The 72,089-nt window shown below is 38.2% G+C and overlaps 1 protein-coding gene across 2 annotated transcripts; it reads right to left on the bottom strand.

Annotated features, from left to right (window-relative positions):
- Nucleotides 1-23,238: 23,238 nt before the first annotated feature.
- LOC110312462 (vomeronasal type-2 receptor 116-like) lies at nucleotides 23,239-48,236 on the bottom strand. 2 transcript variants are annotated; one of them, XM_021186069.2, is made up of 6 exons: nucleotides 47,996-48,236; nucleotides 45,848-46,139; nucleotides 44,771-45,583; nucleotides 36,633-36,860; nucleotides 26,691-26,814; nucleotides 23,239-24,358 (listed from the first exon to the last, which is right to left on the bottom strand). In XM_021186069.2, the coding sequence occupies exons 1-6, from the start codon at nucleotides 48,190-48,192 to the stop codon at nucleotides 23,454-23,456; spliced, it is 2,559 nt and encodes an 852-aa protein (XP_021041728.1). In that variant the 5' UTR covers nucleotides 48,193-48,236; the 3' UTR covers nucleotides 23,239-23,453. The 2 variants fall into 2 exon arrangements, with proteins under 2 accessions (XP_021041728.1, XP_085688678.1); XM_085832552.1 differs by having other exon boundaries at nucleotides 44,771-45,511.
- Nucleotides 48,237-72,089: the final 23,853 nt, after the last annotated feature.

Here is a 72,089-nt window from a genome sequence, read left to right as displayed (position 1 = left end):
CCCTGGGCGGTGACAGTTAAGGCAAAGGCAAATTATCAAGGCAAAAAAAAAAAAGCGAGCAGCACAACCCCAGCTACAACTATCGGATCTATTCCATAGGAAAGCATACCTCTCAGAGACTCATATCAATTTCTTTATACTTACCGGTACCACCGTTCCTCAGCTGAAGAGTTCTGAATCCGTGCGGTCGAATCCTTCTCAGCAGCCTGTTTTGCAGAAACACTTTATTAACACCGCTCCCCAGCTGAAGAGTTCTGAACCCACGCCGGATCCTTCTCAGCAGCCTGTTTTACGGGAACCTTTATTAACCGCTCCTTTCCCGCGATGCAGTTCTGAATCCTCCCTGTAGCAGGGGGTCTTCGCTCGTGCCTGAAGATGTTTCGTCCCGGGTTCTCGGCACCACTTCTTGCGCGCGTCCACTTGACCAGCAAGAACGACGCTGCAACAGGATCCTTCTGCACGCGTTTATTGGGAGAGCTTGATTGCAGAGGCGAAAAGACCCTTAGCCCAGCCCTGGTGCTGCTTTATATAGGCCTAGGAGAGGCGTGTCTCACACCCGGATTGTGTTGTGTTTGGTTGATACTTACAACCTCATTTGCATTCTTACATCTGATTGGTTACTTTCTCTCTTATCTGATTGGTTACTTTCTCTCTCTTCTGATTGGTTACTTTCTCTCTCTTCTGATTGGTTACTTTCTCTCTTATCTGATTGGTTACTTTCTCTCTCTTCTGATTGGTCAATTTCTCTCTCTTCTGATTGGTCAATTTTGGTCAATTCTCAAAACCTCATCTTGGCAAAAAACTTTTCTGCCTATGTATGCGTGGTGGCCAGCAGAAGCCTGTGCCACTTTGCAACAGCACATGTGGCTTCCCACAGCATACCTATAAAATTTTGAACAACAACAAAAAGAATTAATACAAATACATAATAGACTTTATAAATATATACTTTATATAACATTTACTGTGCATAAGTATATATACTTGTATATATGCATACTTATATATATTATATATACTTTACATACATAAATATACTCTTTATATATGCTTATACACACATACATATATAAACTTTATATTTACTTTATTGGCATATGATTATGTATATGTATAGGCACATGGTACATTTGTGGAGATCAGAGGTCAAATCTGAGAGTTGGTGGACCCTTTCTACTGTTTGAGTGTGGGGAAATGGAAGTCAAGACATCAGGCTTAGTAGCAGGTGCCTTTACTCATTGAGCCATCTCACCAACCCAAGCCTCAGATTTCTAATTTTCTTGCATTAGGAGCTACTGTTTAAGATGGCAGACATTGGTATTGTCCCAATATCTACCTAGAAATAATATTTAGTTTCTTAGAGACTAGCTAGCTTAGTCTCTCTCTAGCTAATGCTAAGGTAATATATCCACGGTGACATAAATGAAATTTCCTCAATACTCCCCCCAACAATCACTAATGGTTCCATAGAACCTAAGAAATTTGTCAAAAGATCCCCTACTTTCTGAAACATAGCAATGCCCCAAATGAAACCACTTCCATATTGTCATATCAAGCTCTATGTGCATTAAAATCCAAACAATACAATAATATTCCCTCTCTCCAAATAAAGCCAATCATAAAATGACTCAGAAGAGAGCCTACCAAGAAAAAAAATAGAAGGGAATTGTCATTATGTTAATGGTCATATGCAGATAGAGAAATATTACAGGACTTTTTTTTCATTTGTATATCATAGGATTCTCCAGAAATAGATAAAGCCATTTATAAAGGGAGTGCAAAATGTAGGCAAAGTATGTAAGATGTTTGAAACAACATGTTTGTGTGAAAATCAACATGATACAATGGATAAAATGATGCCTAGTGATGGTAAGCACAAGTTTTATTATTTTGAAAATTTTTTATTTAGATCCACAACCCAATTTTTCATGGGTCTCCTTATTTTCTTAATGCTAATTTTAAAAGTTCCTCGTACATCCTAGGCATCAGCCTTGACAGATTAACTGCATACCTATAAAAATTTTGAACAACAACAAAAAGAATTAATGCGAATACATAATAGACGTTATAAATTCACGAACCAGAATAAAATCATGACTCTGGAAGGAACATGTACCGAACTGGAGATCATGGAGCCAAGTGAAATAAGCTAGATTCAAGAAGAATTTTGCCTGCTTTTTTTCACATATGGAGAATTGTAGGGGACAGTAAGAAGTGAGTCTAGGAAGAGGACAGAGAGAGCTTTAGAGGTGAGGAGGAAAAGAGAGTGGGTAGCAGAATACATGAAGGTAGAAAGGAGAGGAGGGAAAGAACAAGCAGTTGTCTTGGGAATGGGGCATTTATTCATTGTCATAGCAGGGTGAATAAGAACAAAGTATGACATGCATAAAATGCCTTAATGAAACCCTTTAGTGACAATCTAATCTTTTCAAACAAGGCCCTTGATTTGTGGAAACAGGACATGTTCAGAGAAAGAATGAAATAAAGGCAATGTAGATTTAATTATTGTTTTCCAGAAGTCAAGGTGAAGAAATATGAACATTGCCATTTGAGAACAGGAAGGAACTGCACAGGTGCTTAGCTGCAGAAATGATGACTGAGGAGACTGATGTGATGTAGACCAATGCATGCCTATGTCACTCTCGCTGATTTTTGATCTACTGAGTGCTTTGATCAAAGCAACTCCCATTTCTCAACTTCTCATGGTTGTTCCTAGGTACAAGGATCATGTACACCAGCACCACTGAACTGGTCTCTGGAGTGTGCGTGCACAGTTCCACACATATACAAAAACACGTGTGCACACATGCACACCACACATGCATATGAACACACACACATACACAAATATAAATAGGAAAATGGAAATGACTAAAAGCAATTTTGTTACCTGTGTACGTAGTGCCTATGTTTATTTGCATGCATGTTCACATGTGTGGCAAGGTATATGTGTGTTCATTTGAGTGTACACATGCCTATATATAAATGTGAACGCCTTGAAATTAATTAAGATGCTTTATCAATCATTCTCTGCTTTAGTAAGGCACAGACTCTCAATTAAGCCTAAGGTCATCAATTCAGCTAGTCTAGCTGTCTAGCTTGCTTCAGGAAGCTCTGTTCTGCCTCAGAGAAATTCTGAGATTACAAAGTGATTTTTTTTGTGTGTATGTGTGGTTTCTTCAGATCACAACTCCAAAACTCCAGTTCTCATGTTTTGACAGCAGGGAATTTATCAATTCAGTCATCTCCCTATTCCCCCAGATTTGATAATTTAATATGCTTTAAAAAGTATAATTTCAATGAACTCCTGCTAGGATAAAGAAGCTAAAAAGATCTTGTTGAACCAGTTACTGGAGATGCACACACACACACACACACACACACACACAGAGGGTGGGGGAGGGAGAGAGGGAGGGAGGGAGACACACACACACACACACACACACACACACAGAGAGAGAGAGAGAGAGAGAGAGAGAGAGAGAGAGAGAGAGAGAGAGAGAATACTCCCAGAAAATAATTTTTACAAGGAATGTTTTGCCTGCATATGTGCTTATGCAACATGTAAGTGCAGTGCCTACAGAAGCTAGAAAGGGATTTGAATCCCATGGAACTGGAGTAACACATGGTTGAGAGCCACTATGTTGGCCTTAGGAATCAAATCCAGGTTATCTGAAAGAACAACAGTCCTCTTAACCATTGATCAGTATTTCAAGCTCTCCAGGTAAATTTTTGGTTTTAACTTTAGAAAAAAGTTTTCAAAAGGAGTAGTCAAATACACACCTGCCTGTCGGGACTTCAAAACAGAGGGAGATGCAAAATGCTCTGTTTTATTTTTAAATATGTTTTTGTTTTGAGGTGCTATGGATTGAACCCATCGAGTTGCACATGTTCTATAAAGGATATGCTTCTAGCAATGCAGCAGCCCTAGGCTTTGATAAAGGATCTCGCTGGTGCCTGATTGCTGGAAATACATGTGTGTACAATGAAAGCTGAATGGTGAAAATGTAAATGGTGACATTTTGTCTTTATAGAATTTTAAAAATGAAGAAGAAAATCATGTTTGAAAACAATGAAGAATGTTCCTATTCATTACGTGCCGGATAATTGTGATTGTGAACCAACAAAATTCAATAGTTTGTGAACATTTACAAAGCCTAAATTAAGCAATATAGTTCATCAATCAATCAGCACAATAATCAATAAACTCCATATTCAGCAAAAAGAAAACATAACTGCCACAGACTTTCCCAGTCAACCCTTCTCAATATATGGGAATCAGGGGTTCCAGCAGGTGGGTGACCCGTCCAGCAGGTCCAGTTATTCGAGGGTCTCTAGGGGACCTTCTCCTAATAACACCAAGTTATGAACACCAAGTGCGAGAATGACACAGAACCAGTCTGAGTAGCATCAAGGTGTCACTGTATTCAGCAAGGCTCAAGGCTTAAATGCACAAGTAAAAGAGGAAGTACTTTTCAGCAGGAGGGATGGGGCAGTGGAAAATTTTCTTTTGGCAACTACACAGGGAAGCAGGAACTTGGTGGTATCAGGGTACATCTTGTGGTCAGCACATCTGGCACTGACTTAGGGCTGGAACATTCTGTGGTTGTTCTCGGAAGGGTGCGTTGGTGGCCCGCATTTGACCCTCTTTTCTTCTGGGGGGGGGGGAGAGGCGCAATTCGGAGATCAAGACAATAGAGTCGTCTTAATAGCTCCCAACATCTCCCCCATTTTAATATTTTTATAAAGGCATATTGTGTAATAAATTTGTAGCCACATTTTTAATGACCGCCTAAAAGTCTGTTTGCTCACCAGGTGATTCTCTAGAACCACGAAGGACACAAGGACAAGTCATCTATGAGGCTTGAATTAACAGTTCTAGTCTGTTGGGTATAACCTGGGCCAGCCCAGGGATTTAGGAAGGAAGCAAGCTCCGTGGGTAGAGGTAGAGGTCTGATCCCCAGTGTGCAATGTTAGGGGCCAAGTACAGGATTGACTCTCAGGCCCACAGATTTTTACCCAGAGTAACCCTGACCTGCTCCCGTGCCATTTTTCCTTGGGGAAGGACTCCAGGGCACTCAACCTTCATGCAATCAGACATGCCTCTCAGAGACTGTCTAACAGCTTCCAGACTAATCTCTGTGTAGTGCTTAGCTTCACAACTCTCACGGGCGATGGCTTCAAGTTCCAATTTTTCGATGTGTCTAGCCTGGGATGACTGTTTAGTTTCCAAAGTGGCGAGAATGTATATTACCATGTCGGAAGCACAGACTACAGCAATCTATAAATGATTCGTGGTGGCATGAGACTGATGGCCGAATTTAGGGGGAGGGGAATGATCCTACTTAAGCATTTTATGGAAATTGAGTCTCTCTCCATGAGACGAGGGTGATGAAGTGGTATCCACGTCTGACTCTTCTCCAGTAACCTGCTTGTTATTGCCAACGTCCAGCCGATAGTAATGAACTGAAACAGATTCGCTTGGAAGAGATGAATCAATTTGAGATTTAACAAATCGGGTCAATTTCTGAAATGCCCAAGGACCGAAGGAAATCAATAATAGGAGTCCCAATAGGGGCCCCAAAAGGGAGGGCAACAAGGTCGAAAGCCAGGGGGAAGTTGAAAACCAATTTTGGTACCATGACTCTTGTTGTTCTCTCTCTCTTTTTCTTTTTTCTAAACTGGCAGTAACTATGGCAATGCTATCTTTAACTAATCCAGTTTTATCAACATATACGCAGCATTCTTCCTTTAGTGCAGCGCATAAGCCTCCTTGTTGTAGAAAGAGTAAATCTAATCTCCTTCTATTTTGAAAGGCAACTTCTGAAAGGGAGACCAAGGAATCAGTAAGATCATCTAGGCCCCTTTTTATATTCTCTAGATCTTGGCTAATAGCCTCATTGAGCAGATGGTAATTGCGCTCATGCTGTTGAGATGACACAAGGGCTGCAATTCCGGTCCCGGTCCCAGCAGCACCCAGGCCAAGAAGGACCACAAGGGTCACCGCCGAGATAGGCTCTCTTTTGTGGCAGGATGGCAAGGAGGCACCTTGATCCCAAAAATTTAATAAGTCACCTGACTCATGAATACTAAAATTTGGAAAAAGCTGAACCAAGACACAATAATCTCTATTATTTATAAATTCTTGTATAATAATGTACCATGTAAGGCCCGTGGAACATGCCAAAAAGGTATCATTTGGGGCAAGAAGATAAGAAAACCCATTTTTATTTACTCTAAACGTGTTATTGCAAATCTCTAGCAAGGGCCGCGGTGGAAGCATGCCTGGGCCCAACACACAACTTCCTACCCAAGAGAGTTCTGTCAAGGTAAGATGAACTGTCTCGAAGGGAAGCTGCCTAGCATCTGAAAGCAGGGTACAATTTCCAAATAAGGCTATGCCCTCATAAAAGGGCGGGGAAGCAGAAAAGCACATCCAACAATCTTTAAATTCTGATGCATTATCTCTTTGTGTCTTATCCAACAAGGCTAAAGCAGAAGCATTCAATATAGACTACAGTAAATCAGTGGAAGAGGGGTGCTGTGCAGGGAGCGTGGGCTAAAATAGAGTCGTAGCGTGCCCTGGGGCAGAAACAGGGGGGCGGGTACCTGGAAGTCGGGCACTGTTTGGGGAATTAGGGTGATGTAATTGGGGGTTAGGTCCTATAGATGCTTTATATTTGTTGGGGATTTCCTTTTGTAGTTTAATCTTGAATGTCAATCCCCAATCTGTGCCCTCTTTATATATGCGCAGCCCCCAAGAGAATCCTCTCTTGGTCCAGGCAGCAGTCCTTGCGGCTGTTGTAAAGCCAATTTGTAATGGGTTGCACCACCCTTGTCTAGAAGAACTGGGGGAACAATAGCTATTAAGGGGTTGTTTTCCAGGGGAGGTGACTTTGGAATTGGGGTAAAGTCGTTTAACTGTGACATAATCCCAAGAGGAGGATGGGGTCCAATAGGTATCCCCAGTGGTTTCACAGCCCCAAGAGGCGCAAAAATCATTTTCATAGCCACATTTCTAATTTAGAGATCTATCTCGATGAGTTCCCAGACAGACATATATACCTCCAGTGTGTAAGGCCAGGGCAGCACGACGTATATCACGGCTGCAACCTGGATCAATCTTTTTATCACATGTGTTAACTGCTGTTAATTGAGGCATATAATAATCAGGGGTGCCCCAGGCGGTATCTGCACCCAATGTGAGGACACAGTTGTCTACAGGGTTGCAGATCTCTTTAGCTCCTTGGATACTTTATCTAGCTCCTCCATTGGGGGGCCCTGAGATCCATCCAATAGCTGACTGTGAGCATCCACTTATGTGTTTGCTAGGCCCCGGCCTAGTCTCACAAGAGACAGCTATATCAGGGTCCTTTCAGCAAACGCTTGCTAATGTATGCAATGGTATCATCCTTTGGAGGCTAATTATGGGACGGATCCCTGGATATGGAGTTTGTTTATATAGTGGATTACATTGATAGATTTTCATATATTGGAGCTTCCTTTCTTCCCTGTGATGAAGCTTACTTGACCATGGTGAATGATTATATTGATGTGTTCTTGGATTTGGTTCCAGAGTAATTTATTGATTATTTTTGTATCTCTATCCATAAGTGAAATTGACCTAAAGCTCCTTTTCTCTGTTAGGTGATTGTGTGGTTTATTTATCAGAATAACTTTGGCTTCATAGAATGAATAAGGTAGTGTTCATTCTGTTTTTTGTTGTTGTTGTTAATAGTTTGAGGAGTATTAGTATTAGCTTTTCTTTGAAGTCTGGTAGAATTCTGCACTAAAACCATCTTGTTCTGGTTTTTTTAATGTTGGGTGGTTTTAATGACTGCTTCTATTTCCTTAGGTATTATGGTACTATTTTAATTGTTTAGCTGATCTTGATTTAACTTTGGCACATGATATCTGTCTAGAAACTCATTCATTTCTTTTCTAGCTTTTCCAGATTGGTTGAGTATAGGTGTTGGTAGTAAGATATGATGATTTTTTTTAATTACCTCAGTTTCAGTTGCTAAGTCTCCCCTTTTATTTCTGATTTTGTTAATTTGGATACTGTCTTTCTGCCCTTTGGTTGGTTTGGTTAGGAATTTATATATCTTGTTGATTTTTCCAGAGACCCATTTCTTGGTTTTGTTGATTTTTTCCCCATTGTTCTCTTTCTTTCTAATTGGTGATTTTAGTCCCAAGTTTGACTTTGGTGCCTTCTAGTTCTCTTGGAAATATTTGCTTCTTTTTCTCGTAGAACTTTTAGGTGTGCTGTTAATTTGCTAGTTTAAGATCTCTCCAATTTCTTTATCAAGGCACTCAGTGCTATGAATTTTCCTTTTAACATTGCTTTGTGTCCCACAAGTGTGGGCATACTGTGTCTTCATTTTCACTGAATTATAGAAAGTCTTTAGTTTCTTTCTTTATTTCTTCCCTGAACAAGTTATCAAGGAGTAGACCGTTGTCAGCATGCATGAGTATGTGGACTTTCTGTTGTTTTTTTTTTTTTTTGTTGTTGTTGTTACTGAAGTCTTTCGTGATCTGATAGAATGCATGGGATTATTTCAAAATTCATATATCTGTTAAGGCTTGTTTTATGTCCAATTATGTGGTCAATTTTGGAGAAGGTTCCATGAGGTACTGAGAAGAAGGTTTCATTTTGGGGTGAAATGGTCTGTAGATGTCAAATTCATTTGGTTTATAACTTCTGTTAGATTCAATGTGTCTCTGTTTAGTTTCTGTTTCAATGACTGGTCCCTTGGTGAAAGTGAATAGTTGTTGAAATCTCCAACTATTATTTTTTGAGGTTCAATATGTGTTTTTAGCTGTAGCAAAGTTTCCTTTATGAATATGGGTGCCCTTGCATTTGGAGCATAGATTGTCAGAATTGAGACTTCAACTGTGTGGATGTTTCTTTTGGTAATCATGAAGTGTCATTCCCCATCTTTATGGATAACTGTTTTTCAAAGTCTATTTTATTGGATATTAAATGACTACTCTGGCTTGTTCTTTAGGACTATTTTCTTGGAAAACATTTTTGAAGTCATGTTCTAGGAAGTAGTGTCTTTCTTTGTCATTGATGTGTGTTTCTTGTATGCAATAAAATACTAGGTTGTGTTTACATGTTCAGTCTGTTAGCCTGTGACTTTTTGTTGGGGAATTCTATTCATTGATGGTGAGAGATGTGAAAGACCAGTAGTTGTTAATTTCTGTTATTTTTCTTGTTGGATGTGTTAGTGTGTGTGTGTGTGTTTAAGGGGGTGTTTCACTTCTTTTCAGTTTGTTGTTCGACGATTAATTTCTTGTGTTTCATTGGGTGTAATTATCCTTCTTTTATGGGGTTTTCCTTCTAATATCCTCTGTAGGGCTGGATTAATAGAAAGATATTATTCAGATTTGGTTATATCATGGAATATTTTGGTTTCTCCATCTACAGTGATTGAGAGTTTTGCTGTGTATACAAGCTTATTTTGGCCTCTATTGTCTCTCAGGGTTTTCATGATATCTCTCCAGGACCTTTTGACTTAAAGTCTGTTGAGAAATCTGATATAATTCTGGGAGTTCTACCTTTATATGTTACTTGGTCATGTTTTCTTATAGCTCTTAATATTCTTTCTTTTTTTCCTTACATTTTTTGTTTTGATTATTATATTGCAGGAGAATTCCTTTTCTGGACCACTATAATTGTTATTCTGTTTCTTTAGGTTAGGGAAGTTTTCTTCTATGATTTTGTTGAGGATGTTTTCTGGCCCTTTGACCTGGGAATATTTACCCTCTTTTATTTCTATTGTTCTCAGGTTTGGTCTTTTCATTGTGTTCTGTATATCCTGGAAGTTTTGGGTTAGGAGCTTTTAACACTTTGTATTTTCTTTGACTGATTTGTCAGTATCTTCTGTGGTATCATCCATGCCAGAGATTCTTTCTTCTACCTCATTTATTCTGTTTGTAATGCTGTTGCTGCTGGTTTCTTTCCTAGGTTGTCCATCTCCAGGGTTGCCTCCATTTGACACAATGAAAAGACCAAACCTAAGAAAAACAGGAATAGAAGAGGGTGAAGATTCACAGTTCAAAAGGCCAGAAAATGTGTATGTTCATGTTCGATCCCATGTATATACTTTGGTTGGTGGTTCAGTTCTGAGAATCCCAAAGGTTCAGGTTTTTTGACTCTGTTGGTCTTCCTGAGGAACTCTTATCCTCTCTGGGACCCTCAATCCTTCCCCTAACTATTCCATAAAAGTCATTAAGCTCCATCCAATGTTTAGTTGTAGTCTCTACAACCATCTGAATTTGCTGCAAGGTAGAGCCTCTCAGAGAAAAGTCATTCTAGATTCCTATTTACAAGGTCAACAGAATATCTTTTATCATTTCAGGGATTGGTAGTTACCCATTGAATGGGTTTATAGATTGGCCATTCATTCAATCAGTTTCATCTCCTGTCCCTGCATTTCTTGTAGATAGGATACATTTAGGGTAGAAAGTTTTGTGGTTGTATTGGTGTCCGTATTGTTCCACTGGGGTTCCTGCCTGGACACAGGAGGCAACTTTCCCTGGCTCCATATCCCCAATGCTGTGAGTTACAGCTAATGACAAATCCACTGACTATTGGGTGCATCCTCTAATCCAGGTCTGGCACATCTTTGAGCTGCTCCTCACCTACGTACCCTGCCAATTACAGATTTCCTTTCATTATCATGGCCATCTATCTGTCTCTCCTATCCTCTCTACACTAAATCCTGAACCCCCATGTTTCTCTCCCCATCCTCTCTTCAACCCAGTTTTCCCCCTATATCTGACGCATCTAACTATTTTATTCCCCCTTCTACATGAGATTTGAGAATACTCACTTGGGCCTTCCTTCATGTTTAGATTCTTTGGTTCTGTTAAATGTAGCATGGGTACTCTTTATGGCTATTATCCATTTTTAAGTGAATAAGTGAAAAGATACCATGTACATCCTTTTGGGTCTGGGTTAACTCACTCAGGATATTGTGAGGTTCCACCCATTTACCTGCAAATTCACAGGTTCTTTGTTTTTAAAAGCCGAATAATATTCCATTGTGTAGACCTGCCTCATTTTGTAATTTTTTCAACCATTCTTCAGATTGGAGACATCTAGTTTGATTCCAGTATCTGAGTATTACAAATAAAGTTACTATAAACATAGTTGAGCAAGTGTCCCTGTGGTATAGTGGGACATATTTTGGGTACATACATTGGCATGTTATAGCTGGATCTTGAGCTGGAATTGTTTCCAGAGAAACCACCAAATTGATTTTCAAAGTGGTTGTACAAGTTTACACTCCCCCCATCAATGGAGGAGTTTTCCCTTACTCTTCATCTTTACCATCATGGGCTATTACTTGAGTTTTTGATCTTACCTATTCTGCCTGGTGAAAGATGGAATCTCAGAGTTGTTTTGGTTTGCATTTCCCTGATGATTAAGACTTAAAGCATTTCTTTTAGTGTTTCTGAGACGTTCAGTATCCCTCTGTTCAGAATTCTGTTTAGTTCTGTATGCCATTATTAAATCAGGTTATTTGGGTTGTTTGTATCGACCTTCTTGAGTTCTTTGTAAATTTCTATATTAGCCCTCTGTCAGACATAGGGTTGATGAATATCCTTTCCCACTCTGTAGCCCGCTGTGAGAATAAATTTGTATGTGTTTCAAAATATTCCTTTGTTGGAAAATCAGTATTAAATATTATTTTGGGGTTTCTTCCCCATTTTTGCTAAATTAGTTCCAAATAAAAGACATAAACTTTAATATTTATAATAAGCCTCAAAATGTCAGAGCCAAGAAGGTATCAACCATATATGCTATTTTGTTTACTTCCTTGTCAATAATTCCAAATGTTACTTACAACATTATTCGTGCGACATTCCTATTTCAAGAGGCTGGCTCTGGTAGCCAAGAATTCAGGATCCAAGCTACCACACTATACCAGCTTCCTCCTTCCTCCCTCATGTTCCTTGCCTCCAACCTCAAACCTGCAAACTTTAGCCCCACTTACCTCTCCTTTCCCCAGCTATAAGCTGTGGGCATCTTTATTAATAAAACATGTGTTTTATTTGATTGGTGGTATAGTTCCAAAGAACTCTGAGGGTACTGGTTAGTTCATATTGATGTTCCTTCTATGGGGCTTCAGTTCTCTTAAGCTCCATGGGTATCTTTCTGGTTCCTTCATTGGGGACCTTGTGCTCCCTCGAATGGACGTCCATGAGCATCCAAATCTGTATTTGCCAGGCACTGGCAGACCTTGCAGGAGACAGCTATATCAGGCTCCTGTCAACAGGATCTTCTTGTCATCTGCCTAGTGTCTGCATTTGGTGGTTGTTTATGGGGTGGATCCCTAAGTGGGGCAGTCTCTTGAGGGTCATTCCTTCAGTATCTGCTCTGCATTTTGTCTCTGTAACTTCTTCCATGGGTATTTTTCTCCCCATTCTAAGGAGGAATGAAGTATCTAGACTTTGGTCTTCCTTCTTCCTGAGTTTCATGTGTTTTGCAAATTGTATCTTGGGTATTCTAAATTTCAGGGATAATATCCACTTATCAGTGAATGCATATCATGTGTGTTCTTTTGTAACTGGGTTATTTCACTCAGGATGATATCTTCCAGACACATTCATTTGCCTAAGAATTTCATAAATTCATTGTTTTTTGTTTGTTTGTTTTATTAATAAATTCTTTTTTATTACATATTTTCTTCATTTACATTTCCAATGCTGTCCCAAAAGTAACTCAACCCCCCCACTCCCCTACCCCCCACTTCATGGCCCTCGAGTTCCCTTGTACTGAGGCATATAAAGTTTGCAAGACTAATGGGCCTCTCTTTCCAATGATGGCAGACTAGGCCATCTTCTGATACATATGCAACTAGTAACACGAGCTCTGGGCAGCGGGGGGTGGGGGGTGGTGGTTGTGGTGGTGGTAGTGGTGGTGGTGGTGGTACTGGTTAGTTCATATTGTTGTTCCACCTATAGGGTTGCAGATCCCCCCCAGCTCCTTGGGTATTTTCTCTACTCCTCCATTAGGGGCCCTGTGGTCCATCCAATAGCTGACTGTGAGCATCCACTTCTGTGTTTGCTAGGCCCCAGCAAAGCCTCAAAAGACACAGCTCTATCTGGGTCCTTTCAGCAAAATCTTGCTAGTGTATGCAATGGTGTCAGCATTTGGAAGCTGATTATGGGATGGATCTCCAGGTATAGCAGTCTCTAAATAGTCCATCCTTTCCTCTCAGTTCCAAACTTTGTCTCTGTAACTCCTTCCATGGGTGTTTTGTTCCCAATTCTAAGAAGGGGCAAAGTGTCCACACTTTGGTCTTCGTTCTTCTTGAGTTTCATGCGTTCAGCAAATTGTATCTTATATCTTGGGTATTCTAAATTTCTGGGCTAATATCCACTTATCAGTGAGTACATATTGTGTGAGTTCTTTTGTGATTGGGTTACCTCACTCAGGATGATGCCCTCCAGGTCCATCCATTTGCCTAGGAATTTCATAAATTCATTCCTTTTAATAGCTGAGTAGTACTCCATTGTGTAAATGTACCACATTTTCTGTATCCATTCCTCTGTTGAGGGACATCTGGGTTCTTTCCAGCTTCTGGCTATTATACATAAGGCTACTATGAACATAGTGGACCATATGTCCTTCTTACAGGTTGGAACATCTTCTGGATATATGCCCAGGAGAGGTATTGCTGGATCTTCTGGAAGTACTATATCCAGTTTTCTCAGGAACCACCAGACTGATTTCCAGAGTGGTTGTACAAACTTGCAATCCCATCAACAATGGATGAGTGTTCCACTTTCTCCACATCCTCACCAGCATCTGCTGTGTCCTGAATTGTAGATCTTAGCCATTCTGACTGGCATGAGGTGGTATCTCAGGGTTGTTTTGATTTGTATTTCCCTGATGATTATGGATGTTGAACATTTTTTCAGGTGCTTCCCAGCCATTTGGTATTCCACAGTTTAGAATTCTTTGTAACCCATTTTTAAATGGGGTTATTTGATTTTCTAGAGTCCAGATTCTTGAGTTCTTTGTTTATATTGGATATTAGTCCCCTATGAGATGTAGGATTGGTAAAGATATTTTCCCAATCTGTTGGTGGCCTTTTTTGTCTCTTTGACAGTGTCGTTTGCCTTACAGAAGCTTTGCAATTGTATGAGGTCCCATTTGTCAATTGATTCTCCATCTTACAGCACAAGCCATTGCTATTCTGTTCAGGAATTTTTCCCCTGTGCCCATATCTTCGAGGCTTTCCCCTACTTTCTCCTCCATATGTTTCAGTTTCTCTTGTTTTATGTGGAGTTCCTTAATCCACTTAGACTTGAGCTTTGAACAAGTACATAAGAATGGATCAATTCACATTCTTCTACATGATAACAGCCAGTTGTGCCAGCACCATTTGTTGAAAATGATGTCTTTTGTTCCACTGGATGGTTTTAGCTCGCTTGTCCAAGATCAAGTGGCCATAGGTGTGTGGTTTCATTTCTGGGTTTCAATTCTATCCATTGACCTACCTGTCTGTTGCTCTACCAGTACACCATGCTGTTTTTATCAGAATTTCTCTGTAGTAGAGCTTGAGGTCAGGCATGGTGATTCCACCAGAGATAGATGAGATAGTTTTTGCTATCCTAGGTGTTTTGTTATTCCAGATGAATTTGCAAATTGCCCTTTCTAACTAGGTATCGAATTGAGTTGGAATTTTGTTGGGAATTGCATTGAATCTGTAGATTGCTTTCTGCAAGATAGCCATTTTGAATATATTATTCCTGCCAATCCATGAGTATGAGAGATCTTTCCAGCTTCTGAGATCTTCTTCCAATTCTTTCTTCAGAGACTTGAAGTTCTTATCATACAGATCTTTCACTTCCTTGGAGTCACACCAAGGTATTTTATATCATTTGTGACTATTGTGAGGTTGTTGTTTCCCTAATTTCTTTCTCAGCCTGTTTATCCTTTGTGTAGAGAAAGGCCACTGATTTGTTTAAGTTAATTTTATATCCAGCTACTGCACTGAAGCTGCTTATCAGGTTTAGGACTTCTCTGGTGGAATTTTTGGGGTCACTTATATATACTATCACATCATCTGCAAATAGTGATATTTTGACTTCTTTCTTTCTAACTTCTATCCCCTTGATGTCCTTTTGTTGTCGAATTGCTCTGGCTAGAACTTCAAGCACTATATTGAATAGGTAGGGAGAAAGTGGGCATCCTTGTCTAGTCTCTGATTCTAGTGGGATTGCTTCAACTTTATTTCCATTTAGTTTGATGTTGGCTACTGATTTGATGTAGATTGCTTTTATTATGTTTAGGTATAGGTCTTGAAATCCTGATCTTTCCAAAACTTTTATCAAGAAGGGCTGTTGGATTTTGTCAAATGCTTTCTCAGCATCTAATGAGATGATCTTGTGGGTTTTTTTTTTTTTGAGTTTGTTTATATGGTGGATTAAGTTGATGGATTTCTGTATATTAAACCATCCCTGCATCCCTGGGATGAAGCCGACTTGGTCATGATGGATGATCGCTTTGATTATTTTTTTGGATTCAGTTTGCGAGGATTTGATTGTGTATTTTTGCATTGATATTCATAAGGAAAATTGGTCTGAAGTTCTTTCTTTGTTGGATCTTTGTGTTGTTTAGGTATCAGAGTAATTGTGTCTTCAAAGAACGAATTGGATATAGTACCTTCTTTTTCTATTTTGTGAAATAGATTGAGGAGAATTGGAATTAGGTCTTCTTTGAAGGTCAGATAGAACTCTGTACTAAACCCATTTGGTCCTGGCCTCTTTTTTATTGGGAGACTATTAATGTCTGCTTCTATTTTTGTTTGTTTGTTTGTTTGTTTGAGACAGGCATTCTCTGTGTAGCCCTGGCTGTCTTGGAACTCAGTATGTAGACCAGGCTGGCCTCAAACTCAGAAGTCTGCCTGCCTCTGCCTCCCAAATGTGGGAATAAAGGCATGAGCCACCATGCTCAGCTTGACTGCTTCTATTGTTTTAGGGGATATGGGGCTGTTAAGATTGTTAATCTGAGCCAGGCAGTGGTGGCATATGCCGAGCATGCCTTTAATCCCAGCACTTGGGATTCAGAGGCAGGTGGATTTCTGAGTTCGAGGTCAGCCTGGTCTACTCAGTGAGTTCCAGGACAGCCAGGTCTACACAGAGAAACCCTGTCTCGAAAAACCAAAAAAAAAAAAAAAAAGATTGTTACTCTGATCTGGATTCAACTTTGGTACCTGATATCTGTCTAGAAAATTGTCCATTTCATCCAGGTTTTCCAGTTTTGTTGAGTATAGCCTTTTGTAGTAGCAATTGATGATGTTTTGAATTTCCTTAAGTTCTGTTGTTATGTCTCCCTTTTCATTTCTGATTTTCTTAATTAGAATACTGTCCCTGTGCCCTCTAGTTTATCTGGTTAAAGATATATCTATCTTATTGATTTTCTCAAAAAAAAAAAAAAAACACTTCCTGGTTTGGTTGATTCTTTGTATAGTTCTTTTTGTTTCTACTTGGCTGATTTCGGCCCTGAGTTTGATTATTTCCTGCTTTCTCCTCCTCTTGGGTGAATTTGCTTCCTTTTGTTCTAGAGCTTTTAGATATCCTGCCAAGTGACTAGTGTGTGCTTTATCTAGTTTCTTTTTGGAGGCACTCAGAGCTATTAGTTTTCCTCTTAGGACTGTTTTCATTGTGTCCCATAAACTCTAAAAAGTATTTAAAAAGTATTTAATTTTTTCTTTATTTCTTCCTTGACCAAGTTATCATTGAATAGAGTGCTGTTCAGCTTCCAGGCCAATGTTGGCTTTCTATTATTTATGTTGTTATTGGAGATCAGCCTTAGTCTGTGGTGATCTGACAGAATGCATGGGATAATTTCAATGTTTTTGTATCTGGTGAGGCCTCTTTTGTGACCAATTATATGGTCAATTTTGGAGAAGATATCATGAGGTACTGAGGAGAAGGTACATCCTTTTGTTTTAGTGTAAAATGTTATGTAGATATCTGCTAAATCAATTTGTTTCTTAAATTATGTTAATTTCACTATGTCTTTGTTTAGTTTCTGTTTCCAGGATCTGTCCATTGATGAGAGTGGGGTGTTAAAGTCTACCACTATTATTCTGTGTGGTGCAATGTGTGCTTTGAGCTTTACTAAAGTTTTTTTTTAAAATGAATGTGGATGCCCTTGCATTTGGAGCATAGATATTCAGAATTGAGAGTTCTTTATTATTATTATTATTATTATTATATATTTTCTTCATTTACATTACAAATGCTATCCCAAAAGCCCCCTATACCCTCCTCCCTGCCCTGCTCCCCTAATCACTCACTTGCACTTCTTGGCCCTGGTATTCCTCTGTACTGTGGCATTTAATGTTTGCAAGACCAAGGGGCCTCTCTTCCCAATGATGGGCAACTAGGCCATCTTCTGATACATATGCAGCTAGAGACATGAACTCTGGGGGTACTGATTAGTTCATATTGTTGTTCCACCTATCGTGTTACAGACATCTTCAGCTCCTTGGGTACTATTTCTAGCTCCTCCATTGGGGGCCCTGTGTTCCATCCAATAGATAACTGTAAACATCCACTTCTGTATTTGCCAGGCACTGGCATAGGCTCACACGAGACAGCTATATTTCAGGTTGGAAGATTTTACCTTTGATGAATATGAAGTGCCCCTCCTTGTCTTTTTTGATAACTTTTGGTCAGAAGTCGATTTTATTAGATATTAGAATGACTACTCCAGCTTGTTTCCTTGGACCATTTGCTTGGAAAATTGTTTTCCAGCCTTTTACTCTGAGGTAGTGTCTGTCTTTTTCTCTGAGGTGAGTTCCTGTATGCAGCAAAATATTGGACCCTGTTTATGTAGCCAATCTGTTAGTCTATGTCTTTTTATTGGGGAATGGATTCCATTGATATTAAGAGATAGTAAGGAAAGTAACTCTTGCTTCCTGTTATTTTTGTTGTTAGAGTTGGGATTCTGTTCTTGCAGCTATCTTCTTTTAGGTTGGTTGAAGGGTTACTTTCTTGATTATTCTAGGGCATCATTTCCCTCCTTGTGTTGGAGTTTTCCCTTTATTATCCTTTGAGGGGCTGGATTCATGGATATATATTGTGTGAATTCGGTTTTGTCATGGAATACTTTGGTTTCTCCATCTATGGTAACTGAGAGTTTTGTGGCATATAGTAGCCTGGGCTGGCATTTGTGTTCTCTTAGTGTCTATATAACATCTGTCCAGGATCTTCTGGCTTTCATAGTCTCTGGTGAGTAGTCTGGTGTAATTCTGATAGGTCTGACTTTATATTTTACTTGACATTTTCCCTTACCACTTTTAATATTCTAACATTATTTAGTGCATTTGTTTTTCTGATTATTATGTGTTGGGAGGGAATTTCTTTTCTGTTCCAATCTATTTGGAGTTCTGTAGGATTCTTGTATGTTCATGGGCATCACTTTCTTTACGTTAGGAATGTTTTCTTCTATAATTTTGTTGAAGATAATTACTGGCCCTTTAAGATGAAAATCTTCATTTTCATCTATACCTATTATCCTTAGGTTTGGTCTTCTCCTTGTGTCCTAGATATACTGGATGTTTTGATTTAGGATCTTTTTACATTTTTTCATTTTCTTTGATTGTTGTGTCCATGTTTTCTATGGAATCTTCTGCATCTGAGATTCTCTCTTCCATATCTTGTATTCTGTTGGTGATGCTCACATCTATGGTTCCTGATTTCTTTCCTACAAATGGTGCTGGCACAACTGGCTGTTATCATGTAGAAGAATATGAATTGATCCATACTTATCTCCTTGTACAAAGCTCAAGTCTAAGTGGATCAAAGACCTCCACATAAAACCAGAGACACTGAAATTTATAGAGGAGAAAGTGGGCAAAATCCTCAAAGATATGGGCATAAGGGAAAAATTCCTAAACAGACAACAATGGCTTGTACTGTAAGTTCAAGAATCGACAAATGGGACCTCATAAAATTACAAAGCTTCTATATGGCTAAAGATACTGTCAATAAGACAGAAAGGTCACTAACAGATTGGGAAAGGATCTTTACCAACCCTAAATCTAATAGGGGACTAATATCCAAAATATACAAGAACTCAAGAATCTGGACTCCAAAAAATCAAATAACCCTATTAAAAATGGGTTACAGCCCTAAACAAAGAATTCTCAGCTGAGGAATACTCAATGGCTTAGAAGAACCTAAAAAACCTTCAACATCCTTAATCAGGGAAATGCAAATCAAAACAACCCTGAGATTCCACCTCACACCAGTCAGAATGGCTAAGATCAAAAATTCAGGTGACAGCAGATGCTGGCAAGGATGTGAAGAAAGAGGAAAACTCCATTGCTGGTGGGATTCCAAGCTGGTACAAACACTCTGGAAATCACTTTGGAGGTTCCTCAGAAAATTGGACATATTACTACCTGAAGATCCAGCAATACCTCTCTTGGGCATATACTTAGAAGAAGTTCCAACTTGTAGTAAGGACACATGCTCCACTATGTTCACAGCAGCCTTATTTATTATAGCCAGAAGCTGGAAAGAACCCAGATGTCCCTCAACAGAGGAATGGATACAAAATATGTGGTAAATTTACACAATGGAGTACTATGCAGCTTTTAAAAACAATGAATTTAGGAAATTCTTAGACAAATGGATGGATCTGGAGGATATAATCCTAAGTGAGATAACTCAATCACAAAAGAACAAACATCATATTCACTCACTGACAAGTGGTTATTAGTACAGAAGCTCAGAATATCCAAGATATAATTTGCAAAAAAACATGAAACTCAAGAAGGAAGAGCAAAGTGTGCATACTTCGATCCTTCTTAGAAGAGGCAACAAAATACCCATGGAAGGAGTTGCAGAGGCAAAGTTCAGAGCAGAGATTGAAGGAATGACCATCCAATAGCTGCCCCACCAGGGATCCATCCCATAAACAACCACCAAACCCAGACACTATTACAGAAGCCAAGAAGAACTTGCTGACAGGAGCCTGAGAAAGCTGTCTCCTGAGAGGCTCTGCCAGTGCCTGACAAGTATATATGTGGATGCTCACAGCCATCAATTGGACAGAGCACAGGTTCCCAATGAAGGAGCTAGAGAAAGTATCAAAAAAACTGAAGAGATTTGCAGCCCCATAGGAGGAACAACAATATGAACTAACTAGTACCCCAGAGCTCCTTGGGAGTAAACCACCAACTAAAGAAAACACATGGTGGGACTTATGGCTCTAGCTGTATATGTAGCAGAGAATGGCCTAATCGGTCATCAATAGGAGAAGAGGCCCTTGATTTTGTGAAGGCTCTATTTCCCAGTATAGGGGAATGCTAGGGCTAGGAAGCAGAAGTAGGTGGGTTGGTGAGCAGAGGGAGGGGAGGGGGGATAGGGGACTTTCAGAGAGGAAACTAGGATAGGGGAAAACATTTGAATTGTAAATAAAGAAAATATCTAATCAAAAACTGTTTATAACTATAGAAGAAACAACCCTAATATTAAAGTGGAAAAGGAGGTTCTGTATGAAAAAAAATGGATAGCAAAAATAAAAAAAATTGTAGGTATTATAATAAATATGTACAATTGTACAATTTTCTTCTTGGCCTATAGCCACAGAGGGCCACAGTACTGATTCTACTTAATCTAAATATCTTAATGAAATAGACTATGCATAATTCATTTCCACAACAGTTGCCATTGACCTTTACAAAGGTTTTTAAATTCATACAGTAAAAAAGATACACCATGCTAAATACATATTGATGGGACACTAGACATAAAGGATCACTATCTAGAATGTATAAAGAATGAAAAAATTAAACATCAAAACAAAGTTAGTTCTAAATCAAGAGTAGAGAACTAAGAGTTCTCGTAAGATGAAACAAAAATGCCTGAGCAACACTTAAAAGTGTTCAACTTTCTTAACCACCATGTGATTGCAAATTAAAGCTATGTTGATACTCAAATCAGAAGGAGGGAGAGAGAATAGGGGTATAATATGCAGAGAGACATATAAAATTAAAGGTTACATGAGAAGTAGTGTAGGTATGTAATACAAAAGAATCTTCCTAAATTATAAAAAACTATAAAGGGTTTACAAATGAAATTAACAATTAATGGGGGGGTGCAGGGAACCTGGCCAACTCTTCACCAGGTGAAGCTTTTATTACCAGGATTATTTTATGTCTAATTATGTTGTTGGCCAAAAGGATCTCTTGGGAATCCCCAAACAACCAAGGCCATTGCCAATGGTTAAGGTTGGTTGCTCAATAGAAGCTGATGGAAAATTCCCATTTCTAGTGGCAACATCTACATAAATCTTTGAACTCGTAGAAATTACCTGGTGCCTTCCTAAAAACCTTCACCCAGTTTTCTAGCTTCTTTCATACAGGAATATACTCTACATATTTCAAAGGATAAATGTAAACACCAACACAGTCCAAAATTATTTGATTGAAAATAATGTACTCCATTTACAATAGGTCAATGAAGGCAAAAAGTTTGGGGGAGTAAGCAACTAATATCTGTTTGACTGAATTCCTACTCTATGAAATTGATTCCAAAGAGACATACTTGGGTGACCAAAACCTGAAAACTACACAGCAAGTATACCTACTGTAAAACCCAAATCTCTCTCTCTCTCTCTCTCTCTCTCTCTCTCTCTCTCTCTCTCTCTCTCTCTCTCTCTCTCTCTCTTTCTTCTCTCTCTCTCTCTCTCTCTCTCTCTCTCTCTCTCTTCTCTCTCTCTCTATATATATATATATGATTATTATATTATTAAATTATTACATATAATATTATATAATATATATTTTATAAAATTAGAATAACTTGGAATAGTATTGTGTTATACTTATAGAACAGTGCCTTCCTCAGTCAACATCAGAGAATTTTCCTCTTCTAGCAGAACAGAGCAAGTGCAGAGAGCAGCAGTCAGATGTCATGCCCAGAATATAAAAATAAGTCTAAAGGGAATGTCCCCTTCAAACATATCCACTCAGGACCAAGGGAAATTTATTCAAGAGGGAACAGAAAGACTTTTTTAAAAGCCAGAAATGGGAGGAAATCGCAGAAAAAAGGTCTTCTAAATCAACAGTATTGACACATAAAAGATATCTCTGACACTGAAGCAGCAAGGATTATGTGTCTGCCTCAGCTGGGTTCCTAGAATTTCAAGCAGAAGTGAACAAAAGATCCATCCATAATTCAGAAGATATCTCTGGTTGATAACTGCCTCTAATACAATTTTAATCTCCTCTAAATGAGTCTCAATAAGAAAATAATCTACTTTTTACAATACATTGCATATCCAAATAGAAGATGGCCAATAAAAAGTGAACTGAACCACCTATTCAGAGATCTGTGTATTGAATATATATGATAACTTTGAAGTTACAATTTTAATGGTATTGTTAAGTGTGCAAACACATGGGTTTCTGATTCTCATCCTCTTTTCATTTTTTTCCATTTTGTTCAATTTTTGTGTTTCATTTTAGTATATTTTAATTAAAATATTTCATTTTCTTATTATCACATAGAAACCTGCTTTTTTTTCAAATGAGAGTTGGAAATGGAGTATATACAGATGAAAGGTATCTGGAGCTAATCTAATGGAGTGTATACAGATGAAAGGTATCTGGAGCTAATCTAAGGGCACTAGGTGGAGGGAAACCATAACCAAGGTACATTGTATGAGAAAAAAAATCTATTTTCAATGAAAGTAATAAAAGCAGTGTTCCACTGCTGTGTCTTCATATAACTCAAAAATTCTAAAATATTTAATTATAAGTATGTGTGTTGCATGTGTTTGCTATTATGTGTACATGTGAGTTTTGGTGTCTTTGGAAGCCAGAATAATTCCCTGGAAGTATTGATTTGGGTCTTGTGCACACTGCATGACATGGGTGTGGATATTCACCTCAGATCTTTAGCAAAAGCAATACATTATCTTAACTGATGAGACATCTCACTATCTTTTGCTATATTTTTCTGTTTATTAATACATCTTCTCTTTACAGATGTCTACTCCTGAAACTCCCAGAATGCATGAGGATTGTCTTTTCTTCCATGTGCAAATGGAAGCGTTGTTTTACCATCATCTCCAAGAACTCATTGACTTCCTGTGTTTTCTCTCTGCATCTACCTGCTGTCAAACTCACACATTCACTCAGATAGAAAACAAAAACACAAAAAATCCTTGAGTTTATTTTAATTCATGTTGTTTACTCGAGAAAGGGAACAAAAGGAAAGGACTTTTCCATTCTGTTCAAGTGGTTATGTGAAATATCACAGAAGACAAGTTATACATGACATTGCTAGGAATCATTATTAGAAAAAACACAGTAATAGTCACTAACTGTTGTGTACATCTTGTATGATATCCCAATATGACTTTCTGTACCAAATTTATATTTGTCAGTTGCAATTTATAACATGTAAGTTCAGGAAAATGTTTTCTCTCTTAACTTTGGAAGAGAATTTCTTTCTGGTCTTAACAAAATTATGTAGCACTTGGGAATAAAGATGCATCCCAGCAAGCCTCCACTGGAGGCCACGATGGAAAATACTTCCACAGCCACCAAAAACTTGCCCTTGGTGCTCTGATAGACAGGGAGAAATGTGACCCAGACACTGCAGAACAACAGCATGCTGAATGTCAGAAACTTGGCTTCATTGAATATGTCAGGAAGTTTCCTGGCCAAGAAAGCCACAATGAAGGTCCCTAAAGCAAGAGAAGCATGATATGCCAGGACACAGTAGAATGCAGTAGTTGAACCCTTATTGCACACAATGATGATATGACCATGCTCAGAATGTACATCATTGTCAACATAGGGAGGATAAACTCCAAGCCAGATTGCACAGAGAATAATTTGGATAAGGATACTGAAAGGAATGATGTATTTTGGTGCCCCTGATACCAGGAAGTGTCTCATCCTTCCTTCAGTGACTGTGACTTTGAAAGCCATAACAACTGTAATTGTTTTGGCCAACACAGTAGAAACAGCCGTAGTAAATACAAGTCCAAATGAGATTTGCTGAAGGATGCAAGTGGCTGAGTTTGGACGGCCAATGAAGAAAAATGAGCAAAGGAAACAAAAGATAAGTGAAACAAGCAAGATGTAGCTGAGAGTGCGGTTATTGGCTTTCACAATGGGAGTGTCGTGATGCTTCACAAAGACCCCAAGAGCTAGCACTGTAAATACAGAGAAACAGAAGGCCATTAAGGCTAGCATCATCCCTAAGGGGTCATCATAGCTTAGAAAGAGCACAGCTTTATGAATACAGTGGTTCTTCTCTGTGTTGGCATACTTGTCCTCTGGACACCTCACACACTGATCCATATCTGATGGAGAAAAGAAAATTGTCACTAGTTCAGGTTCAGGATTTTTTTTTCTTAGCATGATATTTCCATTATGCATTTTGAAGAAAGTGTGTTTCAGAAGGCTTGTAATATCTTACTTTGTTGCTGAGGATATAAGCGGAGCACAGCAATGCATCCATTTTATATTTCTCGTTATCTTTATGGTGAATAAATCTTCACAATCATTTCTTTGTCTATTCAAGAGTGTGTTGATATATACTGACCATGTTGTAAGAAAGCACGGGTTTCTTACTACACTCAGGATGCTTTGATAAAATGACTCTGACTGCTGAACTCATGGACTGTAAGCTCATTAATCTCAGTTTTACTGAATGTATTTGAAAATCACAGGTCCCATAGGTTCAGTGCCACCTAAAAAGCTTCTCTGTTTTAGAAATGCTGTCCCTCTGAAAGATGAAGACTCTGTCCTCTACTGGGACAAGACCTGTGATACATTTTCTATAGAATCACCAACATAAACAATGTGCTAAAGATGCAACACAAAATGAATTCAATATGTTGTATGCTGGTATAGATTTCTATGTATGATTTCCTGTAAAATTACAAAGGAGCTGATGAATTTGACAATGAATTGGCTCTTATGGAGGAAGTAACAGAGTTAGAGTGCTCATCAGGCCATAGAGGCACCAAAATTCTGTGTCCTGTTTATATGAAACAATAATATTGTCACTGAATGTAAAACCTTTATATATTCATATCACTAAATAGCCCTACAAATTGATTCTATCATCTTTGGAATCAGGCAGCATTGACCTGATTCCATAATTTCCATCTCTATGAGACTCAGATTCGTTGAGTGCACTCAAGAGTAAAGTAGATTTTGACAAATAGCATGTGAATCATAAAACAGGAACTCTCAGTCAAGAGCAGTAACACATAATGTTTGGTTGAGCTATACATCTAATCATCTTTCATAAGATCTAATCTTTACCATGGTATGTGTTGGAAATATGAATGCAATTACGCAGCACCATTTGGGTCATTGCAAACTGGTAATGTGCTTAAAGGATTTTAAGTAATTTTATCTAGAACAATGAATTTGGAAACCTATGTTAATTTGTTCAAGGGACTAGGAAATTATCTCAGTCCTGAAGTGAAAGTACTGCTTTCTTTAGAAGTCCTGAGTTTGATTCACGGTACCCACAAGTCTCATAACTGCCTATAACTCTAAGTACAGGGATTTGGACACCTCTCTCATGTATCTGCACTTGTGTACACTAACCCATCCTCTCCACAAACATGCACATTAAATAATAATACACTTGTTTTTACATTTACAAGAACTTCATTGCACTTTGTTTAATTAAAATGCATACATTGCATGTAGGAGTACATGGAGATCAAAAGACAACTCCTAGGAGGACTTAACTACTTTCCACTGCTATATCAGTCCTTGGAACAAACTCAGTCTTTTACCTTTAGTGGCAAGAGATTTAACATCTAAGTCATCGAACTGATCATAAACATCTCTCAAAAACTTTTATGTCATTCTATAGGATGAGAGGTGACATGGGACAAACTATTTGTGTGTCTTTTATATGTAACCAACCTTAAATAAATGATAATTTGACTAATACAGACTGTGTAGGTAACAATACCATTTGAGAAACTGTGAATAATTGCTTTCAGTACAAAGTCATTTTAATCTATTACTTTGTGATATTATTAATTTGCTTCAGTATAAAAAGTTATTGAGTAAAGGAGTTATTATATTTTCTGCATCATGAGCCAAATATTATATCCATGTCCCTAGATTTCAAATCAAATTAACCCCTAAAAAGGCCCCTAGATATTAAATAAATTTTATTTCTTATACTCAACAATATCTGACAAATATACAAGTATTTATTTGTATTCTTATTTAATTTTTCAGAGGTTTTAGATTTGGTTCCTAGAACCCTGTTAACACAGTCCAGCAAATTCAGTGTCCTATATTGTTCTTCATGGGCTCCTGCACCAACAGAAGGGATACATACCTATATGACTAGAATATAATCTACATGTAGATATAAAGAATATTAATCACTGGGAGTAAAATTTGTAGATTTTCTTCACACTGTTTTGACTACCAAAACTCTGAAAATGGCATCTGCAATAAATCTACCATGAGTAAATGATATGTGGCAAGGCATAAGTTATTACTTCAAGAGACACTGTTATTCTATTCCTATAAAGGCTTAAGAAAGAGATATATTTTATTTTTTCAGTTGCCTTTTAGACCCCTTCAGATTTCCAGTGTGGTTGGAAGAGAATGATCAATGTGAAGATTTTTGTCATTGCCAGAAATACTTACTTGTCTCATTAGAAATTTCATTCTCTGGGCAGGGACTACAATCAAAACAGCAGGCTGCCATTCCCTCCTGCCACAATTTTCGGAGTCCAGGACCACAATCAGCACTGCACACAGACGGTGGGATCTGAGAAAAATTAGGCACATGTTAATATAAGAAAATCTACCTACATCTTCCATGACTATAATATATTAGCATGTTGTGATATCAGTGAGCATATTTTATATGTACTGATAGTGTGATTACATTTCACTTACTATAAAATACAATGCCAAAAATAACACAAATTATAGGTATCTTTAAGTAATCTCTCCATTAAAGTATCCTATGGTAATATTTGTGAATCAGTTTCTTAATCATTTGGTAGTTGATGCAGGAATAAAGAGTGAACTGTGAGCAGTGTTGGCTTTGGGCATGGTTACAAGAATCAAGCAGAGCAAGACAGTATATTGTATTCCTTCAGGGTTGATGTTTGAGCACACATTTCCTGATTCCTGATTTCCTGATTCTGTAATCAAAAAGTCAAATCAATTCTTTCCACTCATATTGCTTATAGTCAAAATTTCATCACAGTAAAATTGCAAACTGGAACTAATGGTTATGTTCCCTGAAACATGGAAAAATATGTGCTCCAATAATTAGCAGTGCAAACCATGCCAAAAATGGTGTAAAGAAGAAAACAACCTATTATGCAAAGAATTTTGCATTTGTGATGAGGTAGTGTTGAGTTGATAAGTATTGAACTGGAAGATAGAGTCTTGCCGACATGTAAAGGCTTTACAAACACTGAAAATATTGTGAGAATCATTTATATCATATATATTAAAATCTGATGATGGGGATCTGTGTGATAAATCAGAAAATTCCTAATTCTTACACTCTCAATTTGCATCCTTTGTCATTATTGAGGTCCTTGATGAATACACACAATAGGCTTTTCTTCTGATCCCCACACATACAGTTAAGTACACGTATCCATGTTTTAGTGTTTTTGTTTTTTGAAGAAGATTCTCACAATGTAGTGTTTCAACTCCCTATGTAGAACAGACTGACATAGAGTTCACAAAGATCTCTCTGCCTCTACAGTGCCTAGGTTAAAGTAATATACTTCAAGTTTCTCATTTCCTTGCTTTTTTTCTTTATTGCTTTTCAATCATTGCTTTGGTCTTAAGTACTATTTTGGTTAAGTGTAGAAAAATGTATATCTTTACAAAATTTTGGTTTATTTCATTTGAGACAGTGCCTCCATACAAAGCCTTGCCTGATGTGGATTCACTATATAGGCCTAATCTGGCCAAAAAGAGATATAGATATGCCTGCCTCTGCCACCGCAGAATTAGCATAAAGGCATACAACATAACACATACTTGGCCTCATTTCTGATTATACTTGAAATTCTTTGATTTTCTTTCCATGTGTTACAATATTGGCAATAGATTTAGATTTAATGAGCTAATCTTGTTGCTTTTCTGATTTGATAAAAAAAAAGTGGAGATTAACATTCAATTATTACTGAAATTTTTTGTTAATTATTGTCCACTTATTGATATTAAAATATCTAATACTTTTCTAATACATATATTTGTGCCTGGTATTGCAGTGGTGCCCATATATTCCTTGACCAATCTTTAAATGTCGTCCATAGCTGTCATGAATCTCTGTAATTTGCTTATTAATGACCCTTGTTCTGTGTAGGTATTCATTAGGTTTATCTAGAGTGATAGAATGAATCTCTATAACTATATCTATGTATATCATCTCTATCTCTATATCATCTCTACCTCTATCTATGTATGTATCTAACTATCTATAAAATCTGTTTGAATTACATCACTCTTCTCTCTCCTTTTAAGAGATTCAATGCAAGAATCTACTGTTATCCGAAGAAAGTCTTTATATATAATAGGCTTCTGTCTTGGAGCCTATAATTTCTTCTTTTTTTCCCTGTATAATTCAAGTTTCAAGTAAATGTGTAACAGGAATTTTTTCTTTTTCTGATATTTTCTGTTTCCTATTCAAATATCTTCTATGTGTTGATAGTCATATGTTTCACTTTATTTTGGGAAATTACTGTTGCATTTAATGGTATCTTTTGTGAGTCTTTCTTCCTTTTCATGTCCATGATTTGTAGATGATCCTTTGACCCTTTCCTTTGTTTTCATGAAACTTTCATTATTTTTATTTTATCTTAGTCACACTTCTAATTCACTTCCTTGTCTTTAAGGCTTGTCATACTGTCTTCAATGTGAAGTATTCTCTTGTTGAGAGTTTTCGTTTAGATTTTTATTGTATTTGTTTTGTCTTTCCTTTACATATTTTAGTTTGGTATTTTTCATTAATTTGTACCTATGTGGAATTTGTCTGTCATATCCTTGCTCAGTTTCTTATTCTACTCAAAATTTCTGAATACAATCGAGTTTTCTTGAATTCTCCTGGAGGTGGTTACATCCTGATAGATTTTCTAAAGCATTCTTATAATCTACCTTTTGATTCATTGTTTAGTATGTAATTGAGCACACTTTCATTTATGCCTAGGACTGGAGTCCTTAAATAGCTGGAGTCATGTTGCTTTGTTACCTTTGTTTGTTTGCTTGCTTGTTTCTGCATTGGGATTTCCATGCCTGGGAGAAAAGCACTGTTTGTATTTAATCCTCTCTGTTCTTTTTTTTTATTATTAGATATCTTGTTTATATACATTTCAAATGCTATCCCGACAGTTCCCTATACCCTCCTTCCACCCTGCTCCCCTACCCACCCACTCCCACTTCTTGGCCCTGGCATTCCCCTGTATCAGGGCATATATAAGTTTGCAATTCCAAGGGGCCTCTCTTCCCAGTGATAGCCAACTAGGCCATCTTCTGCTACATATGCAGCTAGAGATAGGAGCTCTGGGGGTACTGGTTAGTTCATATTGTTGTTCCACCTATAGGGTTGCAGACTACTTCAGCTCCTTGGGTGCTTTCTCTAGCTTCTCCATTGGGGGCCCTGTGTTCCATCTTATAACTATGAGCATCCACTTTTGTATTTGCCAGGCACTGGCATAGCCTCATACGAGACAGCTATAACAGGGTCCCTTCAGCAAAATTTTTCTGGCAATATGAAATAGTGTCTGGGATTGGTAGCTGATTATGTGATGGATTCTCTGGGTGGGGTAGACTGTGGATAGTCCATCCTTTCGTCTTAGCTCCAAACTTTGTCTCTGTAACTCCTTTCATGGGTATTTTGTTCCCTACTCTAAGGAGGAATGAAGTATCCACCCATTGGTCTTCCCTATTCTTGATTTTCTTGTGTTTTGCAAATTGTATCTTGTGTGTTCTATGTTTCTGGGCTAATATCCACTTATCACTGAGTGCATATCTAATGACTTCTTTTGTGATTGGGTTACCTCACTAAGGATGATATCCTCCAGATACATCCATTTGTCTAAGAATTTCATAAATCCACTCTTTTTAATAGCTGAGTAGTACTCCATTGTGTAAATGTACCACATTTTCTGTATTCATTCTTCTGTTGAGGGACATCTGGGTTTTTTCCCAGCTTCTGGCTATTATAAATAAGGCTGCTATGAACATAGTGGAGAACGTTTCCTTATTACAAGTTGGAACATCTTCTGGAATATGCCCAGGAGAGGTATTGCGGGATCATCTGTTAGTACTATATCCAATTTTCTGAGGAACCGCCAGACTGATTTCCAGAGTGGTTGTATAAGCTTGCAATCCCACCAACAATGGAGGAGTGTTCCTCTTTCTCCACATCCTCGCCAGCATCTGCTGTCACCTGAATTTTTGATCTTAGCCATTCTGACTGGTGTGAGGTGGAATATCAGGGATGTTTTGATTGGCATTTCCCTGATGATTAGGGATTGTTTTAGGTGCTTCTCAGCCATTCTGTATTCCTCAGTTGAGAATTCTTTGTTTATATCTGAACCCCATTTTTAGTGGGGTTACTTGAATTTCTGGAGTCCAGCTCCTTGAGCTCTTTGAATATATTAGATATTAGTCCCCTATCAGATTTAGGATTGGTAAAAATCCTTTCCCAATCTGTTGGTGGCCTTTTTGTCTTATTGAAAGTGTCTTTTGCCTTACAGAAGCTTTGCAATTTTTTGAGGTCCCATTTATCAATTCTTGATCTTAGAACACAAGCCATTGCTGTTCTATTCGGAAAATTTTTCCCTGTGCCCATATCTTTGAGGCTTTTCCCTACTTTCTCCTCTATTAATTTTAGTGTCTCTGGTCTTATGTGGAGGTCGTTGATCCACTTAGACTTCAGCTTTGTACAAGGAGATAAGAATGGATCAATCCGCATTCTTCTACATGATAACTCAGTTGTGCCAGCACCATTTGTTGAAAATGCTGTCTTTTTTCCACTGGATGGTATTAGCTCCCTTGTCAAAGGTCAAGTGACCATAGGTGTGTGGGTTCATTTCTGGGTCTTAAATTCTATTCCATTGATCTACCTGACTGTCACTGTACCAGTACCATGCAGTTTTTATCACAATTGCTCTGTAGTACAGCGTAATGTCAGGCATGGTGATTCAACCAGATGTTCTTTTGTTGCTGAGAATAGTTTCTTCTATCCTCAGGTTTTTTCCAGATGAATTTGCAAATTGCCTTTTCTAACTCAGTGAAGAATTGAGTTGAAATTTTGATGGGAATTGCATTGACCCTATAGATTGATTTCGGCAGGATAGCCATTTTTACTATATTAATCCTGCCAATCCATGAGTATGGGAGATCTTTCCATCTTCTGAGATCTTCTTCAATTTTTTCTTCAAAGATTTGAAGTTCTCATTATACAGATCTTTCACTTCCTTAGTTAGAGCCACACCAAGTTATTTTATATTATTTGTGACTATTGTGAAGGGTGTTGTTTCCCTAATTTATTTCTCAGTCCCTTTATCCTTTGTGTAGAGAAAGGCTATTAATTTATTTGAGCTAATTTTATATCCAGCTACACGTTTAGGAGTTCTCTGGAGGAATTTTTGGGGTCACTTATATATACTATCATATCATCTGCAAATACTGATATTTTGACTTCTTCCTTTCCAATTTGTATCCCCTTGATGTCCTTTTGTTGTCAAATTGCTCTGGCTAGAACTTCAAGTACTATATTGAATAGGTAGGGAGAAAGTGGGCATCCTCATCTAGTCCCTGATTTTAGTGGAATTACTTCGAGTTTCCTTCCATTTAGTTTAATGTTAGCTACTGATTTTATTATGTTTAGGTATGGGCCTTGAATTCCTAATCTTTCCAAAACTTTTATCAAGAAGGGGTGTTGGATTTTGTCAAATGCTTTCTCAGCATCTAACGAGATGATCATGTGGTTTTTGTCTTTGAGTTTCTTTATATAGTGGATAACTTTGATGAATTTCCATATATTAAATCATCCCTGCATCCCTGAAATGAAGCCTACTTGGTCATGATGGATGATCATTTTGATGTGTTCTTGGATTCTGGTTGCGAGGATTTTATTGAGTATTTTTGCATTGATATTCATACGGTAAATTTGTCTGAAGTTCTCTTTCTTTGTTGTATCTTTGTGTGTTTTAGATATCAGAGTAATTGTGGCTTCATAGAATGAATTGGGTAGGATATCTTCTGCATCTATTTTGTGGAATAGTTTGAAAAGAGTTAGAATTAGGTCACCTTTGAAGGTCTGATACAACTCTGCACTAAACCCATCTAGTCCTGGGCTTTTTTTGATTGGGAAACTATTGATGACTGCTTCTATTTCTTTTGGGGAAATGGGACTGCTTAGATTGTTAATCTGATCCTGATTTAACTTTGGGACCTGGTATCTGTCTACGAAGTTGTCCATTTTATCCAGATTTTCTAGTTTTGTTGAGTATAGCCTTTTATAGTAGGATCTGATGATGTTTTGGATTTCCTCAGGTTCTGTTGTTATGTCTCCTTTGTCCTTTTTTATTTTGTTAATTAGGATACTCTCACTGTGTCCTCTAGTTAGTCTCACTAAGGGTTTATCTATCTTGTTGATTTTCTCAAAGAACCAGCTCCTGGTTTGGTTGATTTTTTGAATAGTTCATTTTGTTTCCACTTGGTTGATTTCAACCCTGAGTTTGATTATTTCCTGCCATCTATTTCTCTTAGTTGAATTTGATTCCTTTAGTTCTAGAGCTTCTGTGTGTGCTATCAGGCTGCTAGTGTATTCTCTCTCTAGTTTCTTTTTGGAGGCACTCAGGAAAATGAGTTTTCCTCTTATGACTGCCTTCATTGTGTCCCATAAATTTGGGTATGTTGTGGCTTCATTTTCATTAAACTCTAAAAGGTTTTTAATTTCTTTCTTTATTTCATCCTTGACTAAGAAATCACTGAGTAGAGTGTTGTTCAGTTTCCACGTGAATGTTGGCTTTTATTATTTATGTTGTTATTGAAGATCGGCCTTAGTCCGTGTTGAGCAGATAGGATGCATGGGAAATTTTCAATATTTTTGTATCTGTTTAGGCCTGTTTTGTGAGCAATTATATCGTCAGTTTTGGAGGAGGTACAATGTGGCACTGAGAAGAAGGTATATCCTTTTGTTTTAGGATAAAATGTTCTATAGATATAAATTAAATCCATTTGTTTCATAACTTCTGTTAGTGTTCAGGTGTCTTTGTTTAGTTTCTGTTTCCAGGATTTGTCCAGTGGTGAGAGTGGGGTCTTGACATCTCCCACTATTATTGTGTGAGGTGCAATGTGTGCTTTGAGCTTTACTAAAGTTTCTTTAATAAATGTGGCTGCCCTTGTATTTGGAGCACAGGTATTCAGAATTGAGAGTTCATCTTGGTAGATTTTACCTTTGATGAGTATGAAGTGCCCCTCCTCGTCTTTTTTGATTACTTTGGGTTGGAAGTCAATTTTATTCAATATAAGAATGGCTACTCCAGGTTGTTTCTTCTTCAGACCATTTGCTTGGAAAATTGTTTTCCAACCTTTCACTCTGATGTAGTGTCTGTCCTTTTCCCTGGGGTGTGCTTCCTGTAAGCAACAAAATGTTGTGTTCTGTTTGTGTAGCCAGTCTGTTAGTCTATGTCTTTTTATTGGGGAATTGAGTCCATTGATATTAAGAGAAATTAAAGAAAAGTAATTATTGCTTCCTGTTATTTTTGTATTTAAAGTTGGAATTCTGTTCTTGTGGCTGTCTTCTTTTAGGTTTGTTGAAGGATTGCTTTCTTGCTTTTTCTAGGGTGTAGTTTCCGTCCTTGTGTTGGTCTTTTCCCTGGATTCACGGAAAGATATTGTGTGAATTTGGTTTTATCATGGATTACTTTGGTTTCTCCATCTACGGTAATTGAGAATTTTGCTGGGTATAGTAGCCTGGGCTGGCATTTGTGTTCTCTTACTGTCCGTATAACATCTGTCCAGTATCTTCTGGCTTTCATAGTCTCTGGTGAGAATTCTGGTGTAATTCTAATAGGCCTGCCTTTATATGTTACTTGATCTTTTTCCCATATTGCTTTCAATATTCTATCTTTATTTAGTGCATTTGTTGTTCTGATTATTATGTGTTGGGAGCAATTTCTTTTCTGGTCCAGTCTATTTGGAGTTCTGTAAGCTTCTTGTATGATCATGGGCATCTCTTTCTTTAGGTTTGGGAAGGTTTCTTCTATAATTTTGTGGAAGATATTTGCTGGCCCTTTAATTTGCGAATCTTCATTCTCATCTACTCCTATTTTCTGTAGGTTTGGTCTTCTCATTGTGTGCTGGATTTCCTGGATGTTTTGAGTTAGGATCTTTTTACATTTTTCATTTTCTTTGATTGTTGTGCTGATGTTCTCTATGGAATCTTCTGCACCTGAGTTTCTCTCTTCCCTCTCTTGTATTCTGTTGCTGATGCTCACATCTATGGTTCCAGATTTCTTTCCTAGGATTTCTCTCTCCATGATTGTCTCACTTTGGGTTTTCTTAATTGTGTCTACTTCCCTTTTTAGGTCTAGTATGGTTTTGTTTAATTCCATCACCTCTTTGGTTGTGTTTTCCTGTTTTTCTTTAAGGACTTCTACCTCTTTAGCAGTGTTCTCCTGTATTTCTTCAAGTGACTTATTAAAGTCTTTCTTAATGTCCTCTTCCAGCATCAAGATATATGATTTTAAATCTGAGTCTTGCATTTCAAGTGTGTTGGGGTATCCAGGACTGGCTGAGGTGGGAGTGCTGGGTTCTGATGATGGTGAATGGTCTTGGTTTCTGTTAGTAAGATTCTTGTTTGCCTTTTGCCATCTGGTAATCTCTGGAGTTAGTTGTCATAGTTGTCTCTGGTTTGAGCTTGTTCCTCCAGTGATTCTGTTAGCCTCTGTCAGCAGACCTGGCAGTGTAGCTCTATCCTGAATTTCAGTGATCAGAGTACTCCCTGCAGGCAAGCTCTCCTCTTGCAGGGAAGGTGTACAAATATCTGGCGTTCAGGCCTGCCTACTGACTGAAGATGAAGGCCTGAAACTGGGCCTGTCCCAGAAGCTGTGTCACTTCTGCCTGTCCCAGAAGCTGTGTAGCTTTTGTAGTCCCAACTCTCACCTGTGCAGAGTAGTCACTCCTCTCTGGTCTTTTAGGGGATGTTTTTGTAATGCTCAAGTGAGGCCTGGATAAGGCATGAGATTTCCTGGAGACTCCACAGGCCTGTCCAAAAGACTGCTTGGAGTGCACAAATACTTGGGGACATTCTTGTCTTCACACAGTAGAGGGAGGTGCAGGATGATCTCCAAGGGCTCAGTGTCTGGTGCCATCACAGTGCACTCAGAGATGCCTCTGTGAGGGTTTTGGTGGCTTCATTGGCTCCTTTCTGAAGCTGCTTGTGGTTACATGGCTGCTGAACCAGGTCCAGAGTGTGCTTCTTTCCTGAGAATGACTTCTGGCATCCCTCTGAGAATGAATACTAATTTTATGTTTTATACTCTCTGAGAATCATGATTTCATTTCAGACTAAGCTTGAAGAAGCCCCCAAAATCAACACCTCTAAAATTCAATCCACTTGGTAGTTTAAATTGGAAACCTTATAACCATCTACATCAAAATTCATATCTATAACATACCTACAACCCATAGTGGGAGATAGCATTTTAAAAATTTCTCAAAGCCAAATTTTATCATGACAAATATCTTCACACAGAGTGGGAAAAAAACTAGATACAACTTATTTATTTGAGTGAATTATGCAAAAATTGAGCTAGCCAAGTAAGTTACCTTTAGTGAATAATATTTTTAGAGGGTATGATTGAACTCTGGAGACATGTCTCAGCTGTCAATAATAATTGTTGTTTATGAAGAGAAAACAAGTTTGAGTTTTAGTACCCACTGAGTCATTTAAGGTGTCTCCCGTTATAATTGTACTTCTGACATCTATATGAACCAAACATGCATGAACATACATGTATATAAAACTATCATAACCATACAAAATGTGAGAAAAAATAAATGTATACTTCATAGAGTTTCTAAATGGGTCATCAAAACTATTCAGTAATATGGTTTGAGATATTGACAATTTAGGACCTTTTTTTAAAAATGTCTAAATAGTATAATATAATAAAAATCAATGAATCAATGCTTGAATATATTTATCTTACTTCTTCCTTACAGGTAGTCTCAGCTTTTTTTTTTTTTTTTGCATCATAGCACAAGACATTCAAATCTCTCTGTGTAGTAATCACAATGGTACTAAAAGAATATGGCATAATTTTCTGAAAATTATATTAAGCAGCAATCACAAAAGTTTTATATTAATATTAGAAAACAAATAATTTCTGATAAAATAAAGATATCTGTAAGCACATCAGAAATGCTGAAAGAATTAATAAAATCTCATAAAAGTATGAAAAGAAGAGACATAAAACCAGAGGCTAAATGATGTTTCCTTGTGTGACTATTTCATTTCAATACAAGATAGGAAAAATTAACCTATGTTACAAATTTCAATGCAGTGTAATATAAATCATACATTTATATCAGACCCACCTGTCTACTTCCCGTAGTCCACTCTATCATATCTTCAGACAAAAGGAGCTGTTGACCTTGTGGAAAGTCTGGGCTAAACTTTCCTATCTTCACCTTAATTCCAAGACCATGTGGGAAATTCAACAAATAGAAAATGTCATATGCTGCCTGCAGTTTTTCTTTCTGGTTCATATTCACTCTTTCCCCAACAGGATTAGTGAAGTGGGTCTTTCTCAGAAAGGAGTTCAGCTGTAAGACAGGTAGTATTCTATATTGTATATGCCCTTACTTGAAATCATAAAATATTCTGATTGCATCTTAAAGGCAGCATTATTGAATTTCTCTAGGGTAAAAAGGAAATGGATAAATAAAATTATCATAATATTCCTAGAAATTTAATTCTTTCAGAAGAAACTACCAAAGACAAACACCAAAATATACACATGAACACCAAAAATAGATATGCACTATGAAAATACAGAGACACACATCTACATACACCAAGACTCATATCTCTAGAGAAATACACTGATAATACAACTATACACTTATTTACCCAAACATACATAAGTAAGCCAGTTACATACATACATAAAGTCACAGACATACAGAGAGATATATCCACCTAAACATACAGAGACACAGAAACATTCTGTGATGTGGTGGTTTGAACACATATGGCCTCAAGAGACTTGTCTGTATGAATGCTTGACCCATAAGGAGTACCATTATTTTGAGTTTTGGTCTTGTTGGAAGGCCAAAATATATCACTGTTTGGTGAGGGTTTCTATACTTAAACTATATCCACTGTGTCAGAGAGTCTTTTTCTGCCATCTGTGGATCAAGATGTAGAACTCTCAGTCCCTTCTCCAGTACCATATCTATCTGGATGTTACCATGCTTCTTATGGTGATAATACATGATTAACCTCTGAAATTGTTAGTCAGCCCTGATTAAATGTTTTCCTTAAAATTGTCATTGTCATGGTGTCTGTTCACAGTAGTAGAATCCTAACTATTGACAGGCATTTTTAGTAGGGATCAGAGTGTTGCTGTGATAAGTCTGAGCATGCTTTTGTTTGGAACAATGTAGATTTGGGAAATTTGATTATGAAAGCAATGGAAAGTTTTAGGTAGGTCTGTTGCAGGATATTTGACCATACTCTGAACTCTGAAACTGTGCTATTTACTAAAAATACTTGTTTCTAGTTGTAGTATGGCTCAGGACTCACACACACACCATTAATCCAAGAGCTTTCTGTTTATTTCAAACAGAATTAAATAATGTTAACCATTTGTCAAGAGGCAAAGCAAGCAACCTTTTGACAGGGTGTGAACATAGGAAAATACCCACAGAGGAAGAGGCAGTCAGATGAAGAGAGAGATGCACAGAAAGTAGAAAGGAAGGGACATTGAGTTTGAAGGGATTGGAGATGGCATGAAAAGGGATAGCTTCCTTCTCCTTTTAGAATGTCAAATGAGGATGAAGTTCAGCAGGAAGCTTTCTTTGTTGCTCTGAGTTAGTAGGCTTTCACCCCAGCATCTGGGATCTAGGTTTATATTGGAACAATCAAACATTTGATTCTGTTTATGATTTTGTTAGAAACAACTTTGGTCTTAATGGGCCATACTAGTAGAAACATAGAAGACAGAAGTACCAATGGTGATTTTAACTGTTGGGGCCTGACTCATGAAATTTCAGAAGAACAGAATTTTAGTATTTTACCTAGAATTCATTCTTGGTTGGTTAAGAAACTGGCAGTTTTTAGCTGTTTTCCAAATAGTCTGGCTGAGGCTAAAATGAAAAAAAATTCGGTTAATTGCATTGGCAAAGAAAATCTCAAAACAGCTTAGTATAGGCTTTGTCCTGTGCCTCACTCTTATAAAGAGTGTTTTGGTAAAATAGAGCAAACTGAGCAAGGAAAAATACAAAATGTATAATTTGAGGATTAAAGGGGCATCAACATGTGGAGTAGTACTAAATTGTATTTTCAAGGACATAAAACGACTAAATATATTCAATGGAATTAAGGAAGTGGTAGCCTCAAAGCACAATCCCACCCAGATAAGCTTCAATCTTATGAAATAAAATTAAAGAAAAGGTTACTTCCTGCCACGAGCTCTGGTGGAGTCAGCTTGACAGATAAAAGTCTGGAAGCTTTCTCATGAGGAAAAGAGTTTCAAGGAAGCTCTCCTCCTGGAGTCTGGTGAAAGCCAGCTCTCCAGTTGGGTCAGTTTGACAAGGGAAAGCTTGGAAGCTGCCCACGAGGAAAAGAGTTCCACGGAAATTCCCTCCTGGAGTTTGGCATTTCCCCTAACCCATAAAATTAATTTTCCACTCCCACGTTAGTCTAGTGTATGGATCCACATGCCCTCTATTAAGCATTACCTTATAATAAGTGCCTTTTAAGATTGAATTCTGAATTAGCTAAAGCCTCTCCTAGTGTTCCAAAATTCCAGACTACAGCAAGGAGTTTAACCTATTCAGTAACTAATTAAGCACTACAATAAATCAGAGCCATTAACTCAGTTGTCTGCAGAAAGAGCCTGGGAATCTCACTGAGATAGAAATTTTTACTACAGGTTACATTCCATGCCAAGAGCAAGTTGATATACTATCCTGATAAATGGGGAATTCTCCAGACAAGATAAAATTTTACAAGACCTAGGAATTTAGAGCTCCATGACACCACATTATTCTTGAGGCCTGTCAAGAGTTAAAACCCCCTGGTGCTATTAACACTAAAGTGTGAAACTCTTGCCTGGCACAGGGCTGATCCTAGGCTGGAATGCTAATCTCTAGTGTAAACATTTATCTAGTTTCTGAAAATTCCGTTCCCAGTCATTCTCTTGTATCTGGAAAACTTCAATGTACCTTATCTGTTATGATTTGCAATTTATTATACACTCTGTAATATAAAATAGTCTAATGCTCGACCACAGATTACATTCAGATTCAACATCCCACTTGTGTGTGTCTGTTTGTCAATTTAATCCTAAGCTTTGCCCACCTACTCTAGAGACCTGTTCTATGCAGGCACAGGGGCCCAGAGGGTCTGCAGCAACTTCCAGTCATGGTGGTACATGCCTTAATTTTAGCACTCAAAAGAGAAAGGCATGCAGATCTCTGAAAACAATGTCAATCTGGTTTATGAGTTACATAACAAGGGTAAACAATGAAGGAAATCATTGAAAACAGAAAGCTGATGGGGATTTAATTAAGGCAGTAGACCATGTTCCAGGACCAGGAAGCAGCAGAATTTGGCAGCTAAGGCAACATGTTTCTGGTTTCACAGTCAAGGATAAAATGATGTAGTTATTGAATCTTTCTCTTCAACTATGAAAAGTCACTGAATCCAGGTTTATTGCAGTGGTGTCCCTCATGTACTCCTATAAAGAAACTGATTATGGAACCTCTGCTTGTGAGTCTGGGAATTTACTGAGGCCAGAAATGTGGCAGGGATATATTTACAAGGAGGCTCAGAGATGTCACTGTATGAAGTTGTGAAAGGCTATTGTGTAAAGCTGTGAAGATAAAGCATGGATTGATTGCCTTGGAGACCCCATTGGTTTGGAGAAGTCAAAGATGGGGGATACCTGCCAAAGAGAGCTACAAGCAGGCAGTGGAAATAGTTCAAGAGAAATAAGTGTATTACAGTAAAACATGTTACTTCAAATATGAACTTTAACAAAAGTGAAGTGACCTGGAGACCTGAAGAGCATTTTGACATCAAATATTTAGATGCAGAGTTTGAAGTTTGCCCAGTTAGTTTTTTAACTTTCTTCAGTATAGTATTTCATCACTATACTCCTTTTACTCAATTTTGGAATGGTGTTTTATATGCTGCTCCATTATAATATGGAAGTGTGTGATTTTTTTTCTTTTTCTTTTTTTTCCATTTTATAAGGGATTACAGTTGAGAGATTTCATGAATATCTGAACTTTCAACTTTGGACTTTTAAACATTCCTCAGTGACTTTTGAAATTGGACTAATTACATTTTGCATTATGTTATAACTACAGATCTACAGGGGCCAGTGAGTGGAATGTGCTGGCATGAATAGGTATGGACCACATAGATTCATGTTTTTAAATTATTTTTCATAGGGAATGGCACAATTAAAATATGTGGCTCTGTTGGAGAAACTCTGTCACTATGTGGTTGTCCTTTGTGGTATCCTGTGTTCAATCTACATGCAGTATGGGAAAGAGGCTCCTTTGACCACCTCTGGATAAAGATGCAGAAATCTCAATCCTTTTCCAGCAGCGTGACTGACTTAACACTGCCCTGATTCACACCATGGAGATAATAAATTAAATCCTTGAAGCAGTAATCCATTAACAATTAAATGGTTTTCTTTATAGGAGTTGCAATGTTCATGCTATCTCTTTAGAACAAACTCAAAGGAAAAGAAAACCACATAATCATTTCATTAGATGCTGAAAAAGCATTTGACAAAATTCAACACCTATTCATGATAAAAGTCTTAGAAAGACCAGGAATTCAAGGCCCATACCTAAATGTAGTAAAAATAATGTACAGCAAAGCAGTAGCCAACATCAAATTAAATGGGTGAGAAACTTGAAGCAATCCGACTAAAATCAGGGACTAGACAAGGCTGCCCACTCTCCCTACCTATTAAACATACTACTCAAAGTCCTAGCCAGAGCAATTAGACAAAAAAAGGAGGTCAAATGGATACAACTTGAAAGGAAGAAGTCAAATATGACTATTTGCAGATTATATTATAGTATACCCAAGTGACCCCAAATATTCCAAAAGAGAACTCCTAAATCTGATAAACAACTTCAGCAAAGTGTCTTAATATAAAATTAACTCAAACAAATTAGCAGTCTTCCTCTACTGGAAGGATAAACAGGCTAATCAAGATATTAGGGAAATGACACTCTTCACAATAGTATCAGACAATACAAAATACTTTAGTGTTACTCTAACAAAGGAAATGAAAGATCTGTATGACTCTATATGAAAGACCTACATGACTGTATGAGAATTTCAAGTCTCTAAAGAAGATAGAAATATCTCCCATGCTCATTGTTTAGCATGATTAATAAAGTCAAAATAGCCATGTTGTTGAAAACAGTCTACATATTCAATGTAATCCCCATCAAAATCCCAACTCAATTCATCATAGATATAGAAACAGTAATTTGCAAATTCATTTGGAATAACAACAACAACAACAAAACCTAGGGTAGTGAAAACTATTCTCAAAAACAACAACAACAAAAAACTTCTAGGGGAATCATCATCCTTGACTCAACTTTGTTACAGAGCAATAGTGATAAAACAAAAACAAAAACAAAAAACTTCATGGTATTGGTACAGAGACAGACAGGTAAGTCAATGGAATAGAATTGAAGACACAGAAATGAACCCATACACCTATGGTCACTTGATCTTTGACAACAGAGCTAAACCCATCCAGTGGGTAAAAGACAGCATTCTCAGCGAATGGTGCCTGTTCAACTGGAGGTCAGTATGTAGAAGAATGCAAATCGATCAGTTCTCATTTCCTTGTACAAAGCTCAAGACCAAGTACTTCCACATAAAACCAGATACATTGAAACTAATAAAAGAGAAATCAAGAAAGAGCCCCAAATACATGGGAAATTTTCCTGAACAGAACACCAATGGCTTATGCTCTAAGATCAACAATTGACAAATGGGACCTCATAAAATTGCAAATCTTCTAGGAGGCAAAGGACACTGTCAGTAGGACAAAATGGCAACCAACAGATTAGGAAAAGATCTTTATCAACCGTACATCTGATATAGGGCTAATATCTAATATATACAAAGAATTCAAGAAGATAGACTGCAGCAAACTAAATAATTCTATTATATATGGGTTACAGAGTTAAATAAAGAATTCTCAGTTGAGGAATATCAAATGGTTGAGAAGCACCTAAAGAAATGTTCAACCAAAGGATTGGGAAAAGATCTTTACCAATCATATCCATAGGGAGTAGTATCCAATAAATATAAAGAACTCAAGAAGTTGGACTCCAGAAAACCAAATAACCCTATTAAAAAGGAGGGTACAGAGCTAAATAAATAATTCTAAACTGAGGAATACTGAATGGCTGAAATGTTCAACATCCTTAGTCACCAGGGGAAATGCAAATCAAAACAACCCTGAGATTCTACCTCATACTAGTCAGAATGGCTAAGATCAAAAATGGCTGGCAAGGATGTGAAGAAAGAGGAACACTCCTCCATTGTTGATGGGATTGCAAGCTTGTACAACCACTCTGGAAATCAGTTTGGCGGTTCCTCAGAAAATTGGACATAGTACTACCTGAAGATCCAGCAATACCTCTCTTAGGCATATACCCAGAAGATGTTCCAACTTGTAATAAGGACACATGCTCCACTATGTTTATAGCAGCCTTATTTATAATAGCCAGAAGCTGGAAGAACCCAGATGTCCTTTATCAGAGGAATGGATACAGAAAATGTGGTACATTTATACAACAGAGTACTATACACCTATTAAAAACAATAACTTCATGAAATTCTTAGGCAAATGGATGGATCTAGAAAATATCATCCTGTGTATGGTAACCCAGTCACAATAGAACACTCATGTTATGAACTCACTGATAAGTGGATATTAGCTCCAAAACTTGGAATATCCAAGATACAATTCGCAGACCAAATGAAATTCAGGAAGAAGGAAGACCAAAGTGAGGATGTTTCAGTCCCTCTCAGAAGGTGGAACAAAATACTCAAGGAAGGAAATACAGAGACAAATTGTGGAACAGAGACTAAAGGAAAGGCTATCCAGAGACTGCCCCACCTGGGGATCCATCTCATATACAGTCAGCACACTCAGACACTATTGTGGATGCAAAGAAGTACTTGCTGACAGCAGCCCTATATAGCTGTTTTCCAAGAGGCTCTGCCAGAGCCTGAAAAATGCAGAGGTGGATACTCATAGCTAACCATTGGACTGACCATAGGTTTCCCAGTGGAGAAACTAGAAAAAGGACTGAAAGAGCTTAAGGGCTTTTCAACACATAGGAAGAACAAACATCAATCGTCCAGTCACCCTAGAGCTCCCAGGGACTAAACTACCAACCAAAGAGTACACATGGAGGAACCCATTGCTCCAGCCACATATGTAGGAGAGAATGGTCTTGTTAGACATCAATTGGAGGAGAGATCTTTGTTCTGTGAAGGCTTGATTTCCCAGTGTAATGGAATGCCAGGGTGCGAAGTTGTGTGTGATTGTGTGGGTAGGGGAGCACCCTCATAGAAGCAGGGAGAGGGAGGATGGGATAGGGGTTTTCTGGAGGGGAAATTGGGATGGGTTATTACATCTGAAATATAAATAAATAAAGTATACAATAAAAATGTTTAATGTAAATAACAAGAATAAAATTCTGAGGTATGTGTAAGTGTGTGTATTTTTGTGAAGACAAAAAGCCACAGGGAGATATACAACAATACAAGCACCTACACAGAAAGACATTGACACATATACAAAAACTTCCTCTCATTGAAATATGGGCATACAGACAGAAATATACGCATACAACAAAAAGACTTACATGCATCCACATATGCACAAACTTATATGCACACAGCAACAGGAACATATATCCCTTCAAGCACACACACACACACACACATAAACAAACAAAACTCACAGACACATTCAGACACAGTCAGTTAAAAATACACACAGGAACATAAACATAGACACAAACACCATAAAGGAAGTCACTGACATATAAATTTATGCTCACTTTTACAAAAAGACAGAAAGACAGATAAGCATTAGGACATAAACGTGTGTGTATATATATACATATATATATATACACACATTTATCTCTATATCTATATCTATATCTATATCTATCTATCTATCTATCTAACTCTGATATTTAGGTGCTCTGTAGCAAAATCACTTATCTTCAATAAATTGTGCTTTATGCTCTACTGCCTTTACATTAGAAATTTATATTAACTTATTGATTTATGCCTACTTTCTCAGCAGAAAAAAATATTCAGAAAACTCTCTGTTTTGGAAAATAATTCCCACCCTCTGGTTTTGAGCCACTGAAAGACTTTTAAAAGTATTATAACATTAATAATACCAAGTACTGTCCATTATAAGAAACACTACCTCCAAGCAATGAGAATTGTGTCCTTTTCCATTGTCCTTTTCTAGATTAGACATTCTTTGAAAAAGCATTTCATGAATGGCATGGGCAACAGCATACACAGCATTGTATAGGTCATAACTGTTATCACTAAAGGCCATTTCAAAAGTCTGTTCTATTAGCCATTCCAATGTGGCATTAGATAAGCAGTTTTTCAGTGTCTTACTGTTAGATACTGATACTTCACAGTTAAATTCCATCCACTCCAACCTTGCCAGATAGTTGTCTGAATATTTCAGCAAGTTCAGTGTCTGAACAAATCTTTTAAAACCATAAATCACAGCATGATTGTGGACAAAAGCAAGGGTCCCATAGAACGAGTCAAGGGTGAAATAGCTTGTACTTGTAGAGAAATCCCACTGTGAGGTAGTGACCCATAGTCTCTGTATCCTTAGTGATTCCCACATTCTAAAGCTCAACGCTAGAGTACTGTCTGTGTTACCATAAATTATAACAACGTTTGTGGTTGATGTCATGATTTGGTTGTAATACACTTCAGTTCTTGACATGTATAAATGAATGTCAACTGTGATCATGTTGACAAATGCAAAGCAGACTGTATTTTTTTCCATCTCTCTTCTCAAATATGATAGAAATTGGACACCCTGATCATTGTCTGAGATGGCAAGCCCAATCCAGTTCCAGCTGAAGTGAACAATAAAAGACACCATGGCCAGGGCTAAAGATGTGTCCTTGGGAGCCATCTGATACAGATAAGGAAATTGTTCATTATCACTCAGGATAGGATGGAAAGGTCCATAGGTAAGCTGAAGGACCTAGGACATAGGGTGCAGCAGGAGTTAGCATGCTCTTCTATAATCTTACAAACACATTTCTTCAGAGTCCTAAAAGTACCCTATACCCATTTCATTCTCTCATCTATGTTTCAAAGAAGTAAATGCAAGAAGGCCCATCAAGTTTCTGAATATTATCTTTAAGCTACATAAATTGCATAAGTACAGGACCAATCTCTTCTTTACATTATTCTTAGCATCTAGAAATGGTATGATTTCAGGAACTCCTACTCTACAGAATCTCACCTTCTGAGATCTATAGAGGTCTATGATCTTCTGAAGCCTCAAAGATTTTTCCCACTCTGGTCCAGTTAACAACACTGCACAATTCATCTCTTCTACACAGACATAATTAGGGGGATTAGCACTATTTTGTTCAGAAAAATGAATGAGAGTTTCTAGTTGTGACGTACTCATACAACCATCTTCTGGGAAGTCAAATACTAGAGACATATTTGGTAAGAGATCAGTGTTTCTGTTGACTTCATCCATAGTAAAAGCCAAGGCCAGAGCAAAGTGATAATTTTTCTTCCTTGTTCTGTAAAAGGGTACAGTGTTTACTATAGACAGAGATCTACAAATGATTATTTTTAGAAAAAAAAAAGATAATAGCTCTCCTGTACTGGACAGTATTACCCTCCCAACCCAAAAAGATTGAAAAAAATATTATTTGTTATAAAGTCTGGATGACATAAGAAGCTGGAAGTTTGTATAAGCTGTAAAATTTCATTAGAGTGCATCTTTCATAAATAAGATATGCTATTGGTATCTGCCACAGAAAGCATATTTCATCTCTGTTTTTTGAGTTCTTGCTCAGACTGTACATACAAGACCATTGACTTTGACAAAACAATAAACATGATCATGACTTCATGTAATATAAACAGGAGATAATTCAAATGGCAGAAAATTATTGAGTAATATGAAAAATATATGTGATATATTATGCATTGAATTTATATTAAAGACATTTCTATAGGATTTGACCAAACAACAAAACTAGTCATATACTCATTTTGAAATTATTGAGCAATATGAAAAATACACATTAACTGAATTGGTTAAGGCAGTGAAAGAATGACTGATGAGTGCATAGTAGTCTTTCTGGGGCAACGTTTAGCCCTTATAACTCATATAATTTGTGTGTAATATAGTTACCATGACCTTTCATATCCATCCTCATCTTAATAATTTTCTGTAGTTTATCTATTGCAGACAGGAATTTTTAAAGTATTTACTTTTAAAATAAATTCAAACAACATATTTCTATTTTGTAAAAGCTGTATGTCTGTATGCATCTGTGTATGTGGACATGAGAAATGCTCCTTTGGGGCATAAAAGGATAATGCATCCCATGGTTTTGAGTGATAGGTTTCTGTAGACTACTGTAGGGTCAAGGCACAAAGACATACATGCTTCACGACATGTATGCTGCCATTAAGGACATGCACCACCAAGACAATATATTCCACCTGTTTTATGTTAACACAGGCATCTAATATATTCACACTGGTTATATTGGAGAAATATATTTTTCCTAAAATCATATTTTCACACATATCCAGGTATATTAACACAGCACTTGCAACCTATTTAGAAATAGGAGCACCAAAACTTCCTATGATATTTGTATTGACACTATTACATGTTTATAAAATGGAAGAATATAATGTATAAAATATATGGAAATAGTTCTTTTGTAATATAAACAGGAGATAATTCAAATGGCAGGAAATAATCCCATTTAATGTTTTGGGGAAGAATAAGAAATCCCATCTTATCCTAGTTAGTTCATGTCATCTGCACAGTATATACCAAACGTACTTCCTTCTGAATATTCACTCTGAGTTTAATACAGTTCATTTTCCAGTTTGAAATTGTTTGCTGTGCTGTATTTATTTACAAAATGGGGCACTTTTAGAATTTTCTTTATCACAGTCAGAAAATGTATCATTGAAATTTCAGTAACATACAATATGTGTTTGAGACTAGAATTTGTGCAACTCAAATACTAACATGAACTCTTGCACATCAAATGTTAAGAAATATTAAGTTGTTTGCTATAAGAAGGCCCAGTGGTCTAAAGAGATGTGTTTGAGAAACAGTTTTTAAAAGTCTACAAAATAAAAATGTGCATAGCACTCATGCTACAAAGATAGACAGCTATATTTTGGAAAATTATTGCTAGAGAAACATAGAGGTAATTCTGATATTTGTCAGAGAGTAAACAAATTAGAGATAAAGAGAAAAGATAAATGCTTCTTAAATAATGACAACTTCTCGATCACTGTTCTCTATGTTACCATCACATGCCACAGCTATCACTCAGGCAAGTGACAAGGGATGTAGCAGTCACCATAGTGATATTTACATGGAAAACACAAAAGCACTTACTTTACATTCAGAATTTGGTTAAAATAATCTTTGTCCACAGACAAAAGCACTGCTTTTACTGGGAAGGCACAATCTGTCATCAAGTCTTCATCTTTGTCTTCATTCTGCTTTATTCTCCAAAAGCACCTGGGATGAATGGATCTTGTCACAGGAAGTGGAATATTTAGGAGCAAGAAGAAGAAAATGAGAGTAAACATATTTGTCCTGTTCTAAGACTAAGCTGTGTAGATTGTGAAGTGTCTTGCAGGTAAGCATATCTAATGGGCACACAGATATTTCCACCTGTTTTTATTTTGAAGTCCAAAGAAGAAGCAACTTACACACTAATGATTCCCCATTTTCCCAAGTGTTTTCTACCCCTGGATGAATATTGAACACTCTCTTCTCAGGGAATTTCACAGCTGATTCCACAATCCATGTGATAAACATGAGTTGATAAATATGTGTAAGTGTAATTATGTCTCTGATTTTATGACATCACTAATATTTATGGATATTAAGGCCCTTGGGAAGAAGCCATTTTTAGAAAACTTGGTCCAAAAAATGCCTCACCAATCTGTTTATGTGAACACATTTTTTTTTAGATGATGCACAGTGAGACATGCATTAATTGTTCAGGAAGAACTCAAAACAGTCAGAGCTCATAGTTACACACTGGGCATTTTAGCATAAAGTCTATGTTAGGGAAAGGCTGCCTTATGTGTGGAGCATCTGTGATCCAGAAAAACATGCACAGTATGGAATATGCTACAGCAGTTAAAGATACAAATATTTAAACAAAACGTGTAGTTTCATTGTTTGGAGAAGCAATAAACATGACAAATCCAGAAAATTTCTGAATTTACCCTGCTTTATCAAAAAATATCCACATTATCAAACAAAAGTATATTCACATGTTAAATTTTGATTTTTAAATATTTCACAAGATCCAGAAATAAATGTCAGAACTGTGTGCCTTACTCCAAATACTATACAAGTTCTATAACTCCTTCTCATAATCAGTCATTATTAATGAGAAATGAAGATGAATATTTCAGATTTAAAATATTATCTCACTCCCAGATCCTCAGTTCTCACAGATCAATACCTTGTGTTGACCCATTGCTACTTTATCTTTGACTTCCTATATTTTATTTGCCCAATTTTCATTCCAATATTGCCTGTGAAGGAGCCTTGTCTCGAGGATCTTAGAAGTAAACAGACACTAGGAAGTAAACCTTTTTAAAATCTGTATACTTTTGTTAAACCAAGTTTTTAGTCATCTATTCTTGATTACATTCTAGAACCTGCACTGACAGAGGGGGAGTGTGCTGATGGATGAGTGTGTTCTGAAGAGCCATTTTCAGTAAATATGGATGGTAGAAAAAGCAGAACAAACGTTGGAATTTCAGTGTGGATGTTGATATGTCATATAAAGCATTTGAGCTGACATACACAGAACTGGTCTCCTTATTTGAATTTTGTTGGAAATTTAATAATCAAGATTTACCATTTACATGACCTCTGATTCTGTGATGATTGGCTATGGTTATCTAAGCAATGGCTATAGATGAATGTGACGGGAAGAGTCTTTCATAAGAAGACAGAGCAAATGTGTATTTTGTCAAGATGGCAAAAGTTTTTTTTGTAGCTAGATTTGGCATGTTGTTTAGCTTTGATTTGTGTATAGTAATTATTTATTTTAAAATTAATAACATAGTAGGATTAATTATGGCACATTCACACATGTGTAACCTGGACTTTGCTGGTGTTTACCCTTATATCACCCACATCTGTTGCTTTTCTTACTATTGATTCTATTCCTCAGCTCAAATATCTGCTTTCTCATTTATGACAGGTGTACAAATGAGAAAATTTGATATTTTCTTCTCTAGTTTTCTTTCCACTTGTTTTCTATCATACCACATCCATAATTGCTTCAGGCCTCTTCAGTTTTCATATATTATACTTCCTAAGTACAAAGAGAGAGGAGGGGAGAGGGGGGAGAGGGGGGAGAGGGGTAGGGGGAGAGGTAGAGGGGGAGGGAGAGGGAGAGGGGGAGAGGGAGAGGGGGAGAGGGAGAAAGGGAGAGGTAGGAGGAGGGAGGAGGAGGGGGAGGGGAGGGGAGGGGAAGACAGAGAGAGAGAGGGAGAGGGGGAGAGGGAAGGGAAGGGGTAGGGGGAGAGGGAGGAGAGGGAGACAGAGACAGAGAGGGAGAGAGATGGTTAAACTAAAAACCAGTGAAAGTTTGAATTTCTTCTGTTTAGTGTAACATCATCATCCCCTGTTCCACCCCCAATTTCTGCTACTGACATAATTTAATACTTGCAGGGTGAGAACAACATTATTATATTTATATAACTCTGAGTGTCTTTCATCTGAATTGGAATATATCTAAGAGAAATCTGGAACCAATGATCTTATTTGTTTTCTTTCATCCTTGAAGATGTTTATTTAAACTTATATAAAATTGGTGTATATTGTTAAGCTAAAATTAGTTTTTATGTATTTACATGAAATAATTCATTGAATGAAATTTCAAAATTGTAGGAATACATTGTAAGTAGCAATAATTGATCTTTCTATGAAAGTAAAATCACAAAGTTTTAGATGACAACTTTTTTTGATTACTCATCTGTTGAGATACATCAAGCTTGATACCATATACTGATTATGAATAATTCTGAAATAAAATGGACAGGCAAGTATCTATGTGCTATATTGACTTATGTACCTTCAGCTGCTTCCATATATAATGATTACCACAATGGTTCCTTCTGTTTGAACTCATGCATGTTTACAGCCTGCTTTTATCATGATGGACTGATCAAATGCAAATAGTTATTTCGAGTCTGTGTATAGCTTGAGATTTACTTTGTTTCTGAGTATTTGGTCTATTTTGGAAAAGATGCAGTAAAGCATGTATATTATTTTTTGTTTGGGTGAAATGTTCTGTGTCTGTGAGGTCAGTTTGTGCTATGTGTGGGGGTCCAGTATGTCTCTGTTTTGATTTTTGTCTAAACAACATTTCTATCAGTGAGAGCTAAATGATGCACACACTAACTTCAGTTTGTAGTATTATAGGTGATGCAAGCTGTACTAATGTTTCTTTTACAAACTTGAGTTTGTGTTGGGGGCCTAAATGTTCAGATTTGAAATATCTTGTAGGTGGATTTTTTTTTCCTTGGTGATATAGTGGCCTTGCCTGTGTCTTTTTATTAGTTTTAGTTTGATGACTATTTTTTTCAGATATAAAATTGCTACAGGAGCTTGTTTCTTATATCTACTTGCTTAAGATATGATTTTCCAATTCTTTACCCTGAAGTGATATATCTTTGATGTTAATGTGCATTTGATTCATGGAGAAGAAAGATTATTCGTTTTATTCCACTGATTTTGACTTGCTTTCTTTTTATTGTGGAATTGAGACCATTGATATTAAGAGATATCATTGATCTGTATTTCTTTTTTATTTTTTAACAATTTTTTATTTTTATGTATTTTTATATGAGTACACTGTAGCTGTTACAGATGGTTGTGAGTCTTCATGTGCTTGTTGGGAATTGTATTTAGGACCTCTGCTTGCTCCAGTCAGTCCTGCTCACTCAGTCCCTGCTTGCTCTGGCCCAAAGATTTATTTATTATTATACATAAGTATACTGTAGCTGTCTTCAGACACACCAGAAGAGGGCATCATATCTCATTATGGGTGGTTGTGAGCCACCAGGTGGTTGCTGGGATTTGAACTCAGGACCTTTGGAAGAGCAGTCAGTGATCTTAACCTCTGAGCCATCTCTCCAGCCCCATAGCATATTTTAAAAAGTACATTTAGTCCAACTTTCAAAGTCCCTATAGTCTATAGCAGTCTCAACAATGTCAAAAGTCCAAAGTTCAAAGTCTCTTCTGAGATCCATCCAATCACTTAACTGTAATCCCTGAATCAAGATAGGAAACCAGCTGGGCAAACTCCAAACTCTGCATCTCCATGTCTGATGTCAATGCAGTCTTCAGATCTCCAACTCCTTTTTCATCTTTGTTGACCGTAACAAACGTCTTTCTTTTGGGCGGGTTCCACTCTGTTAGCAGCATTCTTAAGCAGATAGCCCATGGCTCCAACATCTCAAACATCTTGGGGGTCTCCAAAGCAACTTCAATGTTACAGCTTCTTGTTTCAATATCTGGGACCCACACATGATCTTCTGGACTCCTCCAAAGGGCTGCCATCATTTCTCCAGCGCTGCCCTCTGTAGCACTCTAAGCACAGGTTGTCCACTCCTCTGCCTCTGCTGTTCTTCGTGATAATCCCATGGCACTGGCATCTGCAATACACTGGGGTCTTCTGCTGCAACTAGGCTTTTCCAATGGCCTCTCATAGGCTCTCTTCATAATGCCAAGCCTCAAATCCCTTGCATGACCCCTTAAGTCCTGGGCCATCAACGACAACTGAGGCTGCACCTTCACCAATAGCCTTCCATGGCCTTTCACAGTGCCAAGCCTCAGCTGCTCTTCATGACCCCTTCATGCCTTCAAAATCAGTACCACCTGAGTGACTCTTACATATTACCAAGTACAGCTGTAGCATGAGTTACAACTTTGGCTATCTCTGGAACACAGCTTCTTTGTGCTCTCAGAAAACAAAACACTTCCCAGATTTCCTCTCAGTGATGTTGGTCTCTTCTTAATCACTACTAATTTCTTAGCTCCAGCTAAGTCCCAGTAGTCTCTTCTATTTTTCACTCTAGAGCCAGAGCCACATATCCAAAGCTTCTGAGTGCTGCTGCTTGCAGGAACTGGTACATGGCCCTCCTTATTCTATTATCAGTTTTCTGTTTTCCAGCTCCCTCACTGCCTAAGCTTGGCTGTCCTGGAACTTGCTCTGTAGATTGACCTTGAACTAGAGCTCTCCATGGCTCTGTCTCCTATAATGCTGGGATTAAAGGCATGTACCACCATGGCAGGATTTAAGCTTTTCTTCACCTAGAACCTGGTTTGCCCAGGATGGTCTTGAACTCAGAGATCTGTTTGGCTTTGTTTCTTGGGATTAAGGGTGTGCACTGCCATGCATGGATCTAAATTTAGTTGGGTAGGAGCTTGCTCCAAAGTCCCACTCCCTTAATCTGAGATCTCCTAGAACACAGGATTCAGTTCCACTTCCCGGTACCCTTTTAATATTTGAACCACGTGTGTGTGTGTGTGTGTGTGTGTGTGTGTGTGTATACACACACACACACATACATACATACATATACGTATATGTATATATATGGTTTTTTCGAGACAGGGTTTCTCTGTGTAGCCCTGGCCGTCCTGGAACCCCCCACTATGCAGACCAGGCCCGCCTCTGCCTCTATGCGCCACCATGCCCGGCTATGTTTTATATTTTTTTCTTTCTCAGCTTAAAATGCTCTTCATGAGAGTTAATCAAAGAACAAAGTCTCTGCAGGGCTTTTTATTGAGACTTCATTTTGCAATGCAACTAATATACATCTCTTCATTTTAGCCTCAAGTAGACTCTTTAGATGAGGGCAAAACATAGCCATATTCTTCACCAAAAAACCACAAACACAGTCTCTATGCCACATACTAAAATTCTTATCCTCTGAAACCTCTTAAGCCAGGTCTGCACAGTTCAAATCACTCTCAGTAACAAAAGTCTTCCATATTCCTATTAGGACAGCCCATTAAGCCCCATTTAAAGCATTCGACTGCTTTCAAATACAGCAGCAGGACTTTTGACATTTGTTGTGTCTTCTTGCCTTTAGTGTGGGTGTTTTCTGCTCAGTATTTGAGCATGAGGTTCAAGAGCTATTCGGGGAAGTTATACACCACATACCGAGTTTCAGTCACCCTCTTCTGTGAAGGTTTCTTACACTCTTGTAGTTGATGAGAGGTCCAACACTCAACACTTCTATGGAGGTTTTTTGTACCCAATTCTGAATGCTTGGTCTCCAACTGATTCTTTATAGGGCAGTTTTCTGTGTTTGGTGGTTCTTAGCAATGGGTGTGTTGGCACAAAGTCCTGATGAGGTCCAAAGGGACAGCCAAAAGGCTGGAGTCACCAGGATACCCATGGGACTTTAGACTGGGCTCCACACTCAGCACCATCTCCCACTCGTTCTCCCTCAGCCTCCAGGATTACTCAGCCATCACAGAGCACCTCCACGCGCCACAGTCTCCCTTGCTTTGTTCTGTGTACAGGGTTCAAATACTACAGCTCTTGCCAGTGTCCTTCCTTGCACTGTTGAAAACCTCGTTCTCGTCTCCTTAAAAATATAAAAAGTTGCCGGGTGTGGTGGCGCACGCCTTTAATCCCAGCACTCAGGCAGAGGCAGAGGCAGAGGCAGAGGCAGAGGCAGAGGCAGAGGCAGAGGCAGAGGCAGAGGCAGAGGCAGAGGCAGAGGCAGAGGCAGAGGCAGAGGCAGAGGCAGAGGCAGAGGCAGAGGCAGAGGCAGAGGCAGAGGCAGAGGCAGAGGCAGAGGCAGAGGCAGAGGCAGAGGCAGAGGCAGAGGCAGAGGCAGAGGCAGAGGCAGAGGCAGAGGCAGAGGCAGAGGCAGAGGCAGAGGCAGAGGCAGAGGCAGAGGCAGAGAGGCAGGAGATTTCCGAGTTCGAGGCCAGCCTGGTCCACAGAGCAAGCTCCAGGACAGCCAGGGCTACGGAAATACCCTGTCTTGAAAAACCAAAAATAAATAAATAAATAAAATCTGATCTATATTTCTTGATTCCTGTTATTTTGCAGTTGGTGTGAGAGTTGATGGCATGTATGTATGAATGTGTGTGTGCACACACACTTTCCTTTTTATTTGTTTTTCTGAGATTATTCTTTTCCTCTGTTTTCATTGGTATAGTAAACTTTCTCTGTTTATTCTTTCTAGTGGATATATTGGGTTTTTATTTGTAGAAAGATATTGCTTACATTAATCTTTTTCATGGAATATTTTGTTTTCTTCTTTTATGTCAGTTAAAACTTTTGCTTGTATAGTTGTCTGATTGGGCACATGTGGTGTCTTTCAGTTTGCAGGACATTGGTCCAGGCCCTTGTGGGTTTTAGAGTCTCCATTGACGAGTCAGGTATAATGGCAATATGTCTGCCTTTACATGTTACATGGTTTTTTGTTGTTGTTTGGATTATTTGGTGGGATAGTTGGTTTTTGTTTTTGTTTGGATTTTTGTTTGCTTTTGCCTTGAAGCTTTGAATAGACTGTCTTTTTCCTGTTTGTTTACTTTCTGGTTCATATGTGCTTAGATGACTTTCTCCACTTTTTCAATCTATTTGTGTTTTGTATGCTTCTAGTACTTTTATCAGCATCTCCGCTGTATAAGGAAGTTTTCTTCTGCAGTTTTCGAAATATTTGCTTGCACTGAGATTTTTATCCTTCTTTATTCTTATTTTTCTTAGATGTTGTTCTTTGGTAGGATGGTATCAGATTTCCCAAAAGGTTTTTGTCAAGAGTCTTTTCTTTCTACCTTTCTTTCTTTCTTTCTTTCTTTCTTTCTTTCTTTCTTTCTTTCTTTCTTTTGTTTGTTCATTCTTTCGTTCTTTCCTTTCTTTCTTTTCTTCCATCCTTCCTTCCTTTCTCTTTTCTTCCTTCCTTCTTTTCTTTCTACCTCCCTCTCTTTCTTTTCTATCCTTTTCTCATTTCTATTTATCATTGTTTTTGTCCAGTGTATCTATTTCTTTCTATTATATCTTCAATTTATAAGATTCACATTTCTATCACTTGTATGAAGTTGGTGAAGCTTACCTCTGTAATTCATGTTCAATTTTCATTTTATTTTATTTTTTATTTCCAAAATTGCGTATATGTGTATTTTCTTTATTGTTTCAATTTTTATTTTCAGGTCTTGGACAGGTTCATTTATTTCCACCAATTATTGGTGTTTCCTTGCATTCATTTCAGGAATTTACTCATTTCCTTGGATTTCTTATTTATATTTTTCTGTTCTTTGATGTATTTATTTATTTCTTCTTTTATTTTTGTTTTTATTATATTTATTTTTATTAGGTTTTTTCATTTACATTTCAAATGCTATCCACTTTCCTAGTTTCCTCTCTAAAAATCCCCTCTCCCCTCCTCCCTCTCTGTGCTCCCCAACCTACCCACTCCTGCTTCCTGGTCCAGGCATTCTCCTTATACTGGGGCATAGAATCTTTGCAAAACCTCCCATTGATGGCCAACTAGGCCATCCTCTATTACATATGCAGCTGGAGACATGAGTCCCACAATGTGCTTTCTTTGATTGGTGGTTTAGTCCCAGGGAGCTTTGGAGGTACTGGTTAGTTCATATTGTTGCTCCTCCTCTAGGGTTGCAGACCCCTTCATCTCCTTGGGTATTTTCTCTAGCTCCTTCATTGGAGGCCCTGTGCTCCATCCAATAGATATCTGTGAGCATCCACTTCTGTATTTGCCAGGCACTGGCATAGCCTCACAGGAAACAAGTAAATCAGGGTCCTGTCAGCAAAATCTTGTTGGCATCTGCAATAGTGTCTGGGTTTGGTGGGTGTTTAATGGGATGGGTCCCTAGATGGGGCAGTCTCTGGATGGTCCTTCCTTTAGTCTCAGCTCCAAACTTTGTCTTATTTTTTATTTTAAAACATTTATCAATTTCATGTAATTTTTAAAGGTCTTGTTTTTACACCTCGGTTATGTTGTAATAATTAGGGCATGCTCTCATAGGATAGGTAGTGTGTAGGCAAGTTGTCCTGGCCCTTGTAGATTGTGTTTTTATTTGGTCATCTATGCATGTGGGTTTGGGTACTGATTTGTAAAATTTTCATTTTGAGGCATATAATTTTTTCTCATTTGGATTCTGTTTACTGGATTTTCACAAAGTAGTATGGCTGTGAGATGCCTATAGGCCTCTCCTTCCATTGATGTCATCCTCTGCTACATATTCAGCTAGAGCAATGGGCCCCTCCACATATACTCTTTGGTTGGTGGTTTAGTCGCTGGGAGATGGACAAGCAGGTCTGTTTGGTTGATATTGTTGTTCTTTATATGGGGTTGCAAATTCCTTCAGCTCCTTCAGTCCTTTCTCTAACTCTTCCATTTGGGACCCCCTGCTTAGTCTAATGTTTGGATGTGAGCTTCCACCTCTATATTTATCAGAGCCTATTAGGAGACTGCTATATCAGGCTCCTGTCAGCAAGTACTTCTTGGTATCCACAATAGTGTTTGCGTTTGGTGACTCTATATGGGATAAATCCCTAGGTGGGACAGTCTCTGATTGGTCTGTCCTTCAGTCTTGGCTCTACTCTTTGTCTCCATATTTGCTCCAGTGAGTATTTTGTTCCCCTTTCTAAGAAGGACCAAAGCACCTACTCTTCTTGAGCTTCATATGGTCTGTGAATTGTATCTTGGGTATTCTGAGCTTTTGGGCTGATATACACTTATCAGTTAGTGAATAACATGTGTGTTCTTTTGTGATTGTGTTACCTCACTCAGGATGATATTTTATAGTTCCATCCATTTGCCTAAGAATTTCATGAAGTTATTTTTTTGTGTGTGTGGTTATTTAATTAGGTATTTTCTTCATTTACATTTCAAATGCTGTCCCAAAAGTCCCCCATACCCTCTCCCCCAACCCCCTACACACCCACTCCCACTTCTTGGCCCTGGGGTTCCCCTGTACTGAGGCATATAAGGTTTGCAAGACCAAGGGGCATTTCTTCCCAATGATGGCCGACTAAGCCATCTTCTGCTACATATGCAGCTAGAGACACGAGCTCTGGGGGGTACTGGTTAGTTCATATTGTTGTTCTACCTGTAGGGTAGAACAGACCCCTTTAGCTCCTTGGGTACTTTCTCTAGCTCCTCCATTGGGGGCCCTGTGTTCCATCCAATAGTTGACTGTGAGCATCCACTTCTGTGTTTGCCAGGCACTGGCATAGCCTCATAAGAGACAGCTATACCAGGGTCCTTTCAGCAAAATTTTGCTAGTGTATGCAATGGTATTGAAAGAGGAAAATTACTGGACACCTGAACTCTTCAACTCATAGTCCTCCTACCCCTCCCATCTAGAGATTGTTCCCGGAACACTCCTGAACTTTTTACCCCAGAGTACATTCCTGAACTCTTTACCCCATCCCAAATGAAAACTGTTCCAGGAACATTTTTTAGATAAGGGTCTCCTGGAACAAACCTAGTCCTACCCCTCCTAACTGAGGACTGCTCCAAGAACATTTTTGAGATAAGGGCCTCCTGGTACTACCCCAGAATATTCCAATAGATCAAGTACATTGCCAAAATATAGGACACGACCCCTTGGTGACGTAAAACTTGTACTTTTTCCCCTGGCTTTTTTCCTATAAAAGCCTGTAAAAATTTGGGCCGGGCGCCGATTCTCCTCTGCACCATGCTGGGTGTATGAGTTTCGACCCCAGAGCCTCTGGTTTATGTGCTTTTTATGTGCTTTCTTGTTGCTGCTGTATTAAATCTTACTCTCTACATCTTAAGTTCGGTCTCAGTGTCTTCTTGGGTGCGCGGCTGTCCCGAGGCTTGAGTGAGTGTCTCCCTTTGGGAGTCTTAGAGTCTTTCAGTATCAGCGTTTGGAGGCTGAATATGAGATGGATCACTGTGTGTGGCAGTCTCTAGATGGTCCATCCTTTCGTCTCAGCTCCAAACTTTGTCTCTGTAACTCCTTACATGGGTGTTTTGTTCCCAATTCTAAGGAGGGGCACAGTGTCCACACTTTGGTCTTCATTCTTCTTGAGTTTCATGCGTTTAGCAAATTGTATCTTATATCTTGGGTATCCTAAGTTTTGGGCTAATATTCACTTATGAGTGAGTACATATTGTGTGAGTTCCTTTGTGATTGGGTTACCTCACTCAGGATGATGCCCTCCAGGTCCATCCATTTGGCTAGGAATTTCATAAAATCATTCTTTTTAATAGCTGAGTAGTACTCCATTGTGTAAATGTACCACATTTTCTGTATCCATTCCTCTGTTGAGGGGCATCCAGGCTCTTTCCAGCTTCTGGCTATTATAAAAAAGGCTGCTATGAACATAGTGGAGCATGTGTCCTTCTTTCCTTCTTACCGGTTGAGACATCTTCTGGATATATGCCCAGGAGAGGTATTGTGGGATCTTCCTGTATTACTATGTCCAAGTTATTTTTTTAATAGGTGAGTAGTGCTCAATTGTGTAAATGTACCACTTTTTCTGTACACATTTCTCTTTTGAAGGATATCTGGGTTCTTTCCAGCTTCTATCTATTATAAATAAGGCTGCTATGAGCATAGTGGAATGTGTATCCTTGTTATATTATATGTTGGAGAATCTTTTCGGTATATGCCCAGGAGGGGTATAGCTGGGTCTTCAGGTAATGCTATGTCCAATTTTCTGAGGAACCACCAAACTGATTTCCAGAGTGGTTGTACCAGATTGCAATCCCACCAGGAACGGAAGAGTGTTCCTTTTTCTCCACATCCATGACAGCATCTGCTGTCACCTGAAGTTTTGATCTTAGCCATTCTGACAGGTGTGAGGTAGAATCTCAAGGTTGTTTTGATTTCCATTTCCCTGATGACTAAAGATGATCTTTTCTTTGAGATGCTTCTCAGACATTCGTTATACCTTAGTTGAGAATTTTTTTGTATAGCTCTGCAATCCCAGTTTTTAATAGGGTTATTTGATTCTCTGGAGTCTACCTTCTTGAGTTCTCTGTATATATTGGATCTTAGCCCTCTATGGGATGTAGGACTGTTAAAGATCTTTTCCTAATCTGTTGGTTCCTGTGTTGTCCTATTGACAGTGTCCTTTGTCTTACAGAAGCTTTGTAATCTTATGAGATCTTATTTGTTAATTCTTGATCTTAGAGCTAGGTCATTGGTGTTCTCATCAAGAAAATTTCCCCTGTGCCCATGTGCTCGAGGCTCTTCTTCACTTTCTCCTCTATAAGTTTCAGTGTATCTGGTTTTATGTGGAGTGTAGTCACCAGTGGACATGTGTTACTGAGTTCCTACAAGGAAAGATGGGGTTGGATGGGAAAGGTGGGGAGAAAAATAACAAGCCAAGACAAAATTCTCTGATTAAGGCCCAATGTTTACTCATGAGTCTGAGCTTATAGGGGGGGAGGGGCTGTGGAGGGAGGACCCATCCCCAATATCCTAGGACCACGTGGTTACTTTGACAGAATCTGTCAGGAAAATAAGCTCAGCTGCTCAGCAGGTAGCTTCTTGCAGGAAACTGCAGATGTGGCAGACTAGAGACTTTACCTGGGTTGAAAAACTCCACCCTAGGTGAGCTAGCAACTATGGTAAACAAGGTCTGAACCAGCCTGCTCAAGGTGAGGGTGGGGGACACAGTGGAGGTCCTTGATGCACTTGGACTTGAGCTTTGTACAAGAAGATAGTAATGAGTCAAATTGCTTTCTTCCACATGCTGACATGCTGATCCCCAGTTGCACCATTTGTTAAAAATGCTGTATCTTTTCCACTGGATGGTTTTAGTTCCTTTGTCAAAGAACAAGTGGCCATAAGTGTGTGGATTCATTTCTGCATTTCTGGGTCTTCAATTCTATTCCACTTATCTACCTGCCTGTCTCTGTACTAAAATCATAAAGGTTTGTTTTATCTTTTCTTTTCTTTTCTTTTTTTTTTTTTTTTGGTTTGTTTTTTTGTTTTGTTTTGTTTTGTTTTGTTTTTGTTTTGTTTTGTTTTCTATCGCTCTGTAATACAGTTTGAGATCAGGAATGGTAATTCCCCCAGAAGTTTTGGTTACAAATTTAACCTAAATTAATCAGTAGCACACCTTTATACACATGATAAAATGGCTGAGAAAGAAATTTCATAAGTGAAACAATATCCTTATAATAGCCAAAATTATATTCAATATCTTGGTATAACTCTAACCAAGTAGAAGAAGGAAGACCAAAGAATGGATACTTGGATCCTTCTTAGAAGGGGGAACAAAATACATATAGAAGGAGTTACAGAGACAAAGTTTGGAGCAGAGACTGAAGGAAGGACCATCCAGAGACTGCCCCACCTGGGGATCTATCCCATAAACAACCATCAAACCCAGATACTATTTTGGATGCCAGCAAGAGCTTGCTGACAGGAACCTGATATAGCTATCTCCTGTGAGGCTATGCCAATGCCTGACAAATACAGAAGTGGATGCTCACAGCCATCCATTGGACAAGCACAGGGTCCCCAATGAACAAGTTAGAGAAAGTACCCAAGGAGCAGAAGAGGTTTGTAGCCCCCTAGGAGGAACAACAATATGAACTATCCAGTATCCCCAGAGTTCCCTGGAACTAAACCAACAATCTAAGAAAACACATGGTGGGACTCATGGCTCTAGCTACATATGTAGCAGAGGATGGCCTAGTTACTCATCAATGGGAAGAGAAGCCCTTGGTCCTGTGAAGGTTTTATGCCCCAGAATAGGACAATGCCAGACCAGGAAGTGGGAATGGGTGGGTTGGGAAACAGGGGATGGGGGGAGGGGATAGGGGATTTTGGGAGGGAAAAATAGGAAAGGTGATAACATTTGAAATGTAAAGAAAATGTCTAAGAAAAAAATTTTTAAAAAAAGAGTTTAAATTCCCTATAGTACGAAATTTAATAAGATGTAAGAAGGTAGAAATATCTTCCATATTTGTGGATACATAGGATTAACAGTGAAAATGTCCATCTTACAAAAACCAATATACATATTCAATTCAATGCTATTAAAATATCAACACAATTTATTAAAGGTCTTGAGAAGGTAATTCTCAACTTAATGTGGAAAAAGAAGAAATGCAGGATTTTCAAAACAACCCTGATCAAAAATGAATGTCAGGAGAAATCACCATCCCTGATCTCAAGCTGTACTACAGATCAATAGAGATTTTTAAAAAATGGATGGTTTTGGTACAGAAACAGACACATTGTAAACAAAAATTTACCTACACTCAGACATGGACAGTTGATATTCATGAAGCACTCAATACCATACAATGGAAAAATAAAAGCACCTTCAACAAATTTTGTTTAACTCACTGGATGTCTACATGTAGAAGAATGAATATAGATCCATACTTATGACCCTACATAATTCTCGAGCCCAACTGTATCATAGACCTCAAAATAAAACAAGATACATTAAATGTAATGGTAGTGAAAATGAAAAATACCCTTGAATGCATTGGTAGAGTATACAATATCCTAAGTAGAATTCCAATGGCTCAGAGTCTTTTGTCAACAATTGATAAATGGGACCTTATGAAACTTTCAAATCTTCTATAAGGCAAAGGACAATTTCCATAGAATATATCAGAAGCCTCCAAATTGGGACAGACTCTTCAGCAACCCTACATCAGACAGAGGTCTAATATCCAAAATTTACAAAGAACTCAAGAAGTTAGACATCAACAACCGAAGTAAACCAATTTAAAAATGGGATAGTGATATTCACATGTAATTGTGAACACAGAAATCTGGAATGGTAGAGGGGGACTTAAAGAAATGTTCAAAGTCCTTAGTCATCAGAGAAATGCAAATCAAAACAATCTGGGGTTCCTCTTACATGCAGGATTTTTAGCTAAGATTAAAAACTGAAGAGAAAACACATGCTGCTGAGAGTGTGGAACAAAGGGAACAAATCTTCATTGCTGGTGGGAGTGCAAACTTGTACAATCACTTTGGAAATCAATCTGGCAATTTCTCAGAAAACTGAGAATAGTTTTACCTCAAAACCTAGCTAAACAACACCTGGGCATATACCCAAATGATGCTCCACTATTCCATAAGGATACTTGATCAACTACATTATTAGTGGTTTTGTTTGTAGTAGCCAGGAACTAGAAACAACATATATGCTCCTCAACTGAAGAATGGATACAAGATGTGGTCTATCTACACAATGGAATACTTTTCATCTATTAAGTAGAGCAACATAATTAATTTTGTAGGTAAAGGAATGGAACTTGAGAATATCATTATGAGTAAGGTAACCCCATCCCAAAAGAACATGCATGGTACGTAATCATTGATAAGAGCATATTAGCCCTAAAATAAATTTTAAAAATACCCATGACACATACCACAGACCCTAACAAGTTTAACAGCGAGTAATGCTCAAATAAGAATGCTTGAATTTTACTTAGAAGGGAGAACAAAATAGTCATAGGAGGCAGAGGGATGGAGGGAACTTGATGGAAGAGAGGAGGAGGCCAATGAGGACAAAATTAGGTGTGAAGAAATACAGGACAAGAAGACACGGATTATGAAAAGAAATCTGCAGTTGTAAAGCTGGGGATCACTATGAAGTACCAGAGACCTGGGATAGTGGAACCTCACAAGAGTCAATGTGATCTTAGAAAAGATGCATAACAGAGGAAAATTGAACCTTAAGAGTGCACCTACTGTCACCAGCCATAAACCCCAATGGAGGGATAAGGAGAGCAAACCAACCACAAACTGTAGAACCAAAATTTGCCCTGTCTAAAAGAAATACAGAAACAAAGATGCTAGAGACCCTGATATACTGTGCAATGAATATTTAGTCCACCTTGATGTCAATACGAGGGGAAAACACAAATCACACACACACACACACACACAAATGTTACTATGATATATTTGCAGGTAGGAGCCTAGTATAACTGTCCTCTGAGAAGCTCTTCTAAGTAGAAGCTAGAAAAGATGAGGATACCCACAGCTAAATATTATAAAGAGATTGGGGACTCTTATGGAAAAGTTGGAGATGGGTTGAAGGCTCAGAAGGGGTTAGGGATCATATAGGAAGACAAACAAAGTCAATTATCCTGGACCCATTGGGCCCTCATAGACTGATTTACCAAGTAATGAGCATACACAGGCTGAACCAAGGCCACTGGAACATACATATCAGCTAACCCTCAAGAGACTAGAGGCCCCAGGGAGTGGAGAGGTCTGGTGGGGTGGTTATGTGGGTTTGGGACACCCTGATGGAGAAAAGCAGGGTGGGGAGAATGGGATATGGAACAGTCAGAGGGTGGGCCAGGAGGGGCCTAAATTCTGGTACCTTCTCTAAAACTGATCATGATATCGGTCACAAAACAGACCTCAACAGATATAAGAAGATTGAAATAATTCCATGCATTTTATCAGTTTACCATAGACTAAGGCTGGTCTTCAATAGCAACAAAAACAACAGAGAGCTGGTTGGCGTCACCCCTGCACCATCTTCAGTACAATCTCGGCGGAGGGCCTGAAGGTCCCCAGAGGACTCTCCACGCTGCAGGCACCCTAGCACACCCAGGACCTTGAGATCACTGGTGACTGGAAGGCAACATCAGTTCCAAAAATCCCAGAGGGTCTTGTGCTAGCAAGAACAGGGACAAAAGACACCTGCCCAACCAGTGGCTATGTTTCTTTCTGGTTGGAGCCACCCCTCACCATCTTCTGTGCAATCTCAGTGGAGGACTGCAAGGTCCCCAGAGGTCTCTCCACACTGCAGTCACCCTAGCACACCCTGGGATCTTGAGATCACTGGTGAGTGGAACACAACATAAGTTCCAAAAATCCCAGAGGGTCTTGTGCTAGCAGCAACAGGGTCAAAGGAGAAAGGCAGGCCCTAGCACACCCAGAATCTTGGGATCACTGAGACCAGTCTATGCAGGAGAGCACGTGGGCAGCAAAAGCAACAGAGCTTCTTGGACAGGGTCCCTTTGGGCCTACATCCTCAGCCAGTAGACAGAGCTGAGACCCAGACCCCTGGACACCTTCCCTGCTGGAGGAGAGTCAGCCTCCAGGGAGGGCTCTGACCCCAGAAATCAGGAGGTAGATCTGAGCTCCAGACTACTGTGCAACTTCCCTGCAAGAGGAGAGCTTGCCTGCAGAGACCACTGGGACATAGGAGAGAGTTGGTCTCCCAGGAATGCTGACAGAGGCTAAAGAATCACAGGAGGAACAAGCTCCAGCCAGAGACAGCTAGATTACCAGATGGCAAACACCAGAGATTACCAGATGGCAAAAGGCAAATGAAAGAATCTTACTAACAGAAACTAGGGCATCATCAGAACCCAGTATGCCCACCACCAGGTGAGTCCTGGATACCCCAACATACCCGAAAAGCAAAATTCAGATCTAAAATCATATTTCATGATGCTGGTAGAGGATTTTAAGAAGGGCATTAAGAACTCACTTAAAGAAATTCAGGAAAACACTGCTAAACAGGTAGAAGCTCTTAAAGAGGAAGCACAAAAATACTTCAAGGAATTACAAGAAAACACTGCTGAAACTGGTAGAAGACCTTAAAGAGGAAACACAAAAATCCCTTAAAGAATTACAGGACAACAAAACCAAACAGGTGATGGAATTGAACAAAATCATCAAAGGTCTAAAAACGGATTAAAAACAATAAAGAAATCACAGAGAAAGACAACTCTGGAAATAGAAACCCTAGGGAAGAAATCAGGAACCACAGATGTGAGCATCAGGAACAGAATACAAGAGATGGAAGAGAGAATCTCAGGTGCAGAAGATTCCATAGAGAACATGGGCACAACAACCAAAGAAAATGCAAAATGCAAAAAGATCCTAACCCAAAACATCCAGGAAATTCAGGACACAATGAGAAGACCAAAACTGTGAATAATAGGTATAGATGAGAATGAAGATTTGCATCATATAGGGCCAGTAAATATTTTCAACAAAATTATAGAAGAAAACTTACCTAACCTAAAGAAAGAGATGCCCACGAACATACAAGAAGCCTACAGAACTCCAAATAGACTGGACCAGAAAAGAAATTCTTCCCAACACATAATAATCAGAACAACATATGCACTAAATAAAGATAGAATATTAAAAGCAGCAAGGGAAAATGGTCAAGTAACATATAAAGGCAGACCTATTAGAATTACACCAGAATTCTCACCAGAGACTATGAAAGCCAGAAGATACTGGACAGATGTTATACAGACTCTAAGAGAACACAAATGCAAGCCCAGGCTACTATACCCAACAAAACTCTAAATTACCATAGAAGGAGAAACCAAAGTATTCCATAACAAAACCAAACTCACACAATACCTTCCCACAAATCTAGCCTGTCAGAGGATAATAATGGAAAAACACCAACACAAGAATGCGAATCGATCCATTCCTATCTCCTTGTACTAAGGTCAAGTCTAAGTGGATCAAGGAACTTCACATAAAACCAGAGACACTGAAACTTATAGAGGAGAAAGTGGGGAAAAGCCTTGAAGATATGGGCACAGGGGAAAAATTCCTGAATAGAACAGTAATGGCTTGTGCTGTAAGATCGAGAATTGACAAGTGGGACCTCATGAAACTACAAAGCTTCTGCAAGGCTAAAGACACCATCAATAAGACAAAAAAACCACCAACAGATTGGGAAAGGATCTTCACCTATCCTAAATCAGATAAGGGACTAATATCCAATAGATATAAAGAACTCAAGAAGGTGGACTCCAGAAAGTCAAATAACCCCATTAAAAAATGGGGCTCAGAACTGAACAAAGAATTCTCACCTGAGGAATACCGAATGGCAGAGAAGCACCTGAAAAAATGTTCAACATCCTTAATCATCAGGGAAATGCAAATCAAAACAACCCTGAGATTCCACCTCACACCAGTCAGAATGGCTAAGATCAAAAATTCAGGTGACAGCAGATGCTGGCGAGGATGTGGAGAAAGAGGAACACTCCTCCATTGTTGGTGGGATTGCAAGCTTGTACAACCACTCTGGAAATCAGTCTGGCGGTTCCTCAGAAAATTGGACATAGTACTACCGGAGGATCCAGCAATACCTCTCCTGGGCATATATCCAGAAGATGTCCCAACCGGTAAAAAGGACACATGCTCCACTATGTTCATAGCAGCCCTATTTATAATAGCCAGAAGCTGGAAAGAACCCAGATGTCCCTCAACAGAGGAATGGATACAGAAATTATGGTACATTTACACAATGGAGTACTACTCAGCTATTAAAAAGAATGAATTTATGAAATTCCTAGCCAAATGGATGGACCTGGAGGGCATCATCTTGAGTGAAGTAACACAATCACAAAAGAACTCACACAATATGTATTCATTGATAAGTGGATATTAGCCCAAAACTTAGGATACCCAAGATATAAGATACAATTTGCTAAACGCATGAAACTCAAGAAGAATGAAGACCAAAGTGTGGACACTGTGCACCTTCTTAGAATTGGGAACAAAACACCCAGGGAAGGAGTTACAGAGACAAAGTTCGTAGCTGTGATGAAAGGATGGACCATTTAGAGACTGCTGTATCCAGGGATCCGTCTCATAATCAGCTTCTAAACGCTGACACCATTGCATACACTAGCAAGATCTTGCTGAAAGGACCCAAATATAGCTGTCTCTTGTGAGACGATGCCGGGGCCTAGCAAACACAGGAGTGGATGTTCACAGTCAGCTATTGGATGTATCACAGGGCTCCCAATGGAGAAGCTAGAGAAAGTACCCAAGGAGCTAAAGGGATCTGCAACCCTATTGTTGGAACAACATGATGTACTAACCAGAACCCTGGAGCTCTTGTCTCTAGCTGCATATGTATCGAAAGATGGCCTAGTCGGCCATCAATGGAAAGAGAGGCCCATTGGACTTGCAAACTTTATATGCCCCAATATAGGGGAATGCCAGGGCCAAAAGAATGGGAATGGGTGGGTAGGGAAGTGGGGGGCGCTATGGGGGACTTTTGGGATAGTATTGGAAATGTAATTGAGGAAAATATGTAATAAAAATATTAAAAAAAAAAAAAAAAGAAAAACACCAACACAAGGACAGAAACTAGGCCCTAGAAAAATCAAGAAAGTAATCCTTCAACAAACCTAAAAGAAGACAGCCACATGAACAGAATCCTAACTTTAACAACAAAAATAACAGAAAGCAACAATTACTTTTCCTTAATATCTTAATATCAATGGACTCAATTCTCCAATAAAAACACATAGATTAACAGAATGGCTACATAAACAGGACCCAACTTTTTGCTGCTTGCAGGAAACCCACTTCAGGGACAAAGACAGACACTACCTCAGGGTAAAAGGTTGAAAAACAATTTTCCAAGCAAATGGTCTAAAGAACCAAGGTGGAGTAGCCATTCTAATATTGAATAAAATCGACTTCCAAACCCAGGTTATGGAAAAAAAAAAAAAAAAAAGGAGGTGCACTTCATACCCATCAAAGGTAAAATCTTCCAAGAGGAACTCTCAATTCTGAATATCTATGCTCCAAATATAAGGGCAGCCACATTTATTAAAGAAATTTTAGTAAATCTCAAAGCACACATTGAATGTCACAAAATAATAGTGGAAGACTTTAACACCACACTCCCATCAATGGAAAGATACTGGAAACAGAAACTAAACAGAGACACATTGAAACTAACAGAAGTTATGAAAGAAATGGATTTAACAGATATCTACAGAACATTTTATCCTAAAACAAAAGGATATAACTTCTTCTCAGCACCTCATGGCACCTTCTCCAAAATCAACCATAAAATTGGTCACAAAACAGGCCTCAACAGATACAAAAATATTGAAATTATCCCCTTCATCCTATCAGATCTCCAAGGAATAAATCTGATCATCAATAACAGCATAAATAATAGAAAGCCAACATTCATGTGTAACCTGAAGAACACTCTACTCAATGATACCTAGATCAAGGAATAAATAAAGAAATTAAAGACTTTTAGAGTTTAATGAAAATGAAGCCACAACATACCCAAACTTATGGGACACAACGAAAGGATTCCTAAGAGGAAAACTCATAGCCCTGAGTGCCTCCCAAAAGAAACTAGAGAGCACATACACTAGCAGCTTGACAACACACCTAAAGGCTCTAGAACAAAAGGAAACAAATTCACCCAAGATGAGTAGATGGCAGGAAATAATCAAACTCAGGGCTTACATCAACCAAGTGGAAACAAAAAACTATTCAAAGAATCAACCAAACCAGGAGCTGGTTCATTGAGAAAATCAACAAGATATATAAACCCTTAGCCATACTCACTAGAGGGCACAGGAACATTATTGTAATTAACAAAATCAGACATGAAAAGGGAGACATAACAGCAGAACCTGAGGAAATCCAAAACATCATCAGATCCTACTACAAAAGGCTATACTCAACAAAACTGGAAAACCTGGATGAAATGGACAATTTCCTAGACAGATACCAAGTACTAAATTTAAATCAGGTTCAGATTAATGACCTAAACAGTACCATATCCTCTAAAGAAATAGAAGCAGTCATTAATAGTCTCCCAACCAAAAAAAAAAAAAAAGCCCAGGAACAAATGGGTTTAGTGCAGAAATCTATTAGACCTTCAAAGAAGACCTAATTCCAACTTTCCTCAAACTATTCCACAAAATAGAAACAGAAGGTTCTCTACCCAATTCATTCTAGGAAGCAACAATTACTCTGATACCTAAACCACATAAAGAACCAACAAAAATAAAAAATTTCAGACCAATTACCCTTATGAATATCGGTGCAAATGTACTCAATAAACTTCCCACAAACAGATTCCAAGAACACATCAAACAATCATCCATCATGACCAAGTAGATTTCATTCCAGGGATGCAGGGATAGATTAATATACAGAAATCCATCAATGTAATCCACTACATAAACAAACTCAAAGACAAAAACCACATGACCATCTCATTTGACAAAATACAACACCCATTCATGATAAAAGTCTTGGAAAGATCAGGAATTCAAGGCCCATACCTAAACATAATAAAAACAATCTACAGCAATCCCGTAGCCAACATCAAAGTAAATGGTGAGAAGCTGGAAGTAATCCCATTAAAATCAGGGACTAGACAAGGCTGCCCACTTTCTCCCTACCTATTCAATATAGTACTCAAAGTCCTAGCCAGAGCAATTAGACAACAAAAGGAGGTCAAGAGAATACAAATTAGAAAGGAAGAAGTCAAAATATCACTATTTGCAGTTGATAGGATAGTATATATAAGTGATCCTAAAAATTACACCAGAGAACTGCTAAACCTGGTAAACAACTTCAGTGATGTAGCTGGATAGAAAATTAACTAAAATAATAATAATAATAATAATCAATGGCCTTTCTCTACACAAAGGATAAACAGGCTGAGAAAGAAATTAGGGAAACAACACCCTTCACAATAGTCACGAATAATATAAAATACCTTGGTGTGATTCTAAACAAGCAAATGAACGAACTGTATGACAAGAACTTCAAGTCTATGAAGAATGAAATCAAAGAACATCTCAGAAGATGGAAAGATTTTCCAAGCTCATGGATTGGCAGGATCAATATAGTGAAAATGTGTATCTTGCTGAAAGCAATTCAATGCAATCCCCATCAAAATTCCTACTCAATTCTTCAATGAATTAGAAAGGGCAAATTGCAAATTCATCTGGAATAACAAAAAACCTAGGATAGCAAAAACTATTCTCAACAATAAAAGAATCACTGGGGGAATCACCATGCCTGACCTCAAGCTGTACTACAGAGCAATTGTGATAAAACTGTTTGGTACTGGTACAGCGACATACAGGTAGATAAATGGAATAGAATTGAAGACCCAGAAATGAACTCCCACAACTATGGTCACTTGATCTTTGACAAGGGAGCTAAAACCATCCAGTGGAAAAAAGACAGCATTTTCAACAAATGATGCTGTCACAACTGGCAGTTATCATGTAGAAGAATGTGAATTGATCCATTCTTATCTCCTTTTACAAAGCTCAAGTTTAAGTGGACCAAAGAACTTCACATAAAACCAGAGACACTGAAATTTATAGAGGAGAAAGTGGGGAGAAGCCTTGGAAGATATGGGCAGAGAAGAAACATTCCTAAACAGAACAGCCATAGCTTGTGCTGTAAGATCAAGAATCAACTAATGGGACCTCATAAAATTGCAAAGCTTCTGTAAGGCAAAAGATGCTGTCAATAATACAAAAATGCCACCAACAAATTGGAAAAGTTTTTTTATCAATCCTAAATCAGATAGGAGACTAATATCCAATATATATAAAGGACTCAAGAAGATGGACTCCAGAAAATCAAATAACCCTATTAAAAAATGCTTACACTGCTAAGCACAGAATTCTCAACTGAGGAATACCAAATGACTGAGAAGCACTTGCAAAAATGTTCAACATCCTTAATCATCAGAGAAATACAAATCAAAACAACCCTGAGATTCCACGTTACAGCAGTCAGAATGGCTAAGATCAAAAATTCAGGTGACAGCAGATGCTGGTGAGGATGTGGAGAAAGAGGGACACTCCTTCATCGTTAGTGGGATTGCAAGCTGGTACAACCACTCTGCAAATCAGTCTAGTGGTTCCTCAGAAAATTGGACATACCAACAATGGAGGAGTGTTCCTCTTTCTCCACATCCTCGCCAGCATCTGTTGTCACCTGAATTTTTGATCTTAGCCATTCTGACTGGTGTGAGGTGGAATCTCAGGGTTGTTTTGATTTGCATTTCCCTGATGATTAAGGATGTTGAACATTTTTTTCAGGTGCTTCACTGCCATTCGGTATTCCTCAGGTGAGGATTCTTTGTTCAGTTCTGAGCCCCATTTTTAATGGGGTTATTTGATTTTCTGGAGTCCACCTTCTTGAGTTCTTTATATATATTAGATATTAGTCCCTTATCTGATTTACACTCCTCCACTGTTGGTGGGATTGCAAACTTGTACAAACCACTCTGGAAATCAGTTTGGCGGTTCCTCAGAAAATTGGACATAGTACTACCGGAGGATCCAGCAATACCTCTCCTGGGCATATATCCAGAAGATGTCCCAACCGGTAAGAAGGACACATGCTCCACTATGTTCATAGCAGCCTTATTTATAATAGCCAGAAGCTGGAAAGAACCCAGATGCCCATCAACAGAGGAATGGATACAGAAATTATGGTACATTTACACAATGGAGTACTACTCAGCTATTAAAAAGAATGAATTTATGAAATTCCTAGCCAAATGGATGGACCTGGAGGGCATCATGTTGAGTGAGGTAACACAATCACAAAGGAACTCACACAATATGTATTCACTGATAAGTGGATATTTGCCCAAAACTTAGGATACCCAAGATATAAGATACAATTTGCTAAACGCATGAAACTCAAGAAGAAT

The sequence above is a fragment of the Mus caroli genome, unplaced genomic scaffold (assembly GCF_978045245.1).
Source record: "Mus caroli unplaced genomic scaffold, Mus_caroli_1 scaffold_18, whole genome shotgun sequence".
In the NCBI taxonomy this organism is placed as follows: domain Eukaryota; kingdom Metazoa; phylum Chordata; class Mammalia; order Rodentia; family Muridae; genus Mus; species Mus caroli.
This window is presented reverse-complemented; position numbering and strand designations above follow the sequence as displayed.

What these genes read in the sequence shown, in the direction of transcription:
- LOC110312462 (XM_021186069.2), bottom strand. Translation starts at nt 48,192, where the DNA reads ATGTTTACTCTCATTTTCTTCTTCTTGCTCCTAAATATTCCACTTCCT. An exon ending in AACCAAATTCTGAATGTAAA is followed by an intron (nt 46,140 to 47,995) that starts GTAAGTGCTTTT and finishes ACCCTTTTACAG; the next exon opens with AACAAGGAAGAAAAATTATC. An exon ending in TGAAATTTCTAATGAGACAA is followed by an intron (nt 24,359 to 26,690) that starts GTAAGTATTTCT and finishes TTTCTCCATCAG; the next exon opens with ATATGGATCAGTGTGTGAGG.